Consider the following 71,372-nt stretch of genomic DNA (forward strand, 5'->3'; position numbering starts at 1 on the left):
TGATAAAAAATATTCTCATAAATTGGGAGATTGTTGTGCAAGGCATGTCTCAATATAACAAGATTAAGTCACTTTGACAATCCCAATAATTAGTTGACTTATAATATTTTATGTAATATGTAATTGTATTTCTTGAGTTCGTTAAAATGATTTAGAAGACGAGACTGAGATATTTTTCAGTGAACACCCAACAAGCTAAGGAATAAAAGTCTGGAAGAAGATCAGGCATGATCATGCCTCGGAATGAAGATCCATAGCTTGGAGAAAAATAATGACGTGGATTAAAATTTTTTTAAGTCAAATATCAAGAAGTCACAGATCAATAAAAATATCGATAACTTTTTAAGTATGTAGAGAAGTCATGTAGAGAACTAGAGATATCGAGAAGTCATTATTCTTGTAGAGAAGTTGAGATATCGACAAGTCATTGCTCCTGCAGAGAAGTGAAGATATCAAAAAGTCATTTCTCTTGTAGAGAAATTGAGATATCGACAAGTCACTTCTGTGGAGATATCGACAAGTCATTTCTCTTATAGGAGAGACGTTAGGCGAGAAAGAGTTTCAAGTAAGGTTTGAAATCTGCTCTGTTCGGAGATATCGACAAATCAATTTCTATATCGTGATGAAGGGATCTCTACAAGTCTTTCCTATATCGATATATGGAGATATCTACAAGTCTTTTCATACCGATATGAAGACATCTCTTCAAGAGGCTTTTGTACCAAGAAGATCTCGACAATAATTTTATTTACAAAATATTGCTATCATGAAAATTTCAGATTACCAGTCAACAAAGCATTTATCATTAAAATGAAAAGTCTACAAATGCAGCTTGAAGAGTGCAAGATCAAGAGTTAAGATAAACTGGACAAGGAGTGTGTAGCAGACCTGAAAGATTGCAACAAAACAGTCTAGATTTTCTTGTATTTTCTCAAGAAGGAGCTGAGTTCTTTAATATATAAGAACTCAGTTTTATAGCATAACCTGTTTGATTTTTAATAAAAGATTAAGTGAGTTTTGATAATTGCTTCTCTATGTTCTTAGATATAGTTAATTATCACTGCAAAATATTCTAAGCTGTTAAGTTCAAGGAAGTCTAAATACTTAACTTAATTATCTTGAAAATAATTAAAAAAGTTTTTTTTAAGTAAAAATAAAGAAACACACATTCACCCCTCGGTATGCATTTCATACATAACAATTATTTATAAATACATATGAATACATCTATTTTTTTATAAGTACAAATTTATCTATATATATTAATATAATAAAATTAATTATTATCCTTCATCGACCATTAAAATGCGTCCAAAATATTATTCCTTAGTAAAACAAAACCAAAAAATATTATTCTTTCATGATGTCAATGCAAATAAATATGCCAAAAATATATCATAATAATTTATCTTATATATTCTCTTAAATGTCGCATCATTTAAAGTTTTTTATTCATCAACTATGTAGTCACATTGAAAATTTAAATTTCATTTTTTCTAGTTTATACTGCTCGAAAAGACCTGTGACATCATCTTTTCCACTCTTACAGAAAAATCTGAAAAAACTTTCATAGTGATTATATTGGAGGTGCATGTAAAGTGTAAACTGGATGCAATACAAGAATGGTCTTAAAGTTTGTGCAATTTTTACATATATAATACAATTATATAAGGACAATTAAAATATTAAACTAAAGTATAAATGTGAAAAAGTTGATGGGATACAAATGAAAATATTTTAGATTAAGGGTATAAGGATAATGTTGAGCTTCTTGTACTATCATCTTTTAAAAAAATTGCGAAAATTCTTTTGTTTTTTTTTAATTTTCAGAAATACTATTTTTCAATTTTTATTTTGCAAAAATACGATTTTGTACAACTCGAATCAACACGATGACAAGTTTCATGCAACCTCAAATCTAACAAAAAAAGTCGATTTAATCAGTTGCATATTGTTTGATTTTGGTTGATTCCGTATTTTTGTAAAAAAACAGAAGTAAAATTGTAAAAAAAATTAGAAAAATTGTATTTTTAATAATTTCTCAAATTATTTTATGAGACAACTTCTTGTTAGCAGTGGTTTTTTTTTTTGCATATATGAGGCCATTATCAGTAATAAGTAGGCGTCAATCAAAATTTAAAAACTTATCCTTTATTAGGTGTCATTGGATACACTAGAAAAACAATACTGAAATAATGTAAGTTGAGTTGAGTTAGAAAGTATTTTTATATAACAATGATAAAATAGTAATTTTATTTCAATAACATACGAATGAAAATAATTTCAATTTTCAAGTATTGAATTAGGGGTGAAAATTCAGTTGCTTCTGTCCAAAACCGAAGTAATCAAAATTTGTAAAATAAACTGAACCGAAAAATTTATCAAAATCGACTCAAAATAATCAATTTTTTTATTAGTTTGGTTCTATTGGATAAAAAAACCTTAATTTCTTCGTGGTTAAAAGAAAACGTTCATATTGGTCTAATAGTTCACGACAGTATATCTCTCCATCAAAATTAATAACTACTCAACTTAGGTATTATATTCGAAAAAACAATCACATGCAAAATAATGCTACACCTTTCAATCATTTAAGCAAAATTCAGATTTACAAACATCAAAAAGAAGATTAAGTGAACTAACATCAAAATAATGTATAACCAAGAGATAAAGTGAGCTAAGTTAACAGCTAGCATTCTAGAATGAGAAAATAAGTGAAATGGATTGAAATTGTGATTAAACAAAAAAAGTTTTAAAGAATAATTACAAAAGTCGAATGACAAAAGTCACATTTTAATAATACAATCCGTTTTATAGAAATTGATAATTTCACGATAAATCGCTGTAAGACAGTCAAATGATATTATAAAATAAAATCGGAGCATAAAATATTTTGTTATTTTTTGTCGAAGTCGGTAATTTTTTTGGTTAAAATTATCGATTTTTTTTTTTTATCAAAATCGGCACTTTCCGGTAAAAAATTGTAGAATCAACCTCATGATTTGAGTCTCAACAGATATAAAAGTGGCCATACGAAGAATAAATAAACTCTACGTTGAGTTAATGAAATCTGGCGATTTGAAATGAAGAACCCAATATCGAATGAAAGAAATATGGAAGGGAAAAAAGTTGAATAACTCATTTTTTTTAATAAAAAAGCTTGACAATAATGTCATAGACTTAATTGTGGAGGTACAAATGACAAACTTTCTGCTATGGTTTATAATTAATTGGTCCCTGGACCATACACATACAAATATTTATTTTTCATATATATATATATGTTTAAAAATAATATTAAAAAATGTCCAATTTTATCCCAATTTAATATTTTGATAAATCACTAATTTTTGATATATCGCAAATCAACAAGTTCGATTTTCGATTTATACAATCATGAATACAATCCATCGTATATATATATACATACATGTCTAGATAATATTATACAAAGTTATACAAAATTAGGTTATTTCGGATTTAACCGAAATTTTTGTGAAAAACAAAGTTGAGCGAATCAAATAGAACCGACCGAATTACTTAAAATCTTAAACCAAATTGAATCAAAATTACAATTTTTAGTACGATTTCACTCACCTAGAATAAATTAACAAATTTCCATACAAACATTACAAATTCACTCTACCTACAAATCCTGATTCAATCAAACCTCGACGCATCATCTATTTTCATGATTTTAAAAACTCCTAACTTTATCGTTTTCTTGAGCATTTGAAATGTGAAACCCTAGTTGTGGTAAACACATGATTATCATCACACTAATCAAATCAATTACACTTAAAATAATCTAAAAGGACGGTGCCAGAAGCATCATTAAAGCTCAAAAACCATAAACAATTTCTTAATCAAACACTAATCCACTAACCCCCGAAATTCAACCGGCACGTACCGGTCACAAACCGGTAAAACCTGACGTGGACAAATAGAAACACAGTAACAGATCGGATCTACCCATCACTCTTCACAATATTCAACGCGCCACAGCCGTCCTTGTTTTGATTTCCTCGCCACGTGGCTCTCTGTTTTACATATTTTTAAATACTTAATATTTTTATTAAAAACATAAATAAAAAAATAAAAAGAAAATAGTGTTAAGCTTGTACACTCTCTCTCTCTTCAATAGCTTATCTATCTATACACATTGAAGAAGAACCATCTAGATTTGTGCCTCTTCAACTGTTGAGTTAAGATAAAGAATGTAATTTTATAGGTGGGTTCTTGATTTTACGGTGAGTTGTTTATTATTTTTATCTATTTTAGCTGGTTTCTGAGATGGGTTGGCTTGATTTTGGGTAAATTAGTGGTTTTGATGGTGATAGAGTGATGGGTTATGATAAAGATTGGATTTTGATTGGTGGGCTTTTTTTGATTTGTTGTTTTGTTTGATTAAAATGTTGGGTGTTTTGTTTGGTTTGGTGGTTATTTGATTAGTTTTGCTTAGATTTGGAACTTGATTTTTGTTGTTTGTGTGGATGTTGGAGTCATTTTTATGCTCATTTATTGAGTTGTTTCTGTGTGTGTGTGAGAGAGAGAGAGAGAGAGATTCAAAGTTATTGAGACTGCAAATTGCAATATGATTGATCTCAGAGAGAGAGAGAGAGAGAGAGAGAGAGGGAGAGGGAGAGAGATGCAAAGTTATTTAGCCTGCAAATTAAAATTTGATCGATTGGTATTGTGAGACTGGTGATTTGTCATACTGTGTCGATGATTTGTAGTATAGTGGCCGGTGATATGTACCTATGGCGATGGTGATTTGTAGTAGGTTTGTAGAGGTTGGAGGCTATGTATGCATATACATAGGCAATCGAAATTTTTAAATAAAAACTAGAAAGCAGTAAGTGTTGTACTTATAATTAGTGATCGTTAACTAATAAGTTATATACTTGTAACTGTTGACCCCTCATTTAGTGATCGATAGAATGTATATAATAAGCGTCTGTAATGTAGTGATCGTGACTAATTTCTAGCATAATATTGGTTCCTAGTGGATGAACACCCTATATACATATACTTGCATGTTATTCATTCAAGTAGAGATGCTATGTTTTGTTTAGCTGTGTGGATTAGACCCCAACCCCAAGTATGGGTGTTGAAACAAGAGGCCTACACATATTTGTCCAATAATTTTATTATTCAAAGATGGTTGAACTGATGTAACATGATTAATGTAATTTTATTTCATGTGTTTCTGGATGTCATGTACAGATGCAACTACAAGAAATTTGTTGAAAAGTATGACATCAGATGGTAAAGTTTCATGTTTGTTTGGTGCTGCGTGAAGGGAATGTTAGACGACTTGAGCACTTACGAGGTTAGAGCTTCTTCTAACTAATTACACTTAAAATTTAGATTTGCTATAGACTATGTACTCTAATCCATGATTGTGTATGGGATAAGCAATCGTTGGCAATCTGAGCCTTTATGTAATACGAAAGTTTGTCTGGTCTCATAAATCATAATCCATTCCTTCACTTGCTGTAACTTGTGTTTCAATTCTGTTTTTCATATGCAACCTCTAAAGCATATACTTGGAAATAATGGACGAACCTGAGAGAGATCGAGATTACTAAAGACGGTGTAGCAGAAATTTTTAGATTAAAATCATAGCTAAAAATAACAGCGATTAAACAATCTACTAGCAAAAAGGAAAAATGTAAAAAAGAAGAGAGCCCCGAGTAGTTACTAGGCTAACAATATAGACTTGTAATGTGCATAAAATACTCTGCAGTTTAGTTTAATTAACTGTCTAAGAAGATTAGCTGCTAGTATTTACTTAACTTGCACAATGTCATGTCCTACTTGTCATCAATTGTCAACCCAATAAGTCAGTCCTATGAGATTCAAATGTTGTTTTTATTGCCTATACCAAAGAATGGCCGTTTGATTCCCTAGTGAATCATTTATTCATCAATTTATAGTTCATATCCCTAACCCTGCTGTCAAATATTATCCGGTCTCACTTTATTATACCGAGAATGTTCTTTCTGAGGAACAATGTGCTACTATATATAATTCCAGACATTTTTCTGTTCTTTCTGCCTGCATCTATGATGGTTTTAGAAATATCTTGTACAAGGTAAAAGAATATGTCACATTCTTAAGCCTATGTTTTGACACATTTGTTATAATATACATTCTACCCCAAAATAAATCAAATTACATTTTAGCTCTATTTTTTTTAATATAGATTTTATGAGAAAATCTGCACTCCGCTCATAGCTAAACTATTGTTATTAGCATTGCAGCTTGAAGACATCTGGGATGAATTCTGTCATATTGATGATCATATAGTTCCTCATTCCAGGGACGAGAGCGCCTGTGGACATGCATCTCAGCCTAAAAGTTGTAAAAAACCTCGGATTGAAGTAAACACAGCTGATGCGAAGTGTCCTGCCAAATGTTTTAGTCAGGAAAAGGAGGAAATAGACTCTTCTACAGTAAATTTACCAAAATTAACAATGTCAGAAAGCGGGATGTGGACTTATAGACCTGATGGTACCTTTTCCTTTTCATGTGATGTTGATCCAACAAAAGATCTGGCCACCTTAGCATCTGCTAATACCAAGACGTCAAGTAGTTGCTTTCAAAGCAACAGTAGTACTTCACTAGGTGATTTATGTTCAGATGATACTATTCTCAGCAGTAGGTCCACTGCAGTTCACAGTAGCTCTTATGGTTATCCCCTACATACTTCTCAAGCAGAGAATGATCTTAGCTATATGGATATTCCTGAGGATGAATCCAGTGATCTCTTATATTATAGTTGGGATGATGTAGGATTCGAGGATGTCTTTAGGTGAACTCTCTTATTATGTGGTTTATTTTCTCCAACAACTCCTTGTGTTAATGCTTGATATTTAACTAACTCAATTCATACAATTTCTGTTTTCAGAAACTGTGATTCGTTGTTTAATCTTCAGAGTAAGAGTAATGGTGATGACATAGGCTGGTTGTCAGCATCTAATGCTTTCGAGGGTTCTGAATCTGCATCAGGAATAGACTTTGTATCTACTGGTCCTGATGCAAATGCTTTAAAAAATCCACCAGAAGATCTTGCACCTTCAAAACTGAAAACTGAATGTTCATCGGCCAACGATACTGACATGACAAACGTACCTGCCAGTAACAAAACCAGTCCTCAGTTGTCGGAAGTTGAAGACGCTACCTTGCTAAGTTGTATTTCTGTCGCGAATACGTCAAATGAAACTGCTGAAATTAAAGAAAACATTGTTCTTAGGGATCAGGTCAGTAACACTTGTCCCACATGCTTCTTCTTTCATGATAAGCTTAATACTTTGTGATTTGTCGTCTTATCCTTTTTGTCTGCATAAAATTCTGCATGGAAACTGTTGACATTAACGTTAATTTGTTGTCTGATGCTAAATTTTGCAGACACCTCATGGACATGGTTAATGATTATGCTCATAAATTTTATAAAAAAATTAATACCTATACTTCTATCACAAAAGATTAGCCCTGTTTGACTTTTCTGTGGTCAAATTGGTCAAACTTTGATTGAAAGTTTTTTTATTTATGTTATTATAAAACTGAGAAGTACGTTAAATTTTGGGGAGAGTAAACAGCATCGCAAAGTGGATTCGATATTCTTTCTAAAAATATAAGTTTTTCAAATATATTTTATATATGTAGTTTTCAGTTAAAATTTGGTCAATTTGACCATAAAAAGTCAAAGATGACTAACATTTTAAGGTGAATGGAGTATATACATGTTATAAGCAAGAAATCATGTTTTTCTTTAAAACACACAATATCATGAAAGTATAACGGGTGGGTATTAATTACATTGTAAAACAACTACTACTATAGGCACCTGCAATATTACTGCGATGGCATATGGCTTGTGGTGAGTGGGTCTGCTGGTCACACTACTTAAGTTGGGCCAAAGATGATCGGGGGTTGGGACCGTGATCTGTCTTCTGGTGTTAGAGACAACTCCAATACGCCTGTTTTAGCCATAAGGGAACACAAAGATAAACACTGGCTAAACACACACCGGAACCAAAGGGGGCTGCACTATTTTGTTGAAATAGTTAGGTGTAGGGTGCTCTCCACTAGGTCTGGCTCCTGAAGAGGGCGTGATATCTGGCAAGTTGGAATCTAGATACTCCCTATGTTTCATTTTAGTAGTCACTTGACTTTTTGGCACACATTTTAAGGTGCTTTGACCACTTAGATAAACTTACCTTTTTAAAAAGTTTTCTTTTTGTAAATTACAATTTTAATGATATACTTTATTTACAAAAAGATTGTTTTGATTTTTTTTTACTATGAGGTCAAAGCACCTTAAAAATATGTGCCAAAAAGTCTAGCGACAATTTAAATGGAACAGAGGGAGTTGCTAGATGTTTTAACCGCTTTAGCTGTAGTACTTAAACTACCAACATTGAAATGATCTTTGGTTGATCAAGATGACCCACTTGATGTCTTTGAGGAAATGAACTTTGTCTTGATTGTGGGTGGGGTTGTAGACTATACCTCGGTAGTTGGTCCTTCGTTTTGTGATGTCAAGGTTTAAAGCTTGGGCACTGTAAAACTTTTAGTTCTTAATTCTTATAAATATGATCATCACACAAAGTGTTTGCATATTTTCCAACCACAAACATATGTTTATACATTACTTTGCATTTCCATATATAGGAATGGAACATAAGAGAAGGGATGATAAATGACCAACATAAAGAAAATGGCGACGCATTTCGTTATCCCAGTGACCTGTGGATAGAAGGCAAATATCTTTCTTCTGAAGTTACCTCTCATAATGATTATACGACCATCTGTGTCCAACAACACAAGGAAAACCTAGGAGCCGATACCTTACATCACCTCTGTGCTAATGTTCCTCGCATTCAATCGGACCGCCATCAGTCTTCAGACCAAACCACAATTAGTCCATCACTATCTGGGACTAGATTAGAGAACAACTCTGCAACATCTCTTACCCAAAAGGAATCACTCGTTTCATTGGAAGTGATAAATGATAAGGATTGTAGTCACGATTTGTCGTCTATGATGATTGATGTTGCACCCAAGGAGGGTCGAGATAACCCCTGCCACTATCAAGGACTTCAAGCCTCCTCTAACAGTAATGCAAAAAACGTCGATGTGGAGTCTATATGCAATACTTTCCCAGTGCAGGCAAGTAATGAATTTGAAAACCACAGTGATGTTGAAGGAACTAGCAGGGGTATTCCTGCAAAAGTGGGACCTTGGTACGTACAGGAAAGCCCTACTGTAAATTCTGGGTTCAATGAGGGTTCTTTGGAAGCAACTAGTTTCCGCCAGCTCCAACAAGTCATGGAACAGGTATAATGGTGTTGCAGACTTTTCTAATGTTCTGATGTGGCAGCTTCTAATTGACATTTTAATTGATATCCTGTTATTTTCTACTTCCTATTTTCCTTTGTTTTAGTTTGTTCATCTTTGTTACGTTTATAGTGTACCTCCTCTTAATCGACAAACCTGCTTCACTTTTTAAAACTAAGCTGAACTTGCTGATTTTTAGTTGGATTTAAGGACGAAGCTATGCATCAGAGACAGCCTATACCGTTTAGCTAGGAGTGCTGAACAACGGCATATTAATGGTGGCCCTGGAGGTGATAGAGACGCCAGAACATTTATGGCTGATGGAACAAATAAGTATGTTGTCCCTACTTTCTTTTGAACTTCCCCCATAATTAAAACTAAAGATATTTTATTACCTCAACGCTGTTAGTTTCCAGTATAACTAGATAACTGTTTTCTGGTTCAAAGTCGTGTAATTTGTTTGCTATGGTCCTTGAATTTCCCCTCCACCAGTTAAATACTGAGCCTTGCTACTTTACATTGATTTCCTACCCAGTTTTTACAGAAGAAATAGCGGTTGAACGAGTCTTCATGTTCCTCTCATTTGCCCGAACTTTGAGTAGAAAAGTGATCGCCGATATATTATATAATACCATTAAATAATTGTGAATAATTTTTTTAATTCTTGTTTACCAACTCTGATCTCAGCATAAGTATATTTTGCATTTTTGCGGTGATTTTTTATCTTTTCCTTTATTATGGCTCTTTAATTTGTGTATCAGGTCTAGCGGATATATTGACATTGAAGCTGATACAAACCCTATAGACCGGTCTGTAGCACATTTATTGTTCCACAGGCCGTCAGTGCCTCTTCGGTCACAATCCATTGTAAGCCCTTTTTTTTCTTTTGCTGCATAACCATATAAGACCATGTTTGTCAAATTTGTATCAATGTTCTATTGTTTCTTGAATTAACTACAGATTCCCACTTCAGTTGCTGATCCACCCATTGTGGTTGAGAAAAATAATGAATCCGCTGTAGAAATGGATCGAAAGGTTGCCATCTCTAATGATCAGTAACAACAGTTGTTAGCCTAACTACCATAAGATTAAACTTTTTAAATTTAGCGACGTACAAAGTCAGAGGTGTTGAACTAGATGCCAGGTTTGGTTTCCATTTTTTCGGATATCTAGTTGGAGGGCTCGTTTGTAATGCATGTGGTGTATATATAACATATATGTATCATCTTCTATGTTACTCTACACTATTTTCGTCTTTGACCTAGATTATCTGAAAGTAAATGAGTAAATACATAGTCGAGTATGAAACTAATCCGTGGCTAAGATACAGCTGAGTTTAGCATCAGTGCATCTCTTTCTCAAGTGTGCTCGTTGCCTTTACGGGATGGATGTTGAGGGTTCAAATCTTGTTAAGGACACACGTTAGTGTGTTTAACAAGAAAGAAGGAAAAGAATATTTCTGTGTGTATTGTGTAGTGTGCGGGGGGGTTCTCTACTACCATTATGTGTATTGTGTAGTGTGTGGGGGCATTCTCTACTACCATAATAATGGTAGTGGAGGGTTATGGTAGTAGAGGGTTTAAACCTTGTCAAAGATAAGCCGGGTATGTGAGTGTGTTTAACTAGAAAAAAAGAAAAGAATATTTTGGTGTGTGGGACATTCTCTACTACCATGACAATGACTTCAATGCTTCACAAATAGCCTCAATTGTTCCGGGACTTGAAAATTTTGCGCAATTTAGAAATTTTGACATTGCCCCGGTTGTTTTTTTTCTAGTTTGGGGGTTTTTGAGAAAATTACAAGGCGCGATATGGGTTTCAAGTCCTGCACCAATCATGTTAGGAATTTTGATTTATTATTTGGAATTTAGTGCTTTAATTGGATAATAGAAATCTGAATTTCAAGAATAGCTTGATTTTTAATACACAATGAAGTCAATTTTGGGATTGGTCCTAAAGACAGACTGCCAGTAACAGTAAAGCAAACTCCTATCCTCGGCTTACTCTCGCTACTCATAGACTTTGTCATGGGGACCTAGTTACAGCTTATGATCTTGTAAAGGTGGAGGTCGGATTTTCATGCAGAGGTGTTCAGCTACGTTATAATGTGAGAAGTTTGAGCCTTTCGTCTATGGCGAATATCTTAAGGTTGCTTGACCAATAATCTGGTGCAGATTTACTAGATGAGATTAATCTGGAAGAGTAATGAGTACTGATGATCGGATTTGGGAGAATTTTAACGAGACTAATTGCCTATTCTTTCCTCCACATTTGTGTCAGGACCGTCATTTCAGGGCAACTTCAGGACACAAAAGAAGCATCATTTGCTTATGACTCAAAAGCAACAAATTGGAAATTTTTTAAAATATTATTACTCTTCTCTCCTTTCTAATTTTGTGAACAAGATAAGATGTAAATACTTGATAAAAGATGATAAAATGATGAGTTTTGAAAAGCAAAATTTAAAAAATAAAGTGCTCGAAGACACATTTGATGGTACAAAGAAAATAAGTGGTATTAAATTTACAGTATAAGTGATCCTTAGTGATCCTTTGCATTTTAGACTACTTATATTTGAAACTCCATAGTTTTATCCTCGTACGCCCCAAAATATAAATTATTGGCTTACACATGGAGTTAAATCGCACACGAGGTAAATTGTATTTAAACGAGAGTCTCAGTATACATAATTATAAATTCTCCTCTCTCGTGGGATTTGAACATGTGACCACGATGGTAGTTTTCTTCTATTTAACCAACTGAGCCAACGGCGTTCAACTCTATTTTTATTTTTCAATGAATAAAACTTTCGGGAGTTGTTGATCATATTAGAATATTTTTTTATCAGTTAATTTAATTATAATCGATTATTTTTATCCCCGTTATCTTTTTGTAACACTAATAAGATTTACAAATTTATCATAGTTAGGTTTTAATACTTTCAATAGTTTTATATACTACAATCATTTGTCTTCAGATTTATGTCAAAATTTATTATACAAATCAATGTGAACACTATCAAACATTATAGTATTTTTTTTTACTTTCTCTCTCCCAACATTATACTGGATTATTCTAACTAAATACTTAATATTTAAGAAAAAGTAAATAATTTTTAAAAAATAATAAAAGTATATAATATCCGAACATTAAAAAAAATTTATATATAATTAAATAAGAGGGAGCGGTAGAGAGTTATTTTATTCTTGTACAACTGTCATATCCGGTTGTAAAGTAGCTGTTTTTAAAATATTAAACATCGGTTACATTTATCTAGAATGTTCGAGTGTATTAATTCTTAAAACAAGATTATGGTTGTTGGTTGAGCCCCATATTATATATAGGGGTACACAACACATTATCAACATCACATAAGTAACCCTCTTCCCCTTTCTAAACACCTTTTATATATTTTTTTTCTTACACACACTAATGCTCTCGTATAATTTACTACTCTAGAGATGTCTTGAGATTGTTCCTAGTTTTGCAGAGTTCATTGATTTTAAAAAATATTCCAAAATTTTGGAATTATATTATTATCTATGGACTTTGCAAAACAGGAACAATTTCATGTTTTAATCTCTCTGTGTGGTCCATCACAGATACACTTATATGATTGTTTGTATCATTTTTTTTATATGATTATTCTACGGGATCTACACTATAAGATCAGGAGCTAAACAAATATTTTGGGTTTTTTTAATAATTATATTTTTGTTGTTGGTGTAGTTGATGATTTTTTTTCTTTTTATTTTGTGGATCTATGTTTGTAACATGAATATTGGTTTTAGACTTGGAATTAAAAGATATAAATTAAACAAAAATGCTCTACACTTGATGGCGATGTACACTTGTTTATGTTGGTTTGATTACAAAGTTTTTGATTGTTTGAAAGCAGAGTACAAAGTTTGTTTAGTTTATTTTTCTATGTTTTTCAATTTATTTATGATTAAATATTAAAGTGAGGAAAAACATTTAAAAAATAAATATGCAAAGAAAATAAAAGGAAAATATATGAATAGACCAAGGCGTTAGTAAAAGATTCGCCCATTTTCATAACAATTATTTTGTTTTGTAATTATTATTTTGTAGTTGACAAAGAGATGTACTTTTCTTGTTAATTTTTTAAGACAGTGGATCGTACTGTTGTTACTTTGAATCTTGGTTCTAAGCCTTTGGAATTGAAAGTAATAAATTAAAGGAAAATGCCCGAGAACATCACAGATCTCAAAAATCAAAATTATTAAATTAAGATACTAATTTATAATTTATCGAGCAATTTTAAAACAAATCAGATAATTAATCAGTAACTTACCAAAAATCAGTCAAAAATAATTTTTCGATAATTTTTAAAAAATCGACCAATTTCAAAAAACACCGATTTCTATGTTATATATATGTTTGATGATGACCGTTTGATGTACGAAGTTGTTGATTTTTTTGAAAGAGTACAAAAATTTCTCTGTTCATTCCTTCGTTACTAAATCAAATAAAGTTTTTACTTTTTACTTTATCATGTCTTTCGTTTTGATAACTTCTACAGCTATTTTCAAATAATATCAGACCAGTGACAGTGGCAACACAACTGTGGATTCAAATTGTAGAAAACTTCGGATCACTGTAATTTAGAGGATTGATACAACTTTGCTCGACATATATGAGAAACAATCCATTTACTTGTCTATTGCTACACGAAACCAAGTAGTACTGTATTGCTTTTGCAAATCAGACCGTGATTGACAACACTAAATGTCTAAATCTAGTATTACCACTATAAAACACACAACTAAGACCTGATTCTGCTACGATTGTGGGGGAAGGGTGTGGAATTGCCTCATTTAGCAGATACAATACAATCAAACTTAAATTACAAGTAGGCCGAATAAGTGGAACGCCTCAGAAGCAAAAATGTTCTCGTTGTCATGTCAGCCTACAGCTAACCTTAATGTCTGAGCAATCTTGGTATTGATCGTGTCACTTCAGATGTATTTGCCGATTTCTACTTTCTTCTTCAACGCCTTTTGGCCATGGTACACAAATGAATCTACTATTCCCGCAACTGTGAAAATACCTGAAGGAAACAAAAATTGAGTTGATGTGTCAGTTGTGAAAGCAACAAGTCAGCAGGGTCTTGGCCCTCGGGTGAAACCTCAGTGGTCGAAGAATGGATAAAAATCATCCAACTACATCTTCCATTTGTCCCTCCATTCCCACAAGGTAAACTATTGTTCATTCCTTTTTTTTTTATAATTAACTATTGTTCATTCTCCCTGTGCCATAATGAACTAAACACCTATCATTTCCTCCAGGTCAGGATCATCACATATATTAACCTAAAAATTTTACACACAATTTCTTAGCTTTTGCAATTTACATCTTTAGTATTCCACCTTCCATTTTCTTCATATTTCCATTCTACACTTCTTCACCATTCAAAATTTTCCATACATATACTCAGACATGGCGAGCTATTTAAACACATGATATATTATCCACCTATGCAGCACTGGAGGAAGGGGTTTCAGGACACAAAATTGAAAAGCAATTTGCAGACACTGTAAAGAAACATCATTTGCTAATGAGTAAACAGATAAAGGGTATGTTTGGTGTAATTCCGCATACCCACACAGGGTAGTGAGCAAATATTATTTAATCGTAACCAAATGGATGTTTATGTTACCCCTGTTATAGAATACTCTTGTCCCAAGATTAGCATCTTAATTGTATTATGAACATTTTACAACGATATATTTTTATCCTATTTCCCTACTCTATTTATTCATTGGTATTTGGCTAAATACAATAAGTATTTAGGCAATTACAATAACTACGATATAACTTGTTAGTAGTCTATTTTTTCTTTTTATAAATAGTTTCTCTCATGCATGTTTCAATTACATATGTATTTTTTACTTCTCTCATGTCCTGCATGCAAAAAAAAATCGTCATCAACATAAGCAATTAATGTATAAGTTTACCTCCAACTATTGCACAGATATGCGTCAGAAAGTGCAAAAAGGATGCATGCTCTTCGTTGAAAGTCACCTGCAATTGCCAACAAATTTATGAAATTAGTAAGTCATCAATTCAGACTGGACAAAAGAAATGCGATTTTACTATTAAGCATGGCATCATATATAGCTCATATCCATCATATGCGGGTTTACCCATATACAGGTCAGCCAATTCTACAAATTGCAAAACCAACCTTTTTGCACAGATATAAAACATAAATACTTGACCAAAATAGAAGATGAGCAACCTTTATTGGAGAAAGATCATAGAAAAAGAAGACGCCAGGGAGGGACTGAGACCGGCCAAATTCAGCACTTTTAAAATGCTCTGTCGCAGAGAACTGTTGAATACCATGTCAATATAAATGAACGGAAAAAAAAAACTCATCCTCAAGATATCTCTTGTTTCTTTGCCAAATCAACCTCAAGATATTTAGTCTTACCTGGTTGGAATTAATAGTGTGCCCTCTGATATCCTTGTATATAGTAGGGACCACCTGCAAATTAATAGCAAAAAACTCAATTTAATAGAATACTTATTCACCAAGCAATGCACTCCAAGCATACCAAAAGGATGAAGAAATTAAATGTCACAAGATCAATCCCCATACAAAAAGTTAAACCCTATTAGGATAGAAATAAACAAAACATACAACCGAATTCAGAATTACATTTAAACATCTTAAAATTATTCACCTAACTTTCTCCTCAGTTTTAACAAATATTTAACAATGATATTGATAGAAAAAGAGCCAGAGAGGAAATCATAACTTAAAATGCGGGCAGCGGGTTAAAAGCAGATACAGAAGGGAAGATCAAAAATTGACAAAGTGCTTATACATGATGTTATGGGGACGAAAAGAGAAATACGGAAGAGCACACATTCCCCAAACAAACAAGCAACTGTACAAAGTTCCTCGGAAGTAACATTAACCATAAAAGGCTTTGTCAATAAACTTTCTCAAGACAAAGAAATTCACTCTCATTTGTGTGTGTGTGTGTATTAATACATTTATATGTAAAGTTGGATAAAGAAAAAGAGAATGACCAATAACCTTTAGAAAATACTGGTAAGTTCCATGTTCCGTGCCTTGAATCCACGCCACCCTATATGAAAAAATCAAAGAAGAATGATGGTAAAAACAGCATGAGCAGAAGAGGAAGTAGCTCTACATGAAAAGGGAAAACACTTACCCATCAAGAGGATTAACATTTCCAGGATAATATTTACCAAATGATAACTTGTTGATTCGGTGAGTAATCTGCAAAGTACATCATTAAGCCAATAAGGTGAACAACACTTACAAAAATCAAAAGAAAGAATATTAGACTGTAATTCAATATCTAATATCATCATAAGAATTATTAGAATACGTCTTACATTATAATTATCCATTTGAAAGGCCAATAACTCAAGCACATGAAAGTTTGCCTGATGAAAGCTTTTTCCTGGAGCAAAATGGAAGTTCCCAGCCACTTTATTAACCTCAAGAGTTCCTTCAATATTGCATCCTTCGCCTTGTTCTTCTTTGATCTTTTGGATAAAATCTTCTCTTTTGCACTAAGTCCCGATAATAATATTATATCAGAAATTTACTGTCAGTAATCTTTTCTCACACAAATTAAATATTTATCGTAGTAAATATTAAGTTAGACTGATGAATAAGGCTTGATGTCAAAATACAGAATTTACTGTTCACAAAAGAATAGCTCATTCTCCGATTACATTAGTTCATGACTGCACCAAGGGTAAGTCATCGTGGAAATATTACAGAATTTGATTGCACCATGAAGGGCCATCACATGACGACTTCTAAAAGGGAGCACAATGAGAAAAGAGCAAGTACTACTGCGGAAAATACACAAACCCCAACCTAAGCAAAAGGTAAAATATTATATAGCAATCTCTGTTTCCTGACAACAGTGAACTTGATATAAATCTTTAATCAAAGTGCATGGTTCTAAAAAACTTTAAAACAACAGATGGTGATGAAGAATAAGGGTAGGACAATAGTTTATACAGTGTTGTCAAGTACTAATGTGCACAGTAGCTAACCCAATCATTCTGCCACATGTTGTATGGATAATTGTCACATATCATGGGAATCTACAGAGATCACAGGACATAAAGGAGGAGCAATGATGCACTTTGCGGTTTCACGGTGCAAGACAACTAGACAAGATTTGAAATCATGGAACCAGAAATATTAACATATTGCTTAATTATATTATTATTGTTCTATTTTGTTTCTAAAAACAGGATTATCAATTGACTGATCAAGTTAATTGGTATGTTCCTTATATTGCTTTAAAACATTTATAATTCTCATTAAGAGAATACTACACTAGCAGATTAGTATTAGTCAAATGTAATTTAAATATTCAAAAAGGTCAACCTGGTCAATTAAGTCTGTATTTGTTACGCCCCAGCCTCTCTTTCGATAGGCTTCACGAACTTCTTCACATGAATTGCAACAGTCCTCTTCTGACTGTCAAGAAAAAATGATAAACAATAAGACCACAGATGAAGAAAAAATATAATTAAGAATTTAGTTATTTACATTGTTCCAGAATCCAGAATATAATATCAAAATCAATAAAATTAATAAGTCACAGTGTGAAATACTGACAAGCTGACATAATAGGTAATTATGTATAATGAAATATTACAGAGTTTGTAGAATAAGATTTGTTTTTTTACATATTGGTCAGGCCTGACAACTTTCAGCAACGTTTTGCATAATTTATGAATTCATGTTTTATCACTTAAACATTAGTACTGATCAGTAGAATTAATGTCAATAAGATGTTTGAAGTTTAAAACTACAATGAAGGGAGCCCTGACCAAAGCCATTGAAAAGGGGTCATGAAAAAATGTTTTGGCACATCAACAACAAAAAATCAAATATATTTAAGGAAAAAAACGTTAACATTATAATATAATGACATGATAATCTCTGAAGGTTCAAAATTTGTGATATATAAAGTACCCCTTTTTAAGGAGTAAGCAAATGGTCAAAGCATGGAGCACAAAAGTGTACCATTTCTGCACCAAAGCATGAACCACAATATTTCTCATCTTTCTCAAGCCTGCCACCATGTCTCTGCAAAGGCTTCTCGACCTGTGTAATAAAAGATATAAGATACCAAAAAGAAATGGAAAATTCAAATGGAGTCCAATGCAGCCCACTCAAGGAATGGTGATGTATAGTGCTTCAAGTAATTAAATTGTACATTACTGACATATTGGGACCCAACGGATGCATCGCAGTAAAGCAAAAAGGAACAGTAACTGACATCCTATTAAACACAAAAAACATGCGCACCATATTTGGCAAGCTGCCAACTATTTATCTAGATAACTTGTCATGATAAAACAGGTCCCACCCATTGCAAGATGTTTCACAGGCATCAGGACTTACTCTAATCTCAGCGTGCGGAAAATAATAGCTTAGCAAAGAAGAAAATACATCTGAAATGTTGAGCATAAGCCAATAAAATACATGTGCTGCCCCTACATGTCGTGTCGCTGGAGCTTTGGGTAGTAAACACATAATATTTTGTGTTCTATCAGAGACAAGAGAGTAATCAATTATATTATACATCAATAAAACTGAAAAATTCTAAATGAACAAAAATGGTAGATTCTTTAAGACTTTAGCCTAGCGAAAACTCGTTTCTTCTTGGTAATAAGAGGTTAGGGGTTCATCTCTCACTAAAGAGTGGAGACGTGTGTAAGTATTCAAATTTCAGTAATTGACCATAAATAATGGTTTAGTTTTAATTCTGACTTTTCATTATATACAGTGCAAAATAATAAGTAATAACAGCTTTGAGACATCAACCAAACACAAAAGCAGAGAATAGACAATTTACTTTATACTATTACCATCCAATCAAACAAGAAATACTAAGTGATTATGTTTATGCCGCAACTGACATGAAACTTAAACAAATATAGGAGGTATATAAGGACTTCATACATAGAGTATTGTGTTACCTTTGTATGGCCAATTCCATCAGGTCTGATTTCTATAACATCACCACTGGCATCAATTCTTTTCTTGTTTATATCATGTCTCTGCAAATTTCGTAAATAATGAATTGCATATCAGTAAGCAGATATAACAAGACAAAAAGGAGAATTTAAGGGAAAGATACTTAAAATTGGTCAAGTAACATATTAATACAGTGGTATAAAGCCACTCTTGCACCACATACTATGTCAAGATGTTGTTCTCCACTGATATCCATTGCATCAATACTGAGCAAAGAACATGGAATGGCAGGGAAAGTAACGTCGAACTGCAATATTAAAAGATGAGAGAAATCAGTGAATATCTACTCAGCTCAAATTTTTCTTTTTTTAAACTTTTAACCCATACTAGTTGGAACATGTTAGAAAATGTAGTTAGACGTTAACATGTAGATTGTTTCACAATCTATCAAAGCTGAATGCAAGAAAAAATTAATTAATATCCATGCCTATCTTCACGCATCAAAAAATACTATTATATGTAAAACTACTCAAATAGTGCTGTCCTGCAAATAATATCTTCTAATTCTTAGGTGATAATCACTTGCTCTATAAAATTGAAGAATAGTCATCCAGTTTTTACTATCGACATTTGTGTTCTAATCAAAATGCGTATTAAAAAATCAGGATTTTAATGCAAAATGTATACACAAAATTCCCTGAACTTAATTAAACAACATCACATCTGCACAATAATAGCATTAAAAATAATATTGCTTATCGAAAGCACAGGGCCAGATTAATTATATAATCAGTATTCTTTAAAGACAAACAGTAATATATACATGAATATGGAGCTGTTCCCCCCTTGAAGTATCTACGACAAGCTTTGTCTCAGTTACTGTGTGTAGATATAATCCTGCAACAAGTTAAAGCAGAAGTATAAGTAATAGATAAAAGCATGAATGTTGGCATCGTATATGATGAATTTAATCGCACAGAACAATTAAATTTGTTAAAATATGACACAAAGTACTTTATGTGAGATGTATTAGTAATGAACAAATACAAATGGAGAGCATTTTCTGTAAAAAAAACGGTTTCCACATTCTGACAGCGTCGATACCTACCATCCTAGTGACTTCAAACTCCAAACTCGTATAGGAAGAAAGATTGATACAGGTCAATTTTTGACATTCCACTGATGGTACATAATGGATTTTGGACAGGGACACTACTAGTATTAAAGTTCTCCGAGTGGACCTATTTGAAAAGGGGGACACCCTATACATTTGCAAAAATGGATTTTCTTATATGTCCTTTTCTTCTTCTACATATTTTATCAGCTTGAAAGTTGGGTATACCATAATAACTGTCCTCGATAATTACTTTATTTACATATAGATCCTTAAGTAAAAATATGCATGTACCTAGGTAATTTGGTACCGTGATAGGTATTTATTTTAAAAGCCAACCAACACTTAATACTAATGCTAAGCTAGGATATTTACGCAACCTTATTGTCTAAATTGATATATTATGTTGATGTGTTAAATAATATATTCTCCTTGGAGGCAACTACCAGAATGAGGCTGTAAAAATAAGAAAAGCGGACATTAACATTGATCAGGTGATGAGAACAGTCTCAAGACTTTGCCAAACTTCGAGTATGCTTAAAGATACTTTTCTTTTAACTTAAGACTTTATTTTAATTACGACACAAATAAACTTATCTCAAATAAATTATTGTTAAAATATAAGTCAGTTACAGGTTATGGCTCCCTGTGACCTAGCCTTTGCATACATATATGGGGCTATTTGGATCATTGGATTCCAACCCGCTTAACAGGAATGGAAGAATAAAATATCAATACAAAAATGCATGTAAGAGAATCTCATTCACATATGGTTGGAATCCATGATCCAAACGGCACAATAATAATATGGTAAGCCTACAATATATTGTTCTAGATTAAATCATTTGACAGGGATAAACGGAAAACAGGGGTCTTGAAGTTTCCATGCATATTTTTATCTGGATTAATGCTTTTTATACTATTAACAAACTGGCCAAGTGAATAAGTAATTAGGCCCTTTGTTCGTAGCAAATATTAAAAGTCTAACAATTTGCTTTGAGAATCAGGTTGCTCACGATATTATACAAACAGAAGTTAGTTTTAATCCATATATACTGTAAGATCATCTGCTCAGAGGTTAATTCCCTACACCAGTCCATCCACAAGTATTGTCATAGATCATCAAAACAAAATAAACTTTACGAATTCTTCACAGTTCCGTAAAATCCAATCTACTTCACACACAACGACACTAGTCTTCCTCATATCCTTCTCACTTTTCTTAACCAACTTACTCAATTCATACACTTTCCTATTCCACGGAAAAAACAAGTAATCCCGTGCTGTAAATTCACTAAAAACAATTTCAGTAAACTCTAATCTCTATTCTTAATCACTCCCAACTCAACAAAACCAACAAAAGATTAGATTGTGATGAACAAAAGGCCAAAAAGATTCAATTTTTACCAACAAAAAGTCAAAAAGATTGAATTTTGATCACAAAGAAACCAAAAAGATCAAATTTTGACAACACAAACACACATATCCTACAACATAACAACATAAACCAGCACAAAGATTCAAAAACAAGTGAAAAATTCAAAGTGGGTATTGCCAAAAGATACTTACTGAACTCAGAAAAGAAAAGCAAGAGCATGATAATGGAAGAAATAAGGGTAATAACACCACCAGAAATTGAACGGTTGTAGAAATCTTCATTGATTTTAGGGTAAGCATCTAAATTTCGAAGCCTGTTAATAAATTTATCCATCCTCAAAAAAGATCAAACCCAAAAGTTAAAATCTTTATATTGTGTATAGCATTGAAAATATGTGTGTATTTTTCACACACTAAATTTTAATGTGTGTGTTTTTGGCCGGCTGAAGAAGAAAGAATTGGGGGGGATATATGGCTTTGGGATAGACAAAATTGTAATAAAGTAGAGATGGGTTTGGTGTTTGATTTAGTTTTGGTTTTGGTTCAAGATTCTTGAAAAGTTCGGACAACTAAAAATACATATGTACATACACAATTTGTAACATTATGGAATGAGTCAATGCTGCTTGTGTTTTGATCATTACATCTAGGTGTCAATTTGGTCAACATATTCACATGCCTTTTTCTAATTTACCTTCTTTAAAAAATAATTATTTTACAATTAGTGAAGTAATTTTTTTATAACAATTTTGTATATTTAGCCTTTATTAATTACATTATTATTTTAACTTTTTCTTCATACATTTGATACTATTAATCGATAACTCGAATTTTGAATCTAGTCCAAATCGATTTTGTAAGTTGGACTTTTTTTAGGTTAGGGTAACTTGGACTCGTTAAATAATATCGAATGAAAAATCGTTGTTCAACTGTTTCTATAGCTTACTTTATAATAATGATAAAAAAAATAATTACTAGTCATCTATCAAAAATTTTGACTTCTATTTCATCTTCATACAATGGTAGTTGAGAATATCTTTCAAAATGCAATAGTACATAGTAGTAGTAACAGATGACATAAATTTCAACAAAGAAAAATACGGTCACTATCAGTTAGTTTAAAAAGAATGAAGGTCATTAAAGCCAATTTTATAATTCACCGGTGTATCAACAATGGAAGGTTAAATACAGAAGTATCATTTTTCTGTATGATCAATTATCAAAGTTCAAATATCTCATGATTTAGTGCAGAGTTATCAGAAAGATAACCTGATTTTGTCAGACTACCCAATAAGCAAAATACTCATTTTGAAGTTATAAGGATTCAAGGTCTATTCACAGTAAGAAATAACAAGCCTTTGCCACTACATATAAAGCTGCTATCCTTACACCAGTCGAACTAAGAACTTTACAATATCCTATCTCTCGCAGTTTAGTACTCGCCTAATCTCAGAAGTCACACAGTTTTCTCCAGAAATCCTGGACCATAAGAACGAGACCTCTGTATAGCTACATTGTGTTCTTTCGATCTGGACTTGGAAAATTGATTACTTGTCCATGGATGAACACCAAAGTCAATATGTTCCAATAAGTAACTGAGCGAGTCTTGACATTTAGGATGAAGTCATTCAGTGATCGACGTTAAAGAATATTGAAGTAAAGAAGCTTCCACATAAGTCTCTCTCTGTTCAAGTACAAAAACATGATGTCCTGAAAACAGATTCGGATATTCAGCACAATGGACTACCGTGGCATAATAGACAACAAAAAACACTTACCCTACTCTTAAGGTGAAGTATTGGGCCTTATTTTGATTTCGATGTTTGCTGTCATCAATGTACTCCTGCTTTTACTGATGCCACATGCTAGATTACAAACAACATAGTAAAATGCATTAACTATGAAATACGGGTTCTCCTTCAGAAGTTCAAAAAGAAAGTACCATTAGGTGTTGGGCACCGAAGGAGTATCTTGCAGAGCCTCTTTCTTCCCTTCCTTATATCGAGCCAAGTGCTTATGATACTCTTCCAACTCGTGCTCCAGTTTTTCAATGAATTGACTTGTATGCTCAAGGGACTGCTCAAATTTATACCTTTCCAAGGCCTGCAGTTTCACAGTGGAGTTGCAGCAAATTTGAAGCATTATTAATCATGTTTTTACCAAATCTCGAAACACAAATGGTTTTTAAGTTAAATTACAAGAAAGTAATATGGTCAGTTTAGTAATTGAACTACTCAAGAGTGACAACAGTGTCAGCCATCAGCCATTTGTCTTATCAAACTCTGGGGCAAAGGGTGATCACAGGATTGAATTAATCAGTAAAGATAACAAACAATTACCTTAGCTTTTGACAAGGTATCTGGAGGTGACATGACTTTTGGCTGAACGTAGTTCTTCCCGCGAAAGAAAATTATAGTGTTGTTAGGTTTTATGTCAATCACGATGCCTTTGCTCAGTCGAGCAAGCTCTTCAGCATATGTGTGAATCTGTCCTGGCTTACATGGCTTGCAAACTACCTTCACTGTCTCATTATTTTTCCAGTGGAGATGCATATTGAGAACAACACCTCCAAATACTCCTCTTCTCCCAACCGGAACATAATTTTTCTTTTTTTCACCAGTCCGCTTCAAGTAAAACCTCTCTTCTTCTGTAAGAATTTCTGGATCATGTGGTTCATCTGGTACTCTAGGTACATTAAATTTTGTTAACTTCTCAATCAACCACTCTTCCTTCCTTTTGGCCTGCATAAAAAAAAAAATAAGAAACCTGGCACACCATATATGAGCAGTTATCCATTGACCAAAGACATTTATTGCTTAAGAAAAAACAACGTAAGCAGACCACCAGCAAGACGATCTTGTCACCTATAGTGTTCCAAAAAGTACATATAAAGCTACGGCTGACAACGCTCAACACTGAAAATTTGCTTTTTACAATCTCAGAAAGAAAAGTGGCAAACAGATTGAGGTGAGTGCAGTTTACCAATGTCATCTTTTAAGAACTACTAGCAGTGAGGCCTTAGCCACATGAGATGTCCAAAATCAAAGCATCTAATCATAGGATATATTCAGTATTATAGACATATATATCAAGGAAGAGAAACAGATCATTATACATAATTGATAAAACAGTTCACCTTGTCAAGTTTGTACCGTATTCGGACTTCTGGATTCGGAGAATTCATCTTTTTCTTCGCCTTCAAACGATAAAACCTAAGCTCATTCAGTTTAGCCCTTTTGGACATTTTTTCTTGCCGGGGTGTCTTTTTCACTTTTCTTCGAATTCTACCATTTGCAGGTTGTGTACCAAAACTAAATTTAACAACATCATTATCTGTCTTCAGCTCAACTAAAGAATTGCTAAAATGTCTAACATGTAGCAATGGAAAAAGATCCCCACACGATACAAGATTGCGTCTCTGCCCTGACAAAACTCTGACCTGACATTGTATACAGGGTGCTCCAGGAAGAGGTATATAGGGGATGCACCTCCTCTGGCTGCTAAATGGAAAATAAATACGAGCGAACTGAGTAGATCTGCCTATGGATGAGAATACTGGACCAAATTCACCTAAACTGTGATACTCATTCAGAACTGCCCTGCATAAAACAAAAACATAGTATAAGTATGAGCATGAACCTAGATGATAGGACCTCTTGAAAATATATAAACAATTCAATAATTGATAATATATTAATATGTGTTAGAATCTCTAAACGACGAGAAAACATTAATTATCAAACTTGTCAACCAAAACAGGAATCTGAATCGACAGAACTGTAGACCTATTCGTGACAGTAGCAGGACAAAAATAACTTTTTTTTTTAAATTTTTTTAACAAAAATAACCACTTTTGAGAATGTGGCCAATTATTAACGTTGTAATACATCTTCGTCAAATGCAGATTCCGTGTACTTTGCAGTTAGCTAGTGATACGTTAATGTCTGTTGGTGCTTTGGAAAGAGCAAAGGACTAAAAAAAGTTAAAAAGATTAATAAACATTCTGCAAATGCATTTAGAGTTCATATACTCCTGCAAAGAATGCGTATTGTGTGTGATTTATTGCAAAATACCTTGACCCGGAAAGCGTATGGTAAGTTACTCCAGCCCAAAATGCGTATTATAAAAATACTCCATTGTGAAATGCGTAATCTCGGCTAAAATAGGCCACATATATAAAACCGGTTCCATTGGTGAATTGTGTTTAAAAAAATCGGTTATTCTTGTCCACTACCCATAAAATGATCCAGGTAGAACCGGATAACCCTTTGCTCAACTCTCGGATCATTTTGCTTTTATAGTGTCCAGATTTAAATCTGGTATCGTTTTATTCGGATATAAAGTGTAAACTAATTCCGGGTATTGTGGTCCGGATCCAACCGAATACGAGCTAGTGTCGTATTATCTATTTTCTAACCGAGTAGTTTGTGAATCATCGGATACGAGTCAAATATGATCCACTAACAATAATTTTTCTTTTATCTGAATTACATAATTGATCACTTATTATAAAATAGATCTAATATTATAAAAACATACTAATCACAAATTAAAATTATAAATATATGATGTTTTAAGTATATACGATGATTGTGTTCCATTTTAAGGGTGGATAAATCGTATTTTGTATAAATTTTAAATTAAAGAAGGTTTTAAGAAATTCTCAAATTACCATTTACTTAGAAATGTAATGAGTTAAAAAATATAATTCATATTCGGGTTTTAATCGAATACGGATCATGTATCATATTCGGGTAGGATCATTTATTTATGAGACGTAATATGAGCGGGTATATAAGTGCTCGTATCCGGGATCATATTTTATCCGGGTTTGTTTTTCCGCCTGATTTGGATCATATATAAAATAGATATGAGGCACGTATCGTAAATGCGAGCCGGATTTAAGCTGAGATACCGGATAGTCCGGATCAATTTACAGCCCAAGCAGCTTATTAGCTTATTAGTGTACTCAAACAATTACATTGCACCATATCATCGTAGGTCTTCTCACTTTACACTTGAGTTTGTGACAAGAAGATGATTGAGCTCGAAAAGAAATACTAGGAATCAATATTCTCTACTTTATTGAGAAAAATCCAGCATTCTAGGACATTTTTGCTCCCTCCCTTCCAAAAACTAAGTATCATAATTCATAAGTATGCTACTCTAAGACGCTTACTTTTTCTCTGGGTATGTTACATATTTCTCAATGCATTAGATTTTTAAAGTATATGGGGAGGGCGAAATGAGGTTTGATACGTGGGAGGAAGCTTTTCCACCAGGCTACAAACGGATCCATAAGGTTTTAGGTAAAAGGGGAGTGATGGATTGAATCCATGACCTTTTGTCAATGATAGTTCCCAAAACATGACACAACGTTTAAACTTGAAAATAATAAATCCATTCCTGCCGCACTTCAGAACTAAGAAAATCATTCAATTATTGCAGTAGCAGCAACAGCAGCATTATGATAATGCAAGGATGATGGTAACAATAAAGATTAAAAACCAGAGACCCCTGTACAAATCTCTCTCTCTCTCTCTCTCTCTCTCTCTCTCTCTCTCTCTCTATGTGTGTGTGTGTGTGCGCGCGCGCGTGTGCATAGATATAAAAGGGCCGTTGGTATTGAAAAATGAAATCATTGGCTAAAAAGACCAGGAGAAGTTTTATTCTCTTGAGTCTTGACAGAAAGGGGTAACCACCCTTAGAAACATCCTTTCTCTCCGCGGCCTCAAAAGCACCTGCTTGGACGAATATGGTTTGGCACAAGTTCTCTATTCCGAAATGCTCAGTTCTCCTTTGGTTGGTTTTAAAGCACAGGCTTCTCACTCGTCATATGATGTTACGGTTCAACATGGTCATGGATGCTCATTGTGTGTTATGTGGTGCGGCAATGGAAACTCATGAACATCTTTATGTTCTCTGTCCATTTACTGCAGCTATATCCAGAGAGGCTCCAGTTTCTGTTAATCTCTCTTGGGGGACTTTCATTTGGGCAGCATCGTCAATGCAAATTTGGACAGCACGAGGAGATTGATAGCCTACCTGTTTATAGCAGTCGCATATAATGCAATATGAACTGAACGGGACAGTTGGATTCATGTGCGAGGGGGCAGTAAATCAGATCATCTCAGATGTTAAAGTGGAGATTAGAGAGAAGTTGTTCACATGTGATACTTTCAAAATGAGAGCAGGCCGAGATCCTTCCATTCAGCATATCTTATATTACCGTAGGCCTTACTAGTTTTAGCATCAGTTTGTATCTGCTAGCTTCTTTTTTCAGTGTAGTCTTTTTTCGTGTTGGTAGCATTCTAAACGGCCTTAAGTTTTATCGCGGGGTATGCCCCTAGACCTTGTATTTGTTTTTCTCTGATATAAACTTTTATTTAGAAAAAAGAAATTCATTCATTCATCTATGAATAGACATTTAAGCGAGTTACATACATATCTCTAAATTCTTCTTAAATAGGACTGTTTCCATAGAACCGGCACAAATATCACATAATGATTAAAAAAACCGAAATCAGATATTCTATATCTCATAGAAACTCATAAAAATACGGCAAAGATGCTCTTCATAACAATACTTCATTCATTCAAACTTAAGACAAAAAGCTTTAGTTTTTCAAACAAAATCGAAAAGTGGAAACAGTAATACATGCATTAAGATCATTATCAAACACACAAGTAATACATCATTTAGCAACATCAACAAACTAAACTACAAAGTTACATCATCAACATATACAAACATAAAAAGCCAGCCCTTTTAATGAACTATCAACAAATTAAGCTAAGATTCGCCTAAAATTAAGCTGAGAGACATGATTATAACTCGAATCGATAGTGGGTTATTGAGTAAATTGAAAATTAACGCGAAAGATTCAATTTTTCTTCAAATTGCATTGTATTGTACAAGCCCATGTATATTGCTACAATCAACAAGACTATAAAAATAATTAAATAAAAAAAAAAGAATAAAGAAAAGTAAAGTAAAATACCTTTGTTTGATTGGAGAAGAGGATATGAGCTTGGAAAATCGAGCAGTGAAGCTTCTAATTGATACTTTGGGGAGCATAATCTCAGAGAGTGAGCGTTTGAGTGTGAGAGAAAAATGAAAATGTACATATATACTGTGGTTTTGTATAATTTGAATTTTATGCATAAAATTAAGTTTTTGTTGTAAATTGATTGTTATTGTTAAAAATTAAATACTAAGGCTTAGAAATTTTCACATTCCATTTAATTTGCTTGTCTCTTGTTTTGGCTATAAATAGCTTTGTTTGTGATGAGGAAAAACACACACATGCAGCTTTCATCTCTCCAGTCTGCTCTCTTTCTCCCTTTCTGCTATATTTACTTTTACAGAGGTTCGATATAATATTGTTATAGCTAGTATTTTACAACACATTATCAGTACGAAACCCTGCCGAAACTGAGAAGGTATAATTTTAATTTAAATATACATATATATAAGTAGACGTGGTTACACCCTCTACATATAATTTATATATATATATATATATATATATATGTGACCGAAGTAGACGTGATTACACTCTCTACTAATAATTTAAATATATTTGGCCGGAGCACCGCCTATTAAAATTATTTTACGGTACCATTTAATTTTGGGTAATACCGAAATATAGTGGGAACCTTAATTTATAAATTGCATAATTATCGGATAATAACTTTGCCCATAACTAACTTATGCAGGATTGTCCACTTTAATTTATTATTGGTCGGAGATAACCTGCATACGCACACGTCCGTATGGCGGGTGAAAATCCATTTGTCATTTTATATATAGATTTGTTTATATTATCAGGGATAATAATGATATATACATTGATTATTGTGTACTTGTTAACGCACCCTATTAACTAGGATTTGATGTAATATTTACATTGATGAATTAAAATTTAATAATTTTCGTGTTAATTCAGATTTAGTATGACAAATATTACAAGCTTGTCGTTGACATTTCTGGCGATAATTATTTATCATGGGTACAAGATGTAAAGTTGCATTTGGGTTCAAAGAAATTAAGCGATACAATAAAGGCAGAAAATAAATCTACGGCTGAAGAAAACTTTACCTCTATAATTTTTCTCCGACACCACATGCATGAAGATTTAAAATCTGAGTACTTAGAAGTCGAGGATCCCTTTATTTTATGGGGAAATCTAAAGGATAGGTTCGATCACCAGAAACTAGTTTATCTACCTGCAGCTGAAAATGATTGGGCTAATTTAAGACTTCAGGATTTTAAGAGTGTTCGAGCATATAGCTCTGCTTTGTTCAAAATAAGTTCTAGGCTTATTATGTGTGGTGAAAAAGTTACGGAGAAAAGAAAAATCGATAAAACACTATCAACTTTTCACCCCAACAATATCAACTTAGCAGGGATGTATAGGGAGCGCAAATTTACTAAGTTCGGGGATCTTCTATCAACTCTCCTCGTCGCTGAACAGAATCATGAATTGGTGATTAAGAATCATCAATCCCGTCCAACAGGATCTGCCCCATTACCTTACCTAAAGTAAATAACATGTCATTCCAGCAGAATGTACGTGGAAAAGGGTATATAGGTGGACGGGGCCAAGGTCGGTACCGTGGACGAGGTTGGAGCCTCGGACATTTTCGTCCATATAACAACTCTGGTCACCGTAAGTGGCAATCTGAATCACAGAGTAAAAGAAAGGCACCACGAGGAGGACAAACTGAAAATATTTGCTATAGGTGCGGCATGGATGGGCACTGGACACGTAATTGTCATGCCCCAAATCATCTTGTTAAGTTATACCAATCTTCTCAAAAATCAAAAGAGAAAATGGTAGAAACAAATTTCGCCAACAATAACATAGATGATTTCCCGAAAATCACAATTGGAGGAATAAGCATTAATGGTCTGAATGAACCTAACGAAACTCCCATATGGGAGGCTGAAGATTTGTTTCATATAATTACTATAGTAGCGTGTATTGTGTGCTTTATTTTGTTTGAACTATGTAGTGTGTTATGTTCTTATCAAATAAATTATGTTTCTTAATTATATACAGAATGGATTCTGAAGATATATGCATCGCTGATTGTGGTACAACTCATACGATTCTACAGAACCGAAAATATTTTACCCAAATAACCAAAACTGAAGCTCAAGTCGGAACGATTTCCGGCATATCTAATATAATCGAAGGTTTTGGAAAGACTAGTTTCGTCTTACCTAATGGTACCCACATACACATTCCAAATGTATTATATTCTAGTAAGTCTACTAGAAATCTTCTTAGTTTTAAAGATATCCGACTCAATAATTTTCACATCGAAACTACATCTGAGGCAAATAGAGAATATCTTCTTATTACTTCCGCTAATCCTAGCAACAAGAAAATCTTAGAAAAGTTTCACTCACTTTCCTCGGGATTATATATGATGAAAATTAGAACTATTGAGTCACATAATGTCATTGCTTCCAAACTCATAGATCCAAAAGCTTTTACACTTTAGCATGAAAGATTAGGTCATCCTGGCGTCTCTATGATGCGTCGTATTATAGAGAATTCTACTGGTCATCCTCTTAAAGATTTTAAAGTTCTTTCCAACAATGACCTTCCATGTTCAGCATGTTCTTTAGAAAAACTGATTACTCGACCATCCCCTACTAAAGTTCGGCTTGAAAGCCCAACTTTTCTAGAAAGGATCCAAGGTGACATATGTGGACCTATACACCCATCATCTGGCCCATTTAGGTATTTCATGGTATTAATCGATGCCTCAACTAGATGGTCTCATGTTTGTCTTCTCTCAACTCGTAATGATGCTTTTGCAAAATTACTTGCCCAAATAATCAAATTACGAGCTCAATTCCCAGATCATTGCATCAGGTCAATTCGTTTAGATAATGTCGGCGAATTCACATCTGCAACTTTTTTCAACTATTGCATGTCTATAGGAATCTCAGTTGAACACCCAGTTCCTCATGTACATACACAAAATGGGTTAGCCGAGTCCTTTATCAAAAGACTCCAGCTTATTGCAAGACCTCTGTTATTGAAAGCAAAATTACCTACATCTATTTGGGGTCAACAATACTTCACGCTGCTAATATTATTAGGATTAGGCCAACTTCCTACAACCAACATTCTCCGCTACAACTGGTACTTGGTCAAGTTCCTAATATTTCTCACTTCAAAATTTTCGGAAATGCGGTATATGTACCGATTGCTCCACCACAAAGATCGAAGATGGGAGCTCAAAGAAGAATAGGTATCTACGTTGGTTTTGATTCCACATCTATAATTAGATATCTGGAACCTCTAACTGGAGATTTATTTACCGCAAGATATGCAGATTGTCATTTTGACGAGTCTATGTTTCCTCCCTTAGCGGGAGATAAACATTCGAATAAAGTTAATCCTGACCTATCATGGAATGCAACAGGACTATATTTTCTAGATCCACGTACCGGTCAATGCGAACTTGAAGTTAAAAGAATTATCCATATGCAAAATATTGCAAACCAAATGCCTGACGCATTTAACGATTCTAGAAATATAACTAAATCTCATATACATGTAGTAAATACTCCAGCCAGAATATACATACCAATTCAAAAATCAGATACTAAAGAATTGGTTACAGAATCAAAGCCACGCCTAAAGTGTGGTAGACCGGTCGGTGCAAAAGATGTTGCACCACGAAAAAGAAAAATAAAGAAAATTGTCCCTGAAGTGGCACATGCTCCAGAGGAAGCAAATACCCCTGAAGTGGTATTATCTCCTGAAGAGATTCCATCCCCTGAAGATACGGAATTAAACAATCATGAAATTTCAATAAATTATGTGCATGATATGAAATTATGGGATCGAAGTAAAGCCATAATTGATGATGTATTTGTGTATTCCGCAGCATTGGATGTAGACATAAATTCTGATCCTGAACCACAAAATGTGGATGAATGCCGTCAAAGAAAAGACTGGCCAAAATGGAAAGACGCAATCTAAACAGAATTAAATTCATTGCGTAAAAGAGAAGTACTTGGGCTTGTTGTCCAAACACCAATTGGTGTAAACCCTGTTGGGAATAAATGGGTATTCATAAGAAAACGAAATGAAAAGAATGAAATTATGAGATATAAAGCCCGACTTATAGCACAAGGGTTTTCTCAAAGGCCTGGCATTGATTATCAAGCGACATACTCGCCAGTGATGGATGGAATTACTTTTCGTTTTATATTAGGTATGACATCTAAAGAAAATTTGGAAACTCGTCTTATGGACGTCGTTACTGCATATATATATGGTTCACTCAATAGTGAAATTTTTATGAAAATCCCAGAAGGGTTAAAAATGGATGAGTTCAGGAAACCTTGTCATATATACTCCATTAAACTTCAACGATCATTGTATCGACTGAAACAATCTGGTCGTATGTGGTATAACAATCTAAGTCGTTATTTGCAAAAGAATGGGTATATTAGTAACCAAATTTCTCCATGTGTTTTTATCAAAAAATCACAATCTGGTTTTGTGATTATTGCTGTATATGTGGATGATTTAAATTTTGTAGGAACATCTGCAGAGGTTAATGATGCTGTCATATACCTAAAGACAAGTTTGAAATGAAAGATCTTGGAAAGAAAAAATATTGTCTTGGGATACAAGTCGAGCACTTGTCAACATGAATTTTCCTCCACCAAACCACATATACTGAAAAGGTTTTGAACAGATTTTACATGGAAAAATCTCATCCATTGACTACTCCAATGGTGGTTAGATCTTTAGAGCCTGATAAAGATCCATTTCGACCACGAGAAGATGATGAAGATGTTCTTGGTCCTGAAATCCCATATCTAGGCGCGATTGGTGCGCTTATGTATCTTGCAAATAATACAAGGCCAGAATTTGCATTTGCTGTGAATTTATTGGCTAGATTTAGCTCTGCTCCGATGGACAAACATTGGAATGGGATCAAACATATATTCCGTTATCTTCGTGGAACAACAGACTTTGAATTATTCTTCCCGAAAAACTAGACATCTCAGTTAATTGGATATGCAGACGCTGGATATTTGTCAGATCCTCATTTTGGTAAATCACAAACTGGATATGTGTTTACATATTGCGGTACAGCCATTTTCTGGAAATTTACAAAGCAAACTACAGTGGTAACCTCAACAAATCACTCAGAACTCATTGCAATTCAAGAAGCCAGTAGAGAATGTGTTTGGTTGCGATCTATCATCAAGAATATTCAGGAATCATGTGGATTATCAGACATCACTAGAAGTCCTACCATTATGTTTGAAGATAACACCGCATACATTGATCAACTCAAGGAAGGATATATCAAAGGAGACAGGACGAAACATATTTCATCAAAATTCTTCTACACTCATGAGTTTCAAAAGAATGGTGAAATTGATATACAACAAATTCGATCATGTGACAACCTTGCTGATTTATTCACGAAATCATTACCGAATTCAACATTTGGGAAGTTACGACATAACATTGGAATGCGTCGATTCAAGGATTTGTTACAACAAAATTTTGGAGAATGATTAGTTTTTCCAAGGGGAGATTGTACTCTTTTTCCTTCGCCAAAGTTTTTATCCCATTGGGTTTTTCTTTGACAAGGTTTTAACGAGGCAGTCTATGATTCATTCTAAAATAACAATCAAAGGGGAGTGTTGTAAATTGATTGTTATTGTCAAAGATTAAATAGTAAGGCTAGGCTTAGACTTGGAAATTTTCACATTGCATTTAATTTGCTTGTCTCTTGTTTTGGCTATAAATAACTTTGTTTTTGATGAAGAAAAACACACACACAAGCAACTTTTATCTCTCTAGTCTGCTCTCTTTCTCCCTTTCTGCTATATTTACTTTTATAGAGGTTCGATATAATATTGTTATAGCTAGTATTTTACAACAGTTTTTAACATTTTTATGAATAATAAAAAGAACATGCTATTCCGATATTTTCGTTAAATTATCTATAATGATTAGGATTTGGTATATAAAAATTGACATTTTTAATATAATCTTCCGCATTAACAAAAATATCTTGATTTTATATTAAAAACTAACTTAGTTCGATCATGACTTATCTCGAGAATACAAAATTATCTTGATTTTATATTGAAAACTAACTTAGTTCAATCATGTCTCTATCTAGGGAATTTGTATAACAGATATTTATTTATTTGTAAGGTTATAACATTTTCTTAAAAGTATTTTATTTATTATATTAAAGTGATAGTGAAATTTAAAACTTTTAACTTGTGCCGAATTTTTTTTAAGAGGAAGTATCTAATGCAGCAGGATATGATGAACTTCAAGAAAATGACCGGAAAGATTAAAAATAGAAAAAGGTAGCATTAGGATTGAACAATACAAGAGGAGATGTTATTTGTCTAGTAAAAAGCTACTAGACTGCACAAAAGAAAAAACTTGTACAAGAAAATGCCAACTTATTAGAAACAAAAGCCATGCTGATGAATGTCTAGGACAGCCAATTCCAAGGCAAATTTTGGCTGGTGGCCTCAAACCAGGAACCAAATTTTGTGTCAATATCAGTTAGTAATTTCTGTCATCTCCAATAATAATGGATTTTTCGGACAAAGATTCATCCGTGTACGATGATCGATTCGAGAAGTCCTCATCATCTTCTGAATCAATGATCACAGACTTGACATTCTCAAGCTCCCTTACCAGCTCACTTATACTAGGCCTTTTGTCAGGTAACTTGTCACAGCATCTTATGGCCATTTGTAGGACTCCCAGCATTCCATTGTATGCTCCTCTTCGTGAAGATACTTCTGGATCAAAGATTTCAGCTGTCCATTCTTCTCTAACAGCTCGATGAACCCAATTGCAGAGATCGATGCCATTGGCTTCTGGTGGAGCAGAATGTACACAAACTCTACCTGTCAAAAGCTCCAAAAGCAGGCCTCCAAAACACCAGATATCGGATTTCTTGGACACCCTTTTGGACGTTTGGAACTCGGGTGACTTAAATGAGACCATTCGTTGAACAGCTATAGGAGGCGCGACAATTGATGTCAAGCCATAGTCTGCTAAGAGTACCTCATCTTTTTCATCTAGCAGAATGTTGCTTGATTTTAAATTTGCATGGGGCACCGGGATATGAAAATTGAGGTGCAAATACTCCAAACTTTTAGCTACAGCACGGGCAACTGCTAGCCTTGAGCTCCATGAGAAGGGGATCCGATTTCTAGTCCCTTTACCTCCTACAAATGACCATGAAAATCAAATTTTAATCATAGCTTTATGCCAAAAACACTTATGATATTGAAGACCAGACAAAAAATTCGATTCATTTAGAAAGAACGAAAGTGGTAACTAAACCTCACTTTTGGCACTTCCAATATTAGTAGTTCTAGATTAAATAAAATTCAGAACAAAGAAACATGAGTTCCTTTCATGACTTAGAGCAATTTTTTTTCATATGTGTACCAAAAGGCAAGCGGTTAACACTGAAATATATGAAATTACCGTGAAGGCGATTGTACAAGTTTCCATTAACTGCAAATTTGAAGACCAGAAACCTTTCATGTTTAGAATAGTAGTAAGCAAGAAGTGGCAACAAATTAGGGTGTTCCAGCCCTGCAATGCCCCTGATTTGCTTCACAAATTCATCCCCAGTCAAAGGCTTCAGATCCCTTAGTCGCTTTACGACAACAGCTCTACCATCATCCAGTGTAGCTCTATATGAGTTACCAAAATTCCCTTTCCCCAATCCCTCAGCAGAAGCTTTCAAAAGATCACCAAGTTCAAAACTAGCAACGCCTTCCATAAAAGTAAGCTGCATTTTATCTTTGTCTGGAAGTTCTTCACTATCAGCCACTCTCTTTCCTTTGTCATCTATCTGTTCATCATTCTCCTCATTCTTTTGAATCATATGGAATCTCCTCATGTCTTCCTTAAGCCTCATGTGTTTTTTGTAGTACATATAGAACAAAATCCCAATCACGATTACGCCTATAACATCAACTATTGCCAAAGCATACGCGTACTGTAATTTCTTTTTACCTGCAGAATCATTACTCGTGGCTACACGAACAACACTGTCATATTTTCGACTAAATCTAATCTTGCGAGGCAATGGTGCTTTCGTTTCTTCTTCATCGAATCCAGACGAAGAACCATCAAATGCAATTGCAGCATAAATAAAGTTTACATAGAGAAGAGTTGTAATAACAAGAACAAATATGAAAATTTGGGAGTTACTCATTATAAATTCAATGTCAACCTAATAGATGGTTGTTGATTAAGGTAGTGATTAATGAGTTCTAAACTGATACTTGGTGTTGGCATATTCCCCATACATATGCCATTACAGCTATAAGTGTCATTGTTGAAGGGGAAAACTAGGTGACAAAATATTAGAATTTTATGAGAATGTTCTGCTGAGGATCCTAGGAAATCATGGTACAATTAGCTTATATATAGTTCATGCAGATACCACATCTAGCTAAATGGATCGAAATGTGGCACTGAAGAACTCTATTCAAGACAATTATGTCATGACAAGGTAATAGCAACTTTTTTTGTACTTATTGCAACATGTCTTCCTCTACTATCTTAAAATTTTAGACGGACTGGTTATTTATGGTATCATAGCTCGGTAGAGCTCGATTTAGAGAGTGACGTATGTATCCTCCATTCTTGCAATGCATATTAAATGTAAGGTAATTATTCCTGAAATAGTTTTCATTAGATACACTAACAAAGTGAATTTGAACCATTGAATAACATTTACAAGATCATTCGCTGCGGTTGTTTAATCCTGAAACTTAATGTATTCGATCTCTTCAAATCGAAAATCAATTACAGAAAAATACATGCCGATCAGATTCATAAAGATTATGATTCACATATGCTTATATATAGTATAAATGTTTCAATTGAGATACCGTACTTATCACACTTCTAATACTCTGCATCAATGGAGTCAAAACTCCATCTTCTGAGTAGCTAAATATTAAGAAATCTCAGTTATGATACTGGCATTAGAAAATTTTGTGCTGATGAAAAAATAGAATAAAAGTCTTCGACTTGATTTTCAAAAAGAAAGATTTTGGAATTAAGTTCATTGAAGATATTTTTTTAAAAATCCTTGTTAATATTGTGATACATAAATTGTAATGGATCAAGTACATTGCCAATAGTAAGTTAAAATTATTCTTTTGGATTTTAATAGACGATCAAACAATATTATTCTTTTAAATTTTAATATATGATCATATAATATTTTGCAAATTATATATAGCTAGGTGTTCTTGACAACTTCAAACGAGGGAATAATCCATTTATTTATATGTTCATTAAGGAAAATAGAATGTCGAGGAGAATGATAGGAAAAACTAACATTTGAAATTTTACCACCATGTTTAGGTCAAGTATCTTGTTTTGTAGGTGTTGCTATGTTTATTCAATTTTTTTAACACCTCTAAACTAGCTATGCCAGCAACAATTAATGTTTTGAGTTAATTATATAAAATGTTTTTAGATTTTACTATTTCTTTTTATGATGAAAATAAAACTTAATGCTCAAATATGATCTTTCAAGAGATTGATCAAAGACTATAGTAATGGTGCTTCTATTTAGATGAAATGGAACGTGGCAGGTTAGGGTTTTTTCATGTCAATTATATGACCCCTTGTGGGCTAAGTTAATTTTGTAAATCCATGTCGATCAAGACAACACTCAGTAATCCAAAATAAAAATTCTTACAAAAGAAGTTGAAAGGGAAACATATGAAAGTCTTTTACCTAAAACAATTGTATTTATTATAAGTTTCTTGCCGAATTGCCAATGTCATTTGACATAGTAATTTAAATGATTTTTTTAATGTACACTACTACTAAATCTTTTTAAAATTTATGAGAAAAACCATTGTGGCTGGGATCTATTTCCGAGAAAAAAGATACAAGTTTTGTTTCTTAAAAAAACCGATTAAGTTAGGGAAAAAAATTACTAAGATGGGGTTAAACAACATTAGTTAAAAAGGTCATTTTGATGATGATCTGCATTTTATGCAAATAACCATATATATAAGGAAATGTCCACAGCTAATGTAGTACTAGATTATTTTGAGATATTAAAAATGTATGCAAATGATAAATCACACAATTATAGATATAATAAAAATTTAGTAAAATAGTGCCACAAAATTGTTGGTTCACAAAGTGTCAAAAGAAGTACACTAAAACTTGAAAATGTCATGTCGTTCACACCTGGTGAAAACACAACACAAGCATGCAAAACACACGTTTAATTACAAGAATGAAATACACACACCCCACTTTTCTAATTTCCATGACAGACAAACTTAATATGGCAGTTCTATTTAGAATTTCACTATAGTCTTATCACTTACATGCCTAAATTAACAATAATCATCTTAAACTCTTCCATTTGTTCCAACTATAAATAATTATATCTATTCATGCCTATCAAATGTGCTAATAAACTACTAGAACCTCCTTTAAACCAACACTTAGGTCAGCTTACCTTCCTCAGACTCTGCTCTTGTGATATATCACAGACGCAGACATTTTTATCGTCTTCAGACATGGATTGTTCCAATGCAAAACCGGTTCTAGTTTTTCTCATGCTAGCCATGGCCACCAACTTGGCACTAGGCCAATTTGGTTTTTTTCCACCTATAACAGGTAGGCCACATGTACCATCAGGTGCACCTAAAAGCGCGCCAAAGGCACCATCAATTCTGCCAGGAGCGCCAAGCATACCATTTTTGAAACCACCTAAGGGAACTAGGATTGGATATTACTCGCAGAGTTGTCCTCGAGTTGAATCTGTTGTGAAAGCATCTATTAAGAAACATGTTGATAAAGATAAAACAATCGCACCAGGGCTACTTAGATTAGTGTTTCATGATTGTTTTGTTAATGGTTGCGATGCCTCGATACTTCTTGAAGGGCCAGATACTGAGAAAGAAGCCGGAATCAATGCGTTGTTGAGAGGATATGAGGTTATTAATGATGTTAAGAAAGATGTTGAAGCAGTATGCCCTGGAGTTGTGTCTTGTGCTGATATTCTTGCTCTTGCTGCTCGTGATTCCACAGTTGAGGTATATACCTACACATTCTTTTCTTCTGTGCTAAATATACGATAAGTGGCCTTTTAAATGCCAAAAAACATACATATAAAATGTTTTATATACTACTCAAAAAGAATTATGAAAATAATAATAACACAAGCTAATTATCATAAGGGCAATTCATGGCACATGACAAAAGATTGCATGGAACATACTAGAAAGCTTATGTGCATTTAATAATTTGTGGTTTATAGAATATATAAGTAGTTTCTACTTAAATATACATGTTCAAATTAGAATGGAGGAACTATGAGAACTAATCATGCAAAACTAGAAATTATCTAGCCTAATCCAATAGATGTAGTTTATAAATGAAAAAATAGTCGACCTCTTGCCATATGCTATGTCATAAACTAGGCGAGGAAAGTCAAATAAGTTACACTAATGAAGAACAGTGACGGAACTAGAATTATAAATTAGCTAACATGAAGCTATATTTTGATCCGGTTTCATAGTTTTTATATGCATGTACAATGACCTATTTCTTAATCAATCTAGGATTTTTTTAATAAAAACTGCAGGCTGGTGCAATGACCTATGCAGTGCCCACCGGAAGAAAAGACGGGCGGGTTTCAAAAGCATCAGACTGCAACAATTTGCCAAGCTATATGGACTCTGTTGAAGTCTTGAAAAAAAAGTTTGCTGAAAAAGGGCTTGATACTCAAGATATGGTCACCCTATCTGGTAATTATCTAATACTTCTCCACTCGAAAGCCCAGTTTTGGGTCGAGAGTGGAACACTAGGAGGCACGAGCCTATCTTTGCGCGATTCATTTACATAAACTCCCAATTTAAAAAAGAAAATTGATAAGTTATCACTCCTTCTAAAACCTTAACTTATTACGAGGACGTACAAGGATCTTATATAATATTTAACACACACTTCTTTATATGCTAGAAAAATTCTGAATTAATTAGGTTAGGTTGTTAACTAGTTTCGCTACATGATTAAGGTGTAATATATACAATCGATGTTAAAATGTGCTAGCTGATTGCTTAAGCTATTATGTGTGTTAAATATGCAGGAGGGCACACAGTGGGAAGTGTAACATGCCAAGTGATTACCTACAGGCTATACAATTACACATCTTCTGGTGGTGCTGACCCTTCCATTGATCCTGTCTTCCTCAAGACACTCCGAGCACTCTGTCCATTTAACGGGGACGGATGGAGGCACATTCCATTAGACTATGGGAGTGAATTCAAATTTGATCATTCTTTCTTCACAAACGTAAAACAAGCACGAGGAGTTCTTGAATCAGATCAAAGATTGTGGGAGGATTCGTCGACTCAAGATATTGTGCAGCAGTATATTGGTGCCAGAGGAATGCATGGCTTTGCTTTGAATGTTCAGTTTGGGAGGGCTATGTATAAGATGACTAATATTGGATTAAAGACTGAAGATGAAGGTGAAATTCGTAAAGTTTGCACCAAAGTTAATTAAATACTTACACCTAAGTGTATTCGACTAATATTTAAGTATTAAGTGAGTTCTTGAATAATCTTGTTTTCTGCATTTTAATATGAAAAGAATGTGAAATTGTTAGTTTCTTGTATGCAAGACTTATATTTCATGAATGTCAGTGTGCAGAATTGTGACAACCGGGTCAAATCCCGAGCTTTTTTCGAAAATCGGGTTAAGTCTCGATTACGAGTCCGAAATAAGCCGAAACATACTGTCCCGAGTGCAGCCAACTTGGGTTACGACAAACCCACCACAGGCCCCAAAAGATCATGATTTTTTGGTGTACATAGTAGTAATACTTTGCCTTATAAACTGAACAGAAATCTCAAATCTCCTCGATGTGGGACTGTGGTGTTACAAACTCCCCCACTTAAACTCCTGACGTCCTCGTCAGGCCCGAACAGACAGCCATAGGACCAAGATCGTACCTCTCTAGCCATTGTGGGATAATACCGGCTGACTTCGTGTCCCCACCTCCGGACCTATTACCATTGTGTGATAATACCACCAGCCTTCTTGTCCCCACCTCCGACAACTTGACGCCAACCCGGGTCAAATCCCTAGCTTTTTTCGAAAACCGGGTCAAGTCCCGATTACGAGTCCGAAATAAGCCAAAACATATTGTCCCGAGTGCAGCCAACTTGGTTTACGACAAGCCCACCACAGACCCCCAAATGATCATGATTTGTTGGTGCACATAGTAGTAATACTTTGCCTTATAAACTGAACAGAAGTCCCAAATCTCCTCGATGTGGGACTGTGGTGTTACAAGAATGCATTCTTGACATTCATTTGAATTGCAGTCCAATAAATGGCTGTTACAACCCATAAAATATGAGGATACCCTAACAGACTTGTAAAAGGAGAACAAAATATGAGGATATACTAACACTCTTGTACAAGGAGTATGAAAGATACCACAAAATCAAGAAGTAAAATTGTTCAGTAATCAGGAGTGACTCTGATTATAGGCAAACAAGTCTTATGTCGGAGTCCCCAACACTCAAGGAATCCAAAAAAAATTAATACCTTTTACGCATAACTTTACACCGAATATATTCCCGAATCAAGGTCCCAAAAATTGATTTTAACTAAGATCCTTAAAGTCACCACAACCCCCTTTAATGAATCCCATATACTCATTTTGTATGTAGCCAACAACAACCAACAAAGTAAACAAAGGGTATACTTCGCAGTAAGAGCAAGAAATGACAAGTAGTTCATATCAAGAGTAGCAAGTGTTAATACAATCTGCGATTAATACATATAAATCAAACAAGTGTGTGCATGAGTAAACGAAATCAAACAGAGAAAGAAAGGATAAAAACAGAAGAGAGATCCTTGAGTCCATTTGAAACTGTCTCCTTAAAGCTATTTCGCCTCTCACCGTATGTGCGAGTCAATAGCCTCCCAGGATAAAACGAGGTAGCGGCGATGTTACGGATAACAAGCACCTTCAGCGAGCTTGAACGGGCACGAAACTATCACCGACAGAGAGAGAGAGAGAGAGAGAGAGAGAGAGAGAGAGAGAGAGGTAGGCTTTGGGAGGACGGCTGTATTTTTGAGTGAGTTAACCCTAAACCCTATAACGAGAATATATAGGCTCAGAGAAACGTGTGCACTAATTCTCTTATTTAATTAAACGCGTTAATTAAGTTTAATTCGAGAGTCAATTATTATCCATAATTGAATCGAATTATACTTGTCAAATCAATTCATATTCGTATTTATAAAAATAAATACCGAATAATGAATTATTTATTTAAGAGCCCAAGCCCAGTGGAAATTAGCAAAACTAGTCCGTGATTATTCGGGCCAATTTTCTGCTACATTCGTGTCCGCACGTCGCACACGCGGGCAAGCCCGAAGGCTTCGCAAGCCTCGGATTACCCCTCAAAATCCCATAATTTGCACCCCCCTGCGCGCGCACGTAGGAGATGGAGCAACACCTTAGTAACACTTTTAGACACTACTAAAGTGTTGTGCTATATAAAGCAATGGAAACCCCTTTTCCATTTCAATGTGGGATACAAGTTTATTTAGAACATTTCCACCTTCAAGGGACCAACTTTAGATGATCACATCTCATTCATCCCTTAACCATTTTGAGTGTTTCAAAGTACCTCGGAAAGCTCTCACGGAGGAGAACATACTCCAAGTGTCACCCACTCAAGAACGGCTCAAAATGACTTGACAATGTGGGGATTAATACCCACATTTTCCAACAATCCCCCACATGGATGAGATTGATACTTCAGTAGCACACACCGGACAGACAGACACAGAGTTTGACTTGGTGATAGTTTCTTCGATCAGATATAACATACGATAGGTAGAGAATGCTCCTTGAACCTCCGCTCGAATAAGCATACCGACTTTACTGGTAGACAGTAGACGTGCTTGTCCTTGAACTGTTCGACCGTTTATGTAAACGATGATATACTTATCACTACATCGTTTTTTACTCATTCAGCTCTCATGAGTACGTCCATTTTGGCCATGGAACATCGTCCTGGTTCTGTAGGAGTTTCTAAAGAATTGTGCTTGCAATTCTCCTTTGAAGCGGCCCCACTTCTCTCCCACATAGGTGATCTTTATCTTATAGATTAACCCGCATTTACTCAACTGAATTCCATGTGTTCACTGTGACGACTGAGAATTTTGCGATGTAATTAAGTCAATAAAGTATTTGTTATGTAATGTGATTATAATTATATAATTAAGTGCTGATTAATTATCTTTTATGTACACTAGAGTTTAGGAGCGTGGATATAAACGTTCCAATTTAAAGAGTCAGCTTAGAAGTACAGCTGTGGTGTCGGGCCGTCAGGTAGAACGGAACCCGTCCTAGTAAGGAATTAAAGAATATAAAATGTGAATTATGTGTGATTGAATGAAATGAATGAGTAATAAAGTATTTTGTCCTAAGTGACGTGTTGATTGATAATGAGAATAAGAAGCGTAATCGAAACGCTGAGCGTCGGGCCGTCAGGCTAAACGTGACCCGGTACGCGTAAAAGAGGATAAAGATTAAAGAGGGATAGATTCTATGATCAGACCTGAGTCGTTATGTGATTATATATGTGAGATTGTTGTCTGTGTGCATGGCTATGTGATCTGTGACAGTTTTTGTGAATTTTAAAGGAATTACGTGATTTAAATAAAGGTTTAATTAACCTTCGTGCATTTTTATAAAATCATTCGAGTAAGATAAAAACATGGGATTTGTTCTGTGATCTTCGTAATGGTCCTAGAGACTTTTTAAAAATGATGGGTGAATTTGATTGTTGATGTTTGCATTTTTAAATTGATTTTATGTGAAAAATGTTATTATTAAAGCAAGTTCTTTTTTGTGCAATTCCAAATGTGAAGTGCGAAATTCATATAAAATCAACCGTTCGCTCAAAATCTTATTATGAGTAATGGTTAAAAAGCTAATTTCGAGGCCTACGTATTAAAAATGTCATTTTCAATAATTCTCGATTTCCCGAGAGAGATATATTTTATATTTAATCCTTGTTTTATTTTAGTAAAAAGATGGGACAAGTAAGAGTGAAAAAGGAATTAAAAGATTACCAAATTGCCCTTGTTTTTGAGTGATATATAAACTCACTCCCTTTTTTTTTCTTCTTCTTGCTCCCGTGCTTTCACTTTCTCTCTTCTCTCTTTTCTCTCCTTCTTACTCGAACACTCTCTCTCTCTCGGCTTTCTTCAATCTCTCTCGGTATACCTCTCTTTTCTTTGATCAAACTCACCAATCATCCCTAAATCTTCTTGCTAAACACTTATATGTAGGTAGAAGTGTGCGCATGTGTGTATACCCACTTGCATGTCGATGTGTGTGCTCGGTGTGTGTGTGTTCACCCGAGAACCACTTGGTTCTTGTTATTGTTGTTGATGACATCTTGTTTAAGCTTGATTCTTTATAAACAAATGATAGAGTAGATGTGCATGTTAGTTATTTTACGTAATTGATGGAAATCGGGGGTTTCATGGTTGGACACCCTCGAATGAGGGCACCACCGAGATGCCACCGCCACCGGTGATGAACTCCGGTGAACCGGTGGTGAGCCATGATGTTAAAAAACTGAGCTCTACTATACCAAACACTTATTTCGATTATTGCATGTGTCATTCTTGAAAAAAACCCAAATGGTTTTGATCTTTGAAGATATTGATTTGAGTTAACTTGTTTAAAGTGATTATGGATTGTTATTAGATTAAAAAGGAATGAAATTGTTGTTGCATGCTAAGTTTAGGTTCAGATTTTATGCTAATAAGAAGAGGAATTTGATTTTTGTGAGTTAATCTTGGTAAACACTAAGTTTATATGGCCTAAAAGTGATTGCATGTTAGTTTTAAAGAAGATCAAGATATGCATGTCATTGATTTGTCCTTGAGATGTAAATTTGAGTTTTTGCCGAATGGGAATTGAGTTAAAAAGGGATTAATTTGATGAATAAGTGGATGCATGTTGTGATTTAGGTGAAACTCGAATTCTTGGATTGTGTTAAGAAATTTAGTTGGTTTAATTGATAAAAATGAAGTGTTTGATATAATGATGAGTTGAAATTGAATTGCATGCGAGCATGTATGTATGTTTTGGTTCGAATGGTTGTTGATAAAGAAAAGGGTGTTAGTTTAAAAGTTGGATTATGCTAAGAATAAGGATGCATGGTGTAATTTTGAGAAATTTGATTGTATATATATGATTATGGTTCGAATTTTTATGATTAAAAGAAAGGAGAATGATTCTTTAATGGTTTTGAATGAGTTGTTTATGTGAATTAAAGTGCGTATTTGGTTGATTTTGTGTGATAAGGCCGAATAGGCCATAGGGATTAAAAGTCAAAAACTTGGTTTTGATGATCAAAAGGATGATTGAAGGTGTATAAGTGAATATCTTTGCTTGATTGTAGTATGTGGTTCGAATTAAGGAACAAAAGAAAAAGGGAACTAAGTTGATTGATTTTAAAAGATATAAGTGATAGTTATGGACGTAAATGTTTGGTTGTGAAATCTTGTACTCGTAAGAGTTATAATAGTGTGATTTGAGAAATAGCTAAGAATAAGCAAGTGTGCTTCGATTGTTAAGTATATAAGGATATAAAAGTTACGAAAAAGAGATATGCTATGTGCTATGTGCTTATATGTATAAGCTATATTCGTATGCTCGAGTCAAGGATATAATCGAGTTATCGTATAGAGTGATCGTTCCGGGAACGAGAGTTGGGAATCTAATTAAGGTTTTGGTTTTATTGTAGATTCGGAGCATGAGGGCATTCAGACTAGGAAAGGAAAGGATTTACTAGGTGGCAGTAGTTCAACCTTCAGGAAAGCAAATTCAGGCAAGTAACTCTGATTACTTGTGCAAATGGTTATAAAAAGAATGTTGTTCATACCATGTAGAGTATTGAATTGTTTAAGTATGAAACCCTTGCTTTATGAAACCCTGATATTGATTTAAAGTACCCTTGTTCTTGATAATCTGTTATTGACAAGCCTATTGATTTTACCCTTTGATAATATGTCCTTTCTGTTCAAGTTACCTATTAAGCCATGAATTGTATTGAACTTTTTGATTATCCTTGTTAACCCTGTTTAATGATACCCTGTTTCTCTTGATCACCCTATTGATCCCTAAACCAATGTTGATCCTTCTAATTTAGTGCTTTGTTATCCCTGATACAAAATTTTTATGAATTGTTCCTTGCGTATCTTTGAATCACTCCCTGAACTTTGTTTTCTTAAAATCTGAATTAAGAATGAGTTTCGACTTGAAAGAGTCCGAATGATTTCAAATGCTTGGTAATGATAAAATGGATTTTTTTGAAAACCTACTTGTTTTTCCAACTCAAGGTTTTCCAAATGAATTCCTGATGGATTGGATTGGTACGTAAGAGGCTAGTGGGACTAGTCCAGTCATGGTAAGAGGCTAGCGGGGCTAGTCCAACTTAAGGCTGAAATTATGCCGATTGGTACTTTAATGACCGGATGGAGGTCGGTACGGGCTGATCACCCGTACATAATGAAATGGAAAGAAAAGTAATCCAATCAAGGGTTCTAATTGATTATTTAAAAAGGGAACTGAAATTTCAGTAAATTGATTTTTGGAAATGAAAATGGTTTATAATGCTTTGAAAAGAGTGATTATGTTATTATGAAGCTTAAAGCTCGAGAACCCTGATTCTTGAAATTGTTGATCATATGATTGATTCTATATCTTGAAATACTGTTGATTTCCTCTATTGAAAGATCTATTCTGATCCTTTAATGATTTGTGATGAATGTCGGCTTTCGTCCTGCTTTGAGCCTTGTTCCTTGAAAGCCCCACACTTTTCTTTAGAAACCTTTCCTTAACCCAAAAGATGGAAATCTGCCACCTAGATCAAATAAAGTAGAATGCCCTGAGTTTGGTAAAGCATATTGTGACTTGATATTGTAGAACTGCTATAAAGTTACTTGCTGAGTTTTATACTCATTTGTTTTGTGTTAATCTAGCCATGGCAGTTAAGCAAGAAGATGGTCAGGCTTAGGGGCACTGCTCGTAAGAGCGTACCTGGTGGTCCCTACCGTGTTGAGGGCTTCCGGTTGCCAGAGCAGGTAGTGGTAATTATGAGTGAGCTCGCGCCTAGAAAGAAGTGTATAAAGATACAATGGGTTATCTGTCGGTTCCCAGCCGGAATCGATATTGGTTATTTAATAATATTTTGGGCCTGTAAGTTATATTTTGTGATTGGTAGTTGTAATCTTGTCTCATACTTTATCCTGTTGATCCTGTTAGTAGTTAATCGGGGTTTATGCATATTTAATTAGAGGTGTGTGAGTCCTCATTGCCTAACCCCGAGATTGAGGGCGTCACAAGTTGGTATCAGAGCTACAGGATCTAGTCTCTGAGACGAGTTAGGAATAAAAAGTGGTATTTTGGGAATATATCTATATCGCGAGAGAGTTCGGCTCATATAGAGTTGAGTTAGACTATTAGGTATAGTCTAAGGAAAGTGTTGATTGGTAAAGCGGAAACTGGAGTTAGGGTGTGAGTTAGCTGGAAGCTTTATTTAACCCTAACATTGTTTATTGGTTGCTGTTTTGTGTTTTCTCTCAGGATCCTAGTAGTGGTAGTGACTCAGACTCAGAGATTAGTTTGACTGGTACCCCTGTGGACCCCATTCCACCCTCTCCATAGGAGCCTGTGTATGTTAGTTCAGACCCAGAGGAGTACCCTTCTAAGAGTAGTGAGATTCCCATGCAGATTTCACCCTTGAGGCCAGATTCAGAGACCCCTGCCCCTGAGCCAGAGTCCGAGATGCCTAAGACTGTTCCTGTCAGTGTTGGTGGCAAGTTAGCCCAGGATCGAGACTTTGTGTACTCCCGCATTCCTGAGTTGGGAGCTTTGGTAGATAGGTTAATTCGGGATTCTAGGCAGAGGACTTCAGTGGTGATGGAGGAGTGGAGAGCTAGGATTCAGATGGTGGAGCAGGTTGCCAGGAGGAGATTGGATGAGGGGCCATCCACTAGTGATGTTGATGCTGAGGCCCGGAGGCTGCATAAGATCATTCGCTGGATGTTGGTTGTGTTGAGAGATATTCTAGATTATTAGACGGGACTGTTGGTTGAGCCCGTAGATTGTTGTTTTCAGCGCCGGTAGGCTTTGGGATACTTGGTCAGATGTCGGGATCCCTTTTTCATTTATCTTGTTGTATTTAGATCAGTGTTGTAGTAGTAGTAGTTAAGTTAGGGGTATATAGGGGGATGTTTTCCAGTTTTTCCTCTGTTTAACCCTGCTATTTATTGTACCTTATCTCAGAACTTATGATAACAAAATTATCTCTATGTACCCTTTGCCTAAATAAATCCATTGTCTTGCTTTCCATTGTGCACCTTGATTATCTTATAAATTGTTCTCAATACCATGTTTTCGTATAACCATGTTTAAAGATCATAAAACCCTGTTTTGTGCCATGATAAAACAACACTGATATGAGAATTATGTAGTAATAAGGATTGCATGTGCAAAATTGGGTAAAAACTTAAAACCCACAAAAGAGATTTCATAAAAACTGTTGTAATATATATGCCATGCCATCATATTGCTAAATAATTGCTCAATTAGGTTTGTAAGAAATGGTCAACTCACCAGATCACCAAGAAGAAGAAATCCCCACCCAAGACCCATAAATAAACCCAGAAACCACTATGATGAGCAGACTTGCTCAGCTTTTGCAACAACCTGTGGCCCCTAAAGTTGGAAACTTTAAGCACTTTCAATCTGTTCATACCTTAGAGTACTTAGGTTTTCCAGACCCAATTAAAGCGCAGTCGTGGTTGAGAGAAATGGAAAAAGCCTTTGAGTTAGCAGAAGTTAAGGATGACAAGAAAGCTCAATACGCAAGTTATTATCTGAAAGATGAAGCAAGTTTCTGGTGGGAGTCTTCTAAGGCGTTGTTGGAAGGCAAAGACTTATGTTATTCCTAGAAGACTAACAATGAGATTTACAGAAGGGGGGTTGAATGTAAATCTCAAAACTTTTTCAAGTTTTGAGCAGTTTATAAAGTTGTGTGTTCAAGAAGAACAAGTGTGTGAATTGCTTTAAGCTAATACAGACAGATATATATTCAAGCACAAATGTAAAGAACACAACAGACCTTAAAAACTTTTCTGGTGGATTTGTTGTTCCACCAGAGATGGTGTATTAGAAAATCTGTGTTCAACAATGTTGATCACAGCTGCATCCTAGTACAAACTAGATGAATTTTCTCTCAAGATATTTCTTAACAGCTCTGGAAAAATCTCTCTAATTACTAGCTTCTTCTTGGTTCATATATATTACCAAGTGTACAAGTGAAAAACAATATAAAATTACAATAGTAAAATAAGTTCTTCACTTGCTTCTTTTCCTGTTCACTCAAGTACTTTGTTGACTATTGCAACTTTGTACAAAAGAAGAACGGCTGCTTTTTCTGTTGATCCTGAAATTCGGCTACCACATCTCAGTTTTCTCTGTCAACCCACGTGCCTCTGCTTGTAGGTACAACTACCACTTATCAACGGCTGATTAGCAGAACATCCGTTGAAGCTTTCATCCGTTGATGACTTCATCCGTTGAAGGATGTTATCCGTTGAAGCTTTAGAGACATCCGTTGAAGCTTAGCTTCTCATCCGTTGAAGGTCTTTTAAGTCATCCGTTGATACCACTTCATTTATACAAAATTACAAGGCATGAAATATTTACAATTGGCCTTCCTATCTGCATATCATCTAGTAGTCAACATGACTCATAGTTTCTCTCAACTTCTAAGAATTACAATTTTAAATACAGAGACTGAAATATGCTACAATACTAGACTTATTTCTAAGTAAAGCTACACCATCAACGGATAGCCAAAGTGGTCTTATCCGTTGAGGCTACAGACACTAAATTTCTACTTAAGTGTTTTGTTAAACATATCATCAAACTAATGCACATATATTCCTAACAATCTCCCCCTATTTATGTCTATAAGAACTGTAGGCATAAATTCAGGGTTAACTTGATGATAACAAAACACTTAACAAATATTTGAATTGAAACTAAGTAGAAATATAAAAAGTGCTGCAAAAGTGTATGTACTAGGAGGTAATTGAAGATTTACAGTATTTCCAAGGGTGCTCCTCTAGCCTGAGCAAATCATCATTTTCTTCTTTGTTCCCTGGTTTTCTTTCCTAGCCCTTTGTCATTTCCCTCAATTTGGAGTTGGAGTTTTCTGAAGAATTCAGCTTCATCTTCATCACTGATATCCAACTTAGATTGCATTTCCTTGAGAGTTTCATTGCTGGCAATCTTGAGTTGGTCTTCAAGTCTGAAAAATCTTCTGACTCCTTTGTCATCTCTAAATTCCATCAACCAATGAGGTGATTTGTGAATTTTAGTTCCCCTTTCTTGTATGAGTAAGGTTCTGGGCAAAGCATTTGGTTCCCTCCAAGTCTTCCTTATGTTGGCAATCTTGTTGAGAATTTCAGTCTTGGCTGTTCTGGTAAAGCCAGAATCCTTTTTGATGGCTGAAAAGACTCTGATCAAGGTAGAGTAGCCTTCATTTAGAATCCTGTGGAGAGGCCATGTTCTTTCCCCAGCTCCTTTATATCTGAACACTAATCTTTCTGGTAACTGTCTGTAGGCAGCTATTCCCCTTACATCCTCCAGCTCATCCAGATAGAGTTCAATGTCTGAAATTTCTTTTATGTCACAGATGTGAACATAATCATCTTTAGAAATGGGTGACTTAGGCTTAGGTTTTTGTTTTTGAGTGAATTTCTTAGAGGTTGTGGGAGGTGTAGATTTTGGTTTTCTTTTCTGTTTCTTTGGTGGTGGAAGAGTGGTTAGAAAGGTAGGCAATGTGATGTTGTCCCAATCAATAGGTTCCTCTTTTGGAATGATTGGTTCACCATGGATATTTATAGAGGGATCAGTAACAAAAGGTTCAGGTATGGAAGGTAGTGGTTTAGATATAGATTTGGTATCTTCAGGGTTATCTTCACTCCTTCTGTGTGCCTTGGCCTTTCTTCTGTTTCCCTTCTGCCATTCCTCTCTTTCCTCCATATTTTCACCAAATATGCTCCCAAGAACCTCATCTAAGTTAGCAATCTTTTCTTCACCCCTGACTTCAATTCCTTTCATTTCTTCAACTTGGCTTGACTTTAGCTGTTTTTCAAGCTTTGCTTGTGCTCTTTTGTCAGCCTTTAATTGCTTGGCTTCTTCTTTCTTAGCTATTGAGAATTTGGGATGTCCTTGCATCACACATATGCTCTTTCCCTCTCTAATGATAATAGCTCTATTTCTCCTTACAGCCTCATCCATGGACTTTTTGAGATAGGCAATACTCCTGCCTAAGATCTTGTTCTCATCATCTTTTGAAGGAGGAAAGTCCACTTCTTTTAAAGGATTCTTTGTTGAGTCCTTATTGGATCTTTCATTGGGCTTGAGGATTATAGCTTGTAGCTCTTTGGAAGAAGCTTCTCCATCCTTAAGACTCCCTACTGGCATGAGCTCCATGTTGATTGGTTCAATCTTTGTGCTAAATTTCACAGATGTTGATTTATTTTGTGTAGAACCAAACACCAATTGCAACCTTTCATCAATTCTCCTCCATTGTTCTTTCATTTGTATTTCAGCTGCTGCTAGCTGAATCAAATCAATTCCATCAGATTTTCCCTTGATTTGAATGATTGGAGAGGTAGTGATGGCAGGAACTAGCACTTTAGATATCTGAATCTTTGTAGAGGGCTCTCCTTCCCCTTCCCTTTTATTCTCCCCCTTTTTGTTATCATCAAGGAGAGGGGTCAAGCCCTGTGCTTTTGCCAGCTGCATTAGGAGATTGGTTTGAGATTGGTGGTTGAGAAGAAGGGTGGCCACAGAATCTTCAATTCCTTGAACTCTGTCTTCCAACTTGGCCAGCCTTTGTTCAGTAACTGATTCCTTTTTCAATCTCGAAACCAAGTCCTGCAAAGTACCATAGGGCATGACTGAATCCAATTTTTCTGAAGTGAAGGATTTCAAGTCAGCAATATCTTTCCTGAGATCATTTAGACTCATATCTTGCTTTACTTTCTGCAACTTCATGAGATGCAGTGAGTCCAGGTGAGCTTGGAGGATAGCCTTGATATTTGCATTTGAAGTGTTCTGAATGGCCTGTTGAATAGTGATGATTTGTTTGACCAGGTGGACATTGAATTCACCTGTTCTATGCTCCTTAGTCAGGGCCCATTCAGGTAGATTAGGAATGGAACTAGGGTCTTCATCTCCCCCTATGTTCATGCTTCCATCAGAAGAAATAGAGTCATCATCATCAGAATTTACTCCAAATTCCTCAGATGGCTCACCAGCTGTAGAAGGCATCCTGTTAATAGCAGCTTTATCCCTTTGAAGAGATTCTGTTGAGTGCACTAGATGTAGTGTCCTCTCTGCCTCCTCATTGCCCTGAGCAGCCAACAGTTGATAGGCTGTCACAGGATGAGTAAAAGTGTCAGCATCCAAGGAAATGTTATCAATTACAGCTTTGTAATGTTGCTGAAATTGTCTTTCCTTTTCAGCATCATCCACAATCATTGACTCATGAGCAATGGCTGGTTCCACCCTTGTATCAACTGTACCTGCTTTTCTCTCTTTTTCTCTATGTTCTTGCATCAGGGGCTCCCCCTGGCTCACACATCTCACTCCCTCACCTTCACCTTCTAAGGTGGTACTCCACTCACTGACTTTTGCCATGCTGGAAGAAATAGCATGCATTTTTGTGCTCTCAATCTCTCCTTTTGCCTGGGAGCAACCCAGCCTCTCACTCAAATTTTCACTCCCTGCCCTCAATCCTAAAAGTGATTGCACAGTATTCATGTCTTCTACACTTGGAATCATTTCAGTTATTTGTGTAGAGACTATCAACGGATGTGGAATATCCGTTGAAGTTGAAACTGTTGTTATCAACGGATAACTGCTGTTAAGCTTATCCGTTGAAGAGCAACCACTTGTCAACGGATGAGTGATATCCATTGAAGAAGGAAAAGAAGATGAAATTGAAAGTGATATAACTGTTGAATCTGTATAGATTGATTTGATATGTGTTGATACAGATCCTTCAATTATATCTGAAAGAATTTACGGGTGATCCAACAAATCATCTAAAAGATGATGATCACCTGTATTTGAGTGGGGCTCCTCCCTGAGTTGTAAAGAGGGAGAATCAGGAATTGATGGGAATAGCATATCCACATCCAGAGATGGTGAAGAAGTATTTGGTGATTGATGTGTAGTTATTGTGAGAGAATGGGGCTGTGACTCCACATTTATTGGAGTCACATCAAACTGAGTTTGAGAAGGCACAGAGACAGATGGATGTATCTGTGCAGTGCGTGCACCCTGTGTAGAAGATTGGGTTCTAGCCTTCTTTCTTCTAATAAAGGCTTTTGTAGGTGAGTGTTTGGCTTTAGTGTCCCTCCCTCTTTTGTTCTGTGTTCCTGGTTGGGAACTCTTTTCAATAGTAACATCCTTTTGGGAGGATGCTACTAGGGATGTGCTAAAAACCTTTTCAACCACCACAGCTTTTTGAGAAACTGGGGCTTGGCTAGCTTGGGAAGCACTCAACTCTCCTTCCTTATCCTGGGGGTTTCTTTGATGTTCACCCCTCCCCTCACCACTCACACCCTGTTCACTTCCCTCAGGGTTAATGGTTGTTGTTACAACTGTTGTCTTTTGAGAAACAACAGAGGTGGTTTTCTTTGTCTTGGATTTTGAAAGTTTAGATTTGGTGACCTTGGTAGAAATCTGTTGGGGCATTGACACAGATTTCATGGCCACACTAGAAGATAAAGAAATAGAGGGGTTGGAAGAAGTAGGAGTTGTAGAAGCAATTACCTCACCTACCTGGGGTGCATTCATGATTGGTAAATATACCAATTGCACACTGCTGTTAAGATCCATTCTCTTCAAGTCTGCAAGAACTCTTTTCTCTTGTGCCCAGCACTTGAGTTTATTATTCTCATTGATTATGACTAAACCTTCAGCAACATGGTTAGCCAATAACATAAAGAATCTAGCATAATAGATGTTATTAGATCTATTAGCTTTGTTACCTAATCTAGTACCTAATTCTAGCATCACATAGTTGCTAAAGTTAAAGTACCTATCAGAAACAAGCATATAGAACATGTTAACAAGAGATGAAGTTATGGCATCAAAATTACTAATTTTCCCAGAGAAAACCTTTATGAAGGCATCCCCAAGAAAACTCCATTCTTTCCTAAGGCCTTTTCGTCTAATACCCCCTAAATTAGCAGAGTTAAGAGAGTAACCTATGGAATCTAACATGCTGGATACATCACTATCAGTGTGTGGTGTCATGGCATTGTTCTCAGGTAATTTAAAACATGCTTGTAAGTCATCACAGTTAATACAGTGATTTTTACCTTTGAGAGTGAAGGAGATAGTCATATCCATGGAGTTGAACTCAGCAGTTGTCCAAATCTCTTCAACTACTTCACAGAAAATCGTTGGGGCTTCCAGCATTGCATAGCTAAGTTTACAGTTTTTGATGAAGTCCATCATTTTGTGATAATCTGAGTGGGCTTCATTCTTCTCTACCAGAGCTATGAAATTATTCTTCTCGTAGATGAACCCAGATTGAGACATAATCTTCACGACTGGTGCCATTGTTGTGAGTAGAAATTGCAGAGAATAACTTGAGGGTTTTGCAGAGAGAAAATGGTAAATGCTTGAAATTCTAAGAAAGCGTAAAGTAATAATGAACAATCAGAAGGGCTTATATGCTTTCAAAGAAAAAAAAATAAATAAAGGATTAATCAATAAATAGGTGTTAGTGAATTTCAGCCGTTTAAGAATAAACTGTAAGTATTCTAATAACTACCTTTAAAACCAATACATACAGATGTATGTATGGTATCAACGGTTAAGAAAATAGAATCAACGGCTGTGAAACACCTCAAACGTCTGATGTGACATTTCAACGGATAATGTAAATTGTCATCCGTTGAAAGGTACTTCAGCTTTATCCGTTGACGGATAAAAGTTCCAGAGATATACTTGTCTTTCAACGGATAATGAATATCCGTTGATAGAGCAATTTTGACTTTCAACGGATAGGGAACATCCGTTGATGGAATAAACTTTGTTAAAAGTCAAATTTGTTCTAGCAACTAATATATTTCAGGCTCCACATCAAATTGCAAAGAAGACATGAATTTTAAGAGTAATTAAGCATACCTAGCTCACTTACCAATCTTGTGAATGTTGATTCATCAAGTGGCTTGGTAAATATGTCAGCAATTTGTTGTTCACTTGGAACAAAATGTAGTTCCACTGTACCATTCATGACATGCTCCCTGATGAAGTGGTACTTAATATCAATGTGCTTGGTCCTTGAGTGCTGCACAGGATTCTCGGTTATGGCTATGGCACTTGTGTTGTCACAAAAGATAGGTATTCTATCAACATGAAGTCCATAATCAAGGAGTTGATTCCTCATCCATAACATTTGAGAACAGCAACTTCCAGCAGCAATGTATTCAGCCTCAGCTGTAGAAGTAGAGACTGAATTTTGCTTTTTGCTAAACCATGATACAAGCTTGTTTCCCAGGAATTGACAGGAGCCTGTTGTACTTTTCCTGTCTATTTTGCAACCTGCATAGTCTGCATCTGAATAACCAATTAGATCAAAGCCAGATTCTCTAGGATACCAAATTCCTAAATTTGGTGTACCCTTGAGATATCTGAAAATTCTCTTGATAGCAATTAAGTGAGACTCCCTAGGATCAGCTTGAAATCTTGCACACAGACATGTAGCAAACATTATATCTGGTCTGCTAGCAGTTAAATATAAAAGTGAACCAACCATGCCTCTATAACTTGTAATGTCCACAGACCTTTCAGTCTTATTTAATTCAAGTTTGGTGGCAGTGGCCATGGGAGTTTTTGCAGATGAACATTCCATTAAGTCAAACTTCTTTAAAAGATCATGAATATATTTAGTTTGACTAATGAAAATTCCATTACTAACTTGTTTAATTTGTAAACCAAGAAAATAGGTTAGTTCTCCCATTAGGCTCATTTCATAATTACTTTGCATTAGCTTAGCAAACTTCTTACAAAGATTATTATCTTTAGAACCAAATATTATGTCATCTACATAAATTTGAACAAGTATACTAGAGCCATTAACATTTCTAAAGAAGAGAGTTTTATCAACAGTACCTCTAGTGAAGTGATTCTCCAAAAGAAATTTTGATAATGTTTCATACCAGGCTCTAGGTGCTTGCTTCAGTCCATAGAGTGCTTTCAACAGATAATACACATAGTCTGGAAAATTTGGATCTTCAAATCCTGGAGGTTGACTTACATAGACTTCTTCCTCTAATTTCCCATTTAGAAATGCACTCTTGACATCCATTTGATAGACTTTGAAATTGGCATGGGCTGCATAGGCTAGAAAGATTCTGATAGCTTCAAGTCTTGCAACAGGAGCATATGTCTCATCAAAATCTATTCCCTCTTGCTGAGAATAGCCTTTAGCAACCAATCTGGCTTTATTCCTTATGATAATGCCATTTTCATCCATCTTATTTCTGAATACCCATTTTGTATCAATAGGACTCTTGTTCTTTGGTTTGGGTACCAGCTTCCAAACTTGGTTTCTCTCAAATTGGTTTAGCTCTTCCTGCATAGCTAATATCCAATCTGGATCCAATAAGGCTTCTTCCACTTTCTTAGGTTCCTCCTGAGATAGAAAACTACTATACAGACATTCATCTTGAGTAGCTCTTCTTGTTTGCACTTTAGATGATGCATCACCAATGATCAGTTCAAAGGGATGATTCTTGGTCCATTTCCTTTGAGGTGGAAGATGAGCTCTAGATGAGGTGATCTCAGTATTGTCATGATGTGAGATAGAGTTTTGATTAGTTGAAACTCCCCCTGAGTTGTTGGTCCTTTGCAGGGAACTTGGAGTTCCATCAATTAATGATGTAAATTGATTATCAGTTGATGAGCTATGATCAACGGATGCTTCATTAAGTACTTCAACGGATGATGCACAATGTCTTTCAACGGATGCTGAATTTTGTGCATTATCCAGGAGCAAATTTTGTATTCCTTTTGAAGTGTCGTCTCCATCAATCTCTTCTTCACTATCATCACAATATATTTCAATATTGTCAAATTTGAGTCTCTCATAATGTTCCTCATCTGTTAGTCCATCAATCTTTTTATCATCAAACACAACATGCACAGATTCCATAACAATGTTGGTTCTTAGATTGTAGACCCTATAAGATTTTCCAGCTGAATAACCAACAAATATTCCTTCATCAGCCTTTGCATCAAACTTCCCTTTATGGTCAGATTGATTCCTTAGTATAAAACATTTACATCCAAAGACATGAAGAAAGTTTAGAGTTGGTTTTCTTTTCTTGAACAACTGATAAGGAGTCATGCCTTTAGCTTGATTGATCAGAGAAATATTTTGAGTGAAACAGGCACAATTAACAGCTTCAGCCCAAAAATATGTTGGTAACTTTGATTCTTCAAGCATTGTTCTGGCAGCCTCAATTAAAGATCTGTTCTTTCTTTCAACTACCCCATTTTGCTGAGGTGTTCTTGGAGCTGAGAACTCATGCATGATTCCATTTTCTTCACAGAACAGCCTTAATGTCAAATTCTTGAACTCAGTTCCATTGTCACTCCTGATGTTTCTTACTTTCAAGTCAGGATGATTATTGACTTGCCTGATGTGATTGATAATGATTTCACTTGCCTCATCCTTTGATCCAAGAAAATAGACCCATGAGAACTTTGAGAAATCATCTACAATCACTAGGCAATATCTTTTTCTTGCTATTGACAATACATTGACTGGTCCAAACAAATCCATATGTAGCAGCTGTAATGGTTCATCAATTGTTGTTTCAAGCTTCTTCTGAAATGATGCTTTCCTTTGTTTGCCTTTCTGACAAGCATCACACAGACCATCCCTTGAGAATTCAACAAGAGGAATTCCTCTTACTAAGTCCTTTTTGACTAGTTCATTCATTGTCTTGAAATTCAAATGGGATAGCTTCTTGTGCCATAGCCAACTCTCAACTGAACTTGCTTTGCTGAAAAGACAAGTAATAGATTCTGCATCTGTAGAGTTGAAGTCAGCTAAGTACACATTTCCTTTTCTAACTCCAGTTAGAACCACTTTGTTGTCTTTCTTACTAGTGACAACACAGGCTTCAGAATTGAAGGAAACTGTATTCCCTCTATCACATAGTTGACTGATACTCAGTAAGTTGTGCTTGAGACCATCAACTAATGCAACTTCTTCAATGATGACATTCCTTGTTGAAATCAAGCCATATCCCATAGTAAACCCTTTGCTGTCATCTCCAAAGGTTATGCTGGGGCCAGCTCTCTCTTTAAACTCTGTGAGCAGGGAGAAATCTCCAGTCATGTGTCTTGAACAGCCACTGTCCAAGTACCATAGATTTCTTCTATTTTCCTGCACACCACAAAATCAATCAATTTGATTTTGGTACCCAAGTTTCCTTGGGTCCATTCTTGTTAGCCTTTCTCCTAGACTTCATTCCTCCTGCATCTTTAGACTTAGGTGAGTTTGAGTCAACCTTGGTCTTAGATGTGGTTGGTTGAGGTGTAGGGTTAGTCACAACATTATCCAGCACATTTATAGTATTATTAGGCATGGATTGTGCATACATGTTATTCCACATTGGCATATTGTATGGCAATTGAGGCATACTGAATGCAGCAAGATAAGAATTGTTAAAATATGGCATGTTTGCAAAATGTGCATAAGGATTTTGTTGAGACATAACAGGCAGAGCATGTAGAGGTGATACAGACATGTTAGGCATGGAAGAGGGTACAGTTATGGGAGATTTCTTAATAGATTTACAGTTAGCAGATAGATGATTAACACTACTACAATGCACACAGCTTTTTCTAGGAGCATACTTGTCAGGTGTGTAATTGTTATGTTTGTTAACTCCTACCTTCCCATTTCTGTTGGATTTCCTTTTGGATTCCTTTTTATCCTCAACCATCTTGAGCCTATTGTTTAACTGTTCTAAGGTCATGTGCCCTACATTCACCTTTCTGACATCTTTGGATGTGCTTGCTCCTTCTTTGACAAAGTTCTTTGAAGTTGAACCAAACTTTTTGTTGAGTTTCTTTAGATTTTCTCTTTTAGAAACATCTGCCTGTTTTAATTGAGGAACCTTCAACGGATGTTCCTTTTCTTCCTTCAACGGATAACTTTCATCATCCGTTGATTCCACATCCGTTGACAGTCCATCAATTAATTCCAGTTTCTTTTTATTTTTATCCCAGGCAGTTTCACAGAATGATTCAATTCCTTGGACTTTGGCAATTTGAGCACTTACATCCCTAGATGTTTTCCAGGCTTTAATCACCTCTTGCTCTTTCTCTAATTGATTGGAAAGTATTTCTACTTTCTTAATAGATTCAGCTAGTTCATTTTCAACAGATACACAATGCAGCTTAGTCTTTTCTAGGTCAATTAACTTATCTTCTAACACAGCATTTCTATTACTTAAAAACAGATTGTTCTCTTTAATCCTACTATTTTCTTTAGCAAGAGATTTAAGAGATACACGCAAATGATACAGTTCAGTAGACATGTCATTAAAAGCATCATTGCACTCTTCTTTAGTAAGCTGTGTTATATCAGTAGTAATTACCTGGTTGCTTGATGAACTAACTTCATTCTCCTCAGAATCAGCCATGAGAGCCAAGTTAACATATTCCATGTCTTCATCCTCTTCTTCTCCATCAGCTGCCCAGTCTCTTTCTTGAGTAATGAAAGCCCTTTCCTTCTGTTTGAGCAGATCAAAATATTTCTTTTTGTAATCTACTTGATCAAACTTCTTCTTTTCAGAGGTTGGCTTTCTGCACTCACTTGCAAAGTGTCCACTCATACCACAATTAAAACACTTGAACTTGGATTTGTCCACCATGTTCTTATGGGGTTTAGTGGCTCTAGTGTTTTTCCTGAACTTCATCTTTGCAAATCTCCTGGACAGAAATGCAAGATGCTCATCAATACCATCAGAGTCATCTTGACTGGAGTTGTCTTCATTTTCAGCAACTTGCCCTTTACCCTTGTCTGATTCTGGATTTCTTACACCATCTTTGGAGCTTGATGTAGATCTCACAGTTTCTTTTCTGCATTCTTTCTCATTTTCAGCTACCAATGCAACTGAACCTCCTTTCTTTCTCCCCCTCTCCAATACCTCATCCTGTTCCAACTCTAGTTCATAAGTCTTCAAGATTCCATATAATCTTTCAAGAGTAAAGTCCTTATAATCTTGAGAGTTTCTTAAGGAAACAGTCATGGGTTTCCATTCCTTTGGTAAGGATCTCAAAAATTTAAGATTTGAATCCTTCACCTGGTACACTCTACCATACAGCTTCAGTCCATTCAACAGTTTTTGGAATCTATTGAATGTGTCATTTAAAGATTCATTTTCTTCAAAATGAAAGTGCTCATACTGTTGAATGAGAAGCTGCATTTTGTTCTCTCTTACTTGTTCTGTACCTTCACACATCAGCTGAACTGTGTCCCAAACCTCTTTGGCAGTTGAACAATTTATCACATTATCAAACATATCCTTGTCAAGACCATTAAACAAAATGTTCATAGCCTTCTTATCCTTGTGGACTTCTTCTGTGTCTTCCATTGTCCATTCTGCTCTAGGTTTTGGAATGGATTGACCAACAGCAATTGTGGCCGTAGCAACTGTGGCTACTTTGTGGGGAATGTGAGGACCATTCACAATGCAGTTGACATAACCTTCATCTTGGGAGAGTAGATGAAGGTGCATTTTCACCTTCCAGTGGTGATAACTGTCTTTGTCAAGAACTGGGATCTTTACTCCAATATCCTTCTTACTCATCTTTGTTAGATTCCAAGATCTTTAAACTCTTTGTGTGTCAAGAGCCTGCTCTGATACCAATTGTTATTCCTAGAAGACTAACAATGAGATTTACAGAAGGGGGGTTGAATGTAAATCTCAAAACTTTTTCAAGTTTTGAGCAGTTTATAAAGTTGTGTGTTCAAGAAGAACAAGTGTGTGAATTGCTTTAAGCTAATACAGACAGATATATATTCAAGCACAAATGTAAAGAACACAACAGACCTTAAAAACTTTTCTGGTGGATTTGTTGTTCCACCAGAGATGGTGTATTAGAAAATCTGTGTTCAACAATGTTGATCACAGCTGCATCCTAGTACAAACTAGATGAATTTTCTCTCAAGATATTTCTTAACAGCTCTGGAAAAATCTCTCTAATTACTAGCTTCTTCTTGGTTCATATATATTACCAAGTGTACAAGTGAAAAACAATATAAAATTACAATAGTAAAATAAGTTCTTCACTTGCTTCTTTTCCTGTTCACTCAAGTACTTTGTTGACTATTGCAACTTTGTACAAAAGAAGAACGGCTGCTTTTTCTGTTGATCCTGAAATTCGGCTACCACATCTCAGTTTTCTCTGTCAACCCACGTGCCTCTGCTTGTAGGTACAACTACCACTTATCAACGGCTGATTAGCAGAACATCCGTTGAAGCTTTCATCCGTTGATGACTTCATCCGTTGAAGGATGTTATCCGTTGAAGCTTTAGAGACATCCGTTGAAGCTTAGCTTCTCATCCGTTGAAGGTCTTTTAAGTCATCCGTTGATACCACTTCATTTATACAAAATTACAAGGCATGAAATATTTACAATTGGCCTTCCTATCTGCATATCATCTAGTAGTCAACATGACTCATAGTTTCTCTCAACTTCTAAGAATTACAATTTTAAATACAGAGACTGAAATATGCTACAATACTAGACTTATTTCTAAGTAAAGCTACACCATCAACGGATAGCCAAAGTGGTCTTATCCGTTGAGGCTACAGACACTAAATTTCTACTTAAGTGTTTTGTTAAACATATCATCAAACTAATGCACATATATTCCTAACAACTTATCTTGGGAGAAGTTCACCGAGATGTTTTTGGAAAAGTATTTGTCAAGCTATATGCAAGATCAGTTGGAAATGAAATTTCTGGATCTTAGACAGGAGGAAATGTCAATAGCGGAATATGAAGTGAAGTTTTCAGAATTGTCAAGATTCGTACCTGAGTACGTGAATACGGAAGCGAAGAAGGCTAAGAGGTTCCAACAGGGACTTAAGCCGTGGATTAGGAGTCAAATAGCAATGTTGGAGATTAAGAATTATGCTGCTTTGGTTCAGAAAGCAATGATAGTGGAAGGTGAGCGGGAAGCTGCCCGAAGAGAAAATGAAGGAAGAAAGAGGAAGTTTGAAAGCTCTGAGCAAGAGCAAGGAAGCTCAAAGTTCAGAGGGAAGTTTGGGAAAAATGGTGGAAGTCAAAACCAAAAGTTCCAAAAGTTTAGACCCGGTAATGGAGCTCAGAAGAACCGTTTCCAGAAAGCTGGACAACCGGGGAAGGATAGCAGACCCCAGATGCAAGAATGCAGGAACTGTGGAAAGAGACACCCGGGGAGGTGTAATAAGCTGGATATAACGTGTTTTAAGTGCAACCAGAAGGGACATTATTCTTCAGAGTGTCCAAATGGAGTAAGGAAGCCTGATTCGACATGTTTCAAGTGTGGCAAAGTGGGCCATATGGCCAGGAATTGCAAGGAGCCTGTGCAGAAGGCTAATGTTCTCAGAATTGCTGGACCGCCGTCACTCTCAGCACCATCAGCTCAACCCAGAGCTAGAACCTTTAACATGACAATGAAAGATGCGGTGCAAGAGGTGGACGTGGTAGCAGGTATGCTTATTATAAACTCGGTAGAAGTAAAAGTTTTGATGGATTCTGGAGCAACTAGATCTTTTATCTTTGAAAGTATTCTTGATAAGTTAAATTGTGTTGCTTACCCTCTAGAGCCTAATATGATTATAGAGTTAGCAAATCAAGAGAAAGTTGTTGTTAATAAGATTTGTCCCGATTGTGATGTGTCTATAGAAGGTCGGCACTTTTCTACTGACTTAATTCCCTTTAAGTTAGGAGAATTTGAGGTTATACTAGGAATGGATTGGTTGACAAACCATGAGGTGCAAATAGAATGTAAAAGTAAGAAGGTAAAGTTAAGAACCAAGGATGGTGAGGAAGTGATATTTAAAGGAAAGAGGCAAGAGAAGAAATTCTTAACGGCTATTGAGGCAAGAAGATTAATATGTCAAGGATGCGAAGTTTATTTGGCTCATGTCGTGGACGTGGAGAAAGAATCTGTGAAGATCGAGGATATTCCGGTAGTAAGAGATTTTCCGGAGGTGTTTCCTGATGAATTGCCTGGAATGCCTCCAGACAGAGAGATCGAGTTTACGATTGACTTGGCTCCTGGTACGGAACCAGTGTCGAAAGCTCCCTATCGCATGGCGCCGGTCGAAATGAAGGAATTGGCAGCTCAGTTGCAAGAGTTGTTGGACAAAGGATTAATCCGACCGAGTGTATCCCCGTGGGGCGTACCGGTGTTATTTGTAAAGAAAAAGGATGGAAGTAAGAGGTTGTGCATAGATTACCGCGAACTGAATAAGTTGACGATCAAGAATAAGTATCCTCTACCGCGGATCGACGACTTGTTTGACCAGTTAAAAGGAGCTTTGTGTTTTTCAAAGATTGATTTAAGATCTGGGTATCATCAGTTAAAGATCAAAGCGGGAGATATACCCAAGACAGCGTTCCGAACGAGATACAAACACTATGAATTTTTGGTAATGGCATTTGGCTTGACGAATGCGCCAGCTGCATTTATGGATCTTATGAATAGAGTATTCAAGCAGTATTTGGATAAGTTTGTTATTGTGTTTATCGACGATATACTGATTTACTCAAAGACGGAAGAAGATCATAAGGAGCATTTGAGGATTTCCTTGGAAATTCTGCGAAAAGAGAAACTGTATACTAAGTTTTCAAAGTGTGAATTTTGGCTAAAGGAAGTGCAATTTCTTGGTCATGTAGTCAATAAAGAAGGAATTAAAGTGGACCCAGCCAAGATAGAAGCTATAATGAATTGGGAAAGACCCAAGACTCCGACGGAAGTCAGAAGTTTTCTGGGATTAGCCGGATACTATAGAAGATTTGTGCAAGATTTCTCAAAGATAACGTTCCGTTGACAAAACTGACAAGAAAGAACGAGAAGTTTGTTTGGACAGAAAGGTGCGAGGAAAGTTTTCAAGAGTTAAAGAAGAGATTGGTAACCGCCCCAGTGTTGGTATTACCAGATGACAAAGGGAAATTTGTGATATTCAGTGATGCTTCATATAAAGGAATTGGATGCGTGTTAATGCAACACGGGAAGGTAATAGCATATGCGTCAAGGCAACTCAAGCCACACGAGCAAAAGTATCCAACGCACAATTTGGAATTGGCAGCAATTGTGTTTGCCCTTAAGATTTGGAGGTATTATTTGTACGGGGAAAAGTGCGAGACTTATACGGATCATAAAAGTTTAAAGTATATCTTTACTCAGAAAGAATTGAATATGCGACAAAGAAGGTGGTTGGAATTGATTAAAGACTATGATTGTGCGATAAACTATCATCCTGGAAAGGCAAATGTGGTAGCTGATGCTTTAAGTCGAAAAGAAAGGTTGAATATGTTAACATCATCGGAAGAATTAATCAAGGACTTTGACAAGATAGAAATATAGGTGCAGACTCTAGAATATGGAGGTGAAGCTATATATGTAATGTTGTTTCAACCCGAGATTTTGGAAAAGATTCGATGCTGTCAAGAGCAAGTGATGAATCGCGAAAAGGATAAGTTGACGGGAGATGAAATTAAAGCTCAAAAGGATGGAAAAGGGATATACCGTGTTAACTCACGTATTTGGATACCTAATGTCGTGGAACTAAAGCACGAGATTTTGCAAGAAGCGCATAACTCGAGATTTTCAATTCACCCTGGAAGTACAAAGATGTACCAGGATTTAAAAGAAAATTATTGGTGGCCAAATATGAAAAAGGAAATTGCGGAATGGATAAGTAAATGTTACACGTGTCAAAGAGTTAAAGCGGAACATCAAAGGCCAAGCGGATTGCTTCAGCCACTGGACATACCCGAATGAAAATGGGAACATATAGCGATAGATTTCGTGGTAGGATTACCTAAAACCAAGTCAAATCACGATGCGATTTGGGTGGTAATCAATCGGTTGACAAAGTCAGCACATTTCTTGCCGATAAACGAAAGGTTTTCATTAGAGAAGTTGGTCAAATTGTATCTGGATGAGATCGTGATGCGTCATGGAGTTCCTGTATCTATCGTGTCTGATAGAGATCCAAGGTTTAATTCGAGATTTTGGCGACAATTTCATGATCATTTGGGAACGAAATTGAAAATGAGTACGGCATATCATCCGCAGACAGACGGACAAAGTGAAAGGACAATCCAGATGATTGAAGACATGTTGCGAACCTGTGCAATAGATTTTAAAGGAAATTGGGATGATCATTTGCCCTTAATTGAGTTTTCCTACAACAACAGTTATCACGCGAGTATTGGCATACCGCCTTATGAAGCGTTGTATGGAAGAAAGTGTAGATCCCCTACTTATTGGAACGATATTGGTGAGCGCAAGTTAATTGGCCCAGAGCTAGTTCAGCAAATGAAGGAAAAGGTTGAAACGATTCAGAAGAGATTAATTGCAGCTCAAGATCGACAGGCAAAGTACGCAAATCAAGAACGGAAAGATGTGCAATTCGAAACTGGAGACAAAATCTTATTAAAGATATCTCCTTGGAAAGGTTTAACTCGCTTCGGAAAGAAAGGAAAGCTGAGTCCAAGGTACATTGGACCATTTGAAGTATTGCGACAAGTTGGGAAAGTGGCATATGAATTGGCGCTACCGCCGCAAATGCAACATCTGCACAATGTGCTTCATGTATCTCTTCTAAAGAAGTATAATGCTGATGCGAGCCATGTGATCGAGTTGGAACCCGTGGAAATCCAACCAGATTTGTCCTATGTGGAACAGCCAGTGCGAATTTTGGATCGAAAAGAAAGGATGCTTAGAAATAAAGTTGTACCTCTCGTTAGAGTGTTGTGGAGAAATCCATTAGTCGAAGAATCGACTTGGGAATTAGAAAGCGAAATGAAAGAAAAGTATCCCCATCTATTTGCTTAGATTAGATTCTGGGGACAGAATCCTTTTAAGGAGGGTAGATTGTGACGACTAAGAATTTTGCGATGTAATTAAGTCAATAAAGTATGTGTTATATGATGTGATTATAATTATGTGATTAAGTGCTGATTAATTGTGAAAGGCATATGTCATAGCCTACTTGTTTATTCGAGTATTTAACTCAACTCAAATAAGAATGTAATAAGTAAATAGTGGATCAAGCATCAGAGAGATCTCACAAAGTAACATCTGTCAAAGAATAAAGAAACATTGTTCATCTGCAGACTTGAAGATTCACTGGAAGAAGTTCAAGAATTTGATCATGCCTCAGTGATATAAATCAAGATCGTGGATTTAATCAAGTGACAGAGATCTCGTCAAGGTATCATTTATTACAAGGATTCAATCAGAACAACAAAGTCAAGACATGAAGAAACGTCACGAAAGTTAGTCACTCATGAACCAGACAGTACATCGAGTGTCAGCATTGAAGTGACGGAATTGATTCATAAGTCTCAGAGACTTTCAGAAGATTGTCAGAAGAATGGATGCTGCTCAGGGATAGTATTAATTCTCTATTAATTAATTAAGTCATATAATCTAATTAAGAGAATAAATTATATCTGCAAGGATTAATTTATTGATTAATTGAATTAAATTGATTAATTAATTTAGAATTAATATTAAGGATTTTCAGAATGTTAATTGATTAAAATCTGTGATAATTCTAAAAAGACAACTGATTGTACTAGTATGACAATCGGTATGACAATTGATAGTCATACCGAATGTCTTGCTAATTCAGTTGATTGTATTGATAGAATTTTCAATTAGATTAAAATCAATTATGTATTCAGAAAAACAATTTCAATTGTACTACTATGACAATCGGTATGACAATCAATAGTCATACCGAAAGTCTTGCTAGTTCATTTTAATTGTCTTCCTAGCTCTAATAGATTGTCTCACCGAAAGTCTTTCAAGCTCAAATAGATTGTCACACCAGTTCAACAACTTCAGCTGTGATTGATTAAAAGAAAGCAGAAGACAATATCAACTAACAACTCAGCAAAAACAGAGCAGCACATACAGAACAAGAGAACACAGCAGAGAACAAAAGAAAAATATTTCATCATCCATCTGCTTATTCAAGATCAAATATTCTAGTTTGTTAATGTTAAATCCAAACCACTAGAATTACTTATCTTGTTCTTGTATATCTATCTAGCGGATTAAAATCCCTAGAACTTAATCTCAAATCGCTTTTAGCATTTGATCTTTTAATTACAAAAATAGAAAAAGTTCATGTCGAATTTATTCTAAATTTGTAATAATTGATTTGAGATTAATCCCTTGTAATCGATACCGTAGTTGTAACACCTTTCAAGTTTAATAAAAGTTTTATTTAACTTGAATTTTGTTTCACAATTTTATTCCGCATTTTATTTGAAGAAACGGTATTGTTTGCATTCAACCCCCCCTTCTACAAACAAATTGGGACCTAACAATTGGTATCAGAGCCTTCTGATTAACGTACAAATCAAGATCCTAGACTTTTGTGTTTCTTTCACTTCTTGAATTTTTATTCACTCAAAAATTCATAATGACTACACAAAAAGTTGGAACCGTTAAAATTCCACTTTTCGATTAAGAAAATTATGTGATGTGGAAGAAGAAGATGCTACTGTTTTTACAGGTTGCTAATCCCAAATATTTGCAAGTGTTGAAGAAGGGTCCAAAAATTCCTATGGTTATTGAACCAGAGGTAATAGAGAATGATGTGGTGATCACCAAAGCGAGAACTTATGTGAAGGATCCTGAGGACTTCTCTCCTGCTGAAATAGAAGAAGCTTCCCTGGATGCTAGCCTTCAATTAATCTTAGTAGATTCCCTTAATCCCCTAATGAACAGACATGTGATGAATTGTAAAGATTCTAAACATATCTGGGAAACTATTGAGATTATTAATGAAGGCACAGAGGAAGTTAGGGAGAACAAACTAGAAATCCTAACCTCTGAGTATGAATACTTTAAATCTAATCCAGGAGAAGGAATCACTGAAGTGTTTGAGAGGTACAATGCATTGATCAACAACCTGAACATTAATGGTAAATACTATTCCATCAGGGAGGTCAATAAAAAGTTCCTTTTGACACTGCCAACTCATCTCGAACATAGAATCACTGCCATAAGAGAAGCAAGAAATCTGAGTGAGATTTCTTTGGAAAGGCTATATGGTGTGTTAAAGACTTATGAGTTGGAGCAGATTCAGCAGAAGGAAGTTTACGGGAAAGGAAGAGTGGTCAGCACGTCTACTGCTCTGGTAGCTGATGAACAACAACAACAACAACCACTATATCAACAACAATCTCAACAGTCAGATAGAATGGTACAGTCTTCCAAGGTTGAAGATAATGTGATAGTAGCAGAATTTGATTCACCTACTACAAATCAATCAGGAGATGATTATTATTCCTTGGAAGAACTGGAGCAATTGGAGGATGAGTCAATGGCCCTGATTGTCAAGAGATTCTCAAATGTCAGATTCAAAAGGAATCCCAAGTTCAAGTACAAGTCCAACTACAACAGATTCCAGAAAGGTGGATCTTCATCCTCTAACACCAGCAGTGGTGGGTATAAAACAGGGATGGTTGATCGAAGCACCATTCGATGCTTCAACTGTAATGAGTTGGGACACTTTGCCACAGAATGCAGGAAGCCAAAACAAGCAAGGAAGAACTCTTATGATTCTAATCAGAAGAGTAAATCTGAAAGGGCGTACCTGGCAAAGGGAAGAAGTTGGGATGATACTGACAGTGAAGACGAAGAAGTTGGGAATCTTGCTCTCATGGCTAGTGATGCAAGCACCTCATCGTCAAGAAAAGAGGGCATTAAACAGGTACAACCGGTAGTGTGGATTCTTGACAGTGGATCGTCAAGACATATGACCGGAGATAGAGCCCTGCTATCAAATGTGGTTGAGAAAGCTGGCCCAGTGGTTACCTTTGGAGATAACAGCAAAGGTTTAACGGAGGGATATGGCTGTTTGCAAGCTGGAAATGTTATCATTGAAAATGTATATCTTGTGCAAGGACTTGAACACAATCTGCTTAGCATTAGTCAGTTCTGTGACAACGGCTACAATGTTTTATTCGACAAGCTGAAGTGTCAGATTCTGCACAAGAAAAGTGAAAAACCCTCCTTAATGGGAATACGGAAAGGAAATCTGTTCGTAGCTGACATGAACTCTGGAAGCAATCTTGAAGTCAATTGTTTCTATGCAAAAGCATCGTCAAATGAGAGTTGGCTATGGCACAAGAGACTTTCCCATCTCAATTTCAAGACAATGAATTCTCTTGTCAAAAGAGAATTGGTAAGAGGTCTGCCTCAGCTGGAATTCTCTCCAGAAGGACTATGTGAGGCTTGCCAGAAAGGAAAGTCAAAGAAAACAAGTCACAAAGGCACTGACACATCTTCCATAACTGGTGTTCTGCAATTATTGCACATGGATTTATTTGGTCCAGTTAATATCCTTTCTATGTCAAAGAAGTGTTACTGTCTTGTGATAGTTGATGACTATTCCAAGTATACGTGGGTTTTATTTCTTCACTCTAAGGATGAAACACCACAAGTTGTGATTGATCATATCAAGATGATTGAGTTAGATTCTAACGTCCCTGTTAGAGCAATAAGGTCAGATAATGGAACAGAATTCAAGAATGCACTTCTAAATGGATTCTGTACAGACAAAGGGATTACCAGACAATTTTCAGCTCCTAGAACCCCTCAGCAAAATGGAGTGGTAGAAAGGAAGAATCGTACATTGATTGAAGCTGCAAGAACGATGTTAAATGAATCAGGTCTTCCAATGTACTTTTGGGCTGAAGCTGTCAATACTGCATGTTATACTCAGAATCGAACTCTAATCAACAAAGACTTCATGAAAACTCCTTATGAGATTTTGAATGAACAGAAACCTTCTATCAAATACTTTCATGTATTTGGTGCCAGATGCTTCGTGCTCAAGGATGGAGATGATCGTCGTGGTAAGTTCGAGGCAAAGGCATATGAGGGTATTTTTGTTGGATATGGAAGAAGATCATATAGAGTGTATATCATTGATCAACACAAAGTAAATGAAAGTGTCAATGTTACATTTGATGACACTAAACTCCCTAGTATCCAAACTGAAGATCCTTCTGAGAAA

The 71,372-nt window shown here is 35.4% G+C and overlaps 6 protein-coding genes across 13 annotated transcripts; 3 read left to right on the top strand and 3 right to left on the bottom strand.

The window, feature by feature from the left end:
• Positions 1 to 4,091: 4,091 nt before the first annotated feature.
• LOC141684049 (protein LNK1) lies at positions 4,092 to 10,587 on the top strand. 6 transcript variants are annotated; one of them, XM_074488875.1, is made up of 8 exons: positions 4,092 to 4,231; positions 5,227 to 5,332; positions 6,259 to 6,817; positions 6,914 to 7,265; positions 8,680 to 9,345; positions 9,545 to 9,678; positions 10,107 to 10,212; positions 10,306 to 10,587. In XM_074488875.1, the coding sequence occupies exons 2-8, from the start codon at positions 5,266 to 5,268 to the stop codon at positions 10,402 to 10,404; spliced, it is 1,983 nt and encodes a 660-aa protein (XP_074344976.1). In that variant the 5' UTR covers positions 4,092 to 4,231; positions 5,227 to 5,265; the 3' UTR covers positions 10,405 to 10,587. The 6 variants fall into 6 exon arrangements, with proteins under 6 accessions (XP_074344976.1, XP_074344979.1, XP_074344977.1 ...); XM_074488878.1 differs by having other exon boundaries at positions 6,267 to 6,817; XM_074488876.1 differs by having other exon boundaries at positions 4,097 to 4,250.
• A 3,356-nt stretch (positions 10,588 to 13,943) lies between these two features.
• LOC141684027 (uncharacterized) lies at positions 13,944 to 22,432 on the bottom strand. Its single transcript, XM_074488854.1, has 13 exons — positions 22,041 to 22,432; positions 20,181 to 20,254; positions 19,581 to 19,664; positions 19,360 to 19,440; positions 18,401 to 18,481; positions 17,756 to 17,848; positions 16,741 to 16,920; positions 16,554 to 16,621; positions 16,415 to 16,466; positions 15,803 to 15,856; positions 15,608 to 15,700; positions 15,324 to 15,390; positions 13,944 to 14,416 (listed from the first exon to the last, which is right to left on the bottom strand). The coding sequence occupies exons 1-13, from the start codon at positions 22,180 to 22,182 to the stop codon at positions 14,325 to 14,327; spliced, it is 1,161 nt and encodes a 386-aa protein (XP_074344955.1). The 5' UTR covers positions 22,183 to 22,432; the 3' UTR covers positions 13,944 to 14,324.
• Positions 22,433 to 23,139: 707 nt separating this feature from the next.
• LOC141687491 (putative CRM domain-containing protein At3g25440, chloroplastic) lies at positions 23,140 to 29,003 on the bottom strand. Of its 3 annotated transcripts, none has more exons than XM_074492786.1 (6): positions 28,850 to 29,003; positions 24,985 to 25,447; positions 24,188 to 24,589; positions 23,791 to 23,951; positions 23,627 to 23,700; positions 23,140 to 23,558 (listed from the first exon to the last, which is right to left on the bottom strand). In XM_074492786.1, exons 1-4 carry the CDS (start codon positions 28,924 to 28,926, stop codon positions 23,793 to 23,795), a joined length of 1,101 nt encoding a protein of 366 aa, XP_074348887.1. In that variant the 5' UTR covers positions 28,927 to 29,003; the 3' UTR covers positions 23,140 to 23,558; positions 23,627 to 23,700; positions 23,791 to 23,792. The 3 variants fall into 3 exon arrangements, with proteins under 3 accessions (XP_074348887.1, XP_074348888.1, XP_074348886.1); XM_074492787.1 differs by having other exon boundaries at positions 23,140 to 23,532; positions 23,627 to 23,713; XM_074492785.1 differs by having other exon boundaries at positions 23,627 to 23,713.
• Positions 29,004 to 29,974: 971 nt separating this feature from the next.
• LOC141685039 (uncharacterized) lies at positions 29,975 to 30,397 on the top strand. The gene has a single exon (XM_074490164.1). The coding sequence runs from the start codon at positions 29,975 to 29,977 to the stop codon at positions 30,395 to 30,397; it is 423 nt and encodes a 140-aa protein (XP_074346265.1).
• Positions 30,398 to 35,425: 5,028 nt separating this feature from the next.
• On the bottom strand, positions 35,426 to 37,109 carry LOC141685040 (putative inactive receptor kinase At2g26730). Its single transcript, XM_074490165.1, has 2 exons — positions 36,371 to 37,109; positions 35,426 to 36,105 (listed from the first exon to the last, which is right to left on the bottom strand). The coding sequence occupies exons 1-2, from the start codon at positions 37,107 to 37,109 to the stop codon at positions 35,432 to 35,434; spliced, it is 1,413 nt and encodes a 470-aa protein (XP_074346266.1). The 3' UTR covers positions 35,426 to 35,431.
• Positions 37,110 to 39,329: 2,220 nt separating this feature from the next.
• On the top strand, positions 39,330 to 41,558 carry LOC141684791 (cationic peroxidase 2-like). Its single transcript, XM_074489920.1, has 3 exons — positions 39,330 to 39,972; positions 40,524 to 40,686; positions 41,028 to 41,558. The coding sequence occupies exons 1-3, from the start codon at positions 39,454 to 39,456 to the stop codon at positions 41,444 to 41,446; spliced, it is 1,101 nt and encodes a 366-aa protein (XP_074346021.1). The 5' UTR covers positions 39,330 to 39,453; the 3' UTR covers positions 41,447 to 41,558.
• Positions 41,559 to 71,372: the final 29,814 nt, after the last annotated feature.

Source organism: Apium graveolens, chromosome 9 (assembly GCF_009905375.1).
Source record: "Apium graveolens cultivar Ventura chromosome 9, ASM990537v1, whole genome shotgun sequence".
In the NCBI taxonomy this organism is placed as follows: Eukaryota; Viridiplantae; Streptophyta; class Magnoliopsida; order Apiales; family Apiaceae; genus Apium; species Apium graveolens.

What these genes read in the sequence shown, in the direction of transcription:
- LOC141685040 (XM_074490165.1), bottom strand. Translation starts at nt 37,109, where the DNA reads ATGAGTAACTCCCAAATTTTCATATTTGTTCTTGTTATTACAACTCTT. An exon ending in CTTGTACAATCGCCTTCACG is followed by an intron (nt 36,106 to 36,370) that starts GTAATTTCATAT and finishes GGTCATTTGTAG; the next exon opens with GAGGTAAAGGGACTAGAAAT.
- LOC141684791 (XM_074489920.1), top strand. Translation starts at nt 39,454, where the DNA reads ATGGATTGTTCCAATGCAAAACCGGTTCTAGTTTTTCTCATGCTAGCC. An exon ending in CTCGTGATTCCACAGTTGAG is followed by an intron (nt 39,973 to 40,523) that starts GTATATACCTAC and finishes TAAAAACTGCAG; the next exon opens with GCTGGTGCAATGACCTATGC. An exon ending in AGATATGGTCACCCTATCTG is followed by an intron (nt 40,687 to 41,027) that starts GTAATTATCTAA and finishes TTAAATATGCAG; the next exon opens with GAGGGCACACAGTGGGAAGT.
- LOC141684027 (XM_074488854.1), bottom strand. Translation starts at nt 22,182, where the DNA reads ATGGATAAATTTATTAACAGGCTTCGAAATTTAGATGCTTACCCTAAA. An exon ending in GCTTTTCTTTTCTGAGTTCA is followed by an intron (nt 20,255 to 22,040) that starts GTAAGTATCTTT and finishes AACTTGTTGCAG; the next exon opens with GATTATATCTACACACAGTA. An exon ending in CATGCTTTGGTGCAGAAATG is followed by an intron (nt 17,849 to 18,400) that starts GTACACTTTTGT and finishes TTTTCTTGACAG; the next exon opens with TCAGAAGAGGACTGTTGCAA.
- LOC141687491 (XM_074492786.1), bottom strand. Translation starts at nt 28,926, where the DNA reads ATGCTCCCCAAAGTATCAATTAGAAGCTTCACTGCTCGATTTTCCAAG. An exon ending in TCTTCTCCAATCAAACAAAG is followed by an intron (nt 25,448 to 28,849) that starts GTATTTTACTTT and finishes TGTTTTATGCAG; the next exon opens with GGCAGTTCTGAATGAGTATC. An exon ending in TACGGTACAAACTTGACAAG is followed by an intron (nt 24,590 to 24,984) that starts GTGAACTGTTTT and finishes TTTTTTATGCAG; the next exon opens with GCCAAAAGGAAGGAAGAGTG.
- LOC141685039 (XM_074490164.1), top strand. Translation starts at nt 29,975, where the DNA reads ATGCATGAAGATTTAAAATCTGAGTACTTAGAAGTCGAGGATCCCTTT.
- LOC141684049 (XM_074488875.1), top strand. Translation starts at nt 5,266, where the DNA reads ATGGTAAAGTTTCATGTTTGTTTGGTGCTGCGTGAAGGGAATGTTAGA. An exon ending in TCCAACAAGTCATGGAACAG is followed by an intron (nt 9,346 to 9,544) that starts GTATAATGGTGT and finishes GCTGATTTTTAG; the next exon opens with TTGGATTTAAGGACGAAGCT. An exon ending in ATGGCTGATGGAACAAATAA is followed by an intron (nt 9,679 to 10,106) that starts GTATGTTGTCCC and finishes TTTGTGTATCAG; the next exon opens with GTCTAGCGGATATATTGACA.